The 51,965-nt window shown below is 49.4% G+C and overlaps 3 protein-coding genes across 11 annotated transcripts; 2 read left to right on the forward strand and 1 right to left on the reverse strand.

The window, feature by feature from the left end:
* The first annotated feature begins 1,185 nt into the window (after positions 1-1,185).
* Dhrs13 (dehydrogenase/reductase 13) lies at positions 1,186-6,985 on the forward strand. The gene is made up of 5 exons (XM_036195002.1): positions 1,186-1,412; positions 1,499-1,617; positions 2,888-3,011; positions 3,184-3,495; positions 5,982-6,985. The coding sequence occupies exons 1-5, from the start codon at positions 1,286-1,288 to the stop codon at positions 6,428-6,430; spliced, it is 1,131 nt and encodes a 376-aa protein (XP_036050895.1). The 5' UTR covers positions 1,186-1,285; the 3' UTR covers positions 6,431-6,985.
* On the forward strand, positions 6,926-26,690 carry Flot2 (flotillin 2). 7 transcript variants are annotated; one of them, XM_036194999.1, is made up of 12 exons: positions 7,054-7,235; positions 15,743-15,824; positions 19,835-19,925; positions 21,349-21,439; positions 22,372-22,495; positions 23,390-23,508; positions 23,628-23,741; positions 23,873-23,992; positions 24,078-24,292; positions 24,708-24,891; positions 25,204-25,353; positions 25,455-26,690. In XM_036194999.1, the coding sequence occupies exons 4-12, from the start codon at positions 21,365-21,367 to the stop codon at positions 25,491-25,493; spliced, it is 1,140 nt and encodes a 379-aa protein (XP_036050892.1). In that variant the 5' UTR covers positions 7,054-7,235; positions 15,743-15,824; positions 19,835-19,925; positions 21,349-21,364; the 3' UTR covers positions 25,494-26,690. The 7 variants fall into 7 exon arrangements, with proteins under 7 accessions (XP_036050889.1, XP_036050888.1, XP_036050891.1 ...); XM_036194998.1 differs by lacking the exon at positions 21,349-21,439 and having other exon boundaries at positions 7,039-7,235; XM_036194997.1 differs by lacking the exon at positions 19,835-19,925 and having other exon boundaries at positions 7,039-7,235.
* A 14,511-nt stretch (positions 26,691-41,201) lies between these two features.
* Positions 41,202-48,245, reverse strand: Eral1 (Era like 12S mitochondrial rRNA chaperone 1). 3 transcript variants are annotated; one of them, XM_036196181.1, is made up of 10 exons: positions 47,949-48,245; positions 45,916-46,043; positions 45,468-45,545; positions 43,808-43,854; positions 43,579-43,640; positions 43,310-43,422; positions 42,977-43,225; positions 42,044-42,190; positions 41,848-41,928; positions 41,202-41,740 (listed from the first exon to the last, which is right to left on the reverse strand). In XM_036196181.1, the coding sequence occupies exons 1-10, from the start codon at positions 48,229-48,231 to the stop codon at positions 41,618-41,620; spliced, it is 1,311 nt and encodes a 436-aa protein (XP_036052074.1). In that variant the 5' UTR covers positions 48,232-48,245; the 3' UTR covers positions 41,202-41,617. The 3 variants fall into 3 exon arrangements, with proteins under 3 accessions (XP_036052074.1, XP_036052073.1, XP_036052075.1); XM_036196180.1 differs by having other exon boundaries at positions 42,044-42,193; XM_036196182.1 differs by lacking the exon at positions 45,468-45,545 and having other exon boundaries at positions 42,044-42,193.
* Positions 48,246-51,965: the final 3,720 nt, after the last annotated feature.

Below are 51,965 nucleotides of genomic sequence, written 5' to 3' on the forward strand. Positions count from 1 at the left end.
CTGTGTTCTGACACTGTTGTAAGTGATACCTACTCACGTACTAGTCTATTGCTGGGGTTCAAGGATGAGTTTTTATACCCACAGCATCTACAATTGTGCTCCAAGTACACAGTGCAGTTGAATAGGGAGTTTCTCTGGTCTCAGAAATCTGACCCTGGCTTCAAAATCCTGGTGTAGCTGTTCCCGAGCTATCTACTGCCACTGCAAGAAGGGCTTCTCACACCTAAAGGCCGGAGCTCTGTGTTCTGCTCGGCGTCAACAGGTTGTCCACACTGCTAAGCATGTCACAACTGTCAGACATCAAGCGTTAAGTCACTGTCCTAGGCAAGGTCCTTCCTACCCGGAGGGCCTGCACTCACGCCTCCCTAGCTGTCCCAGCCCATCTTACCCCCAGTCACTTCTCCTGAGTAATGGGGTGCTGCGCACTTCTGCCACCTGTGATAACTTGCATAGACAAATTACCTCCTGACATCGCCTCTTCCTTCTGGAAGGCTGGGGTCAGACGGGGGAGCATCCCTGTAATTCTATTTTGGAGGTTGAGGCAGGAGCATCTCAAGTTTAAGACCAGCCTGGGCTACCTAAAGAAACTACCTCAAAAACCGGGAGAGAAAGGGGGTGAAGTCATGGAGTCAGGAAATCACATAGTTGAATCCGGACAACCCTGTCTGCCATGGTGAGAAGCCTCACTGGCCTGTACCAGGAGAGTCCTGGTAGCTGAAGGCTGGGATAACGAAAGGATGGGAAATTAAAGAATTGGTTCATTGAAGGGAAAGCATCCATGACCGACTCCAAATGCACGGGCCCATTCATGTACATAGGACTCCAGACTGAGCCACTGAGCCACATACTCACACCTAGAGTAAACAGAGATGTTCATTCAATCACAGGCGTTGGTGGAGACTACAGATGCAGGCACAGCCTGGAGGGACTCCCGCCATGGGCACAGACACCTACGCAGTGCTCTCACACCGGCGCGCGCCCAGAAAACCCTGAGCGGTGATCTTAAGGCCACGGGCATGCACACACCCACCAGTCCCTCACGCACATGTTTCCTGTACCTACCTGGCACACGCTCCCGGGAGTTCACGAGCCTAGGGGGCGCTCCCAGGGCCCCAAGATGTTCGCCCAGGCACGCCGCCAGGGCACGCAGACGCACGCCTAGGGGGCGCTCGCACGGCCCACGCGCGCGCGCGCACACCCCTGCTCAACCTCCCGCCTGCCGCCGCCCTCGCGAGGCCGAAGCGGGAGTGGCGAGGCCCGGGCGGGAGTCGGGAGCACGGCGGGCATGGAGACGCTGCTGCTGGGCGCCGGGCTGCTGCTGGGCGCCTACGTGCTTGTCTACTACAACCTGGTGAAGGCCCCACCGTGCGGCGGCATCGGCAGCCTGCGGGGCCGCACGGCCGTGGTCACGGGTGAGTTCGCGCGGGCGGGCGGCGGGGAGGCCGGGCGGGTGGCCGCGGCCCGACCGGCTCAGCTGCCTCCCGCCCGCCGCCCGCAGGCGCTAACAGCGGCATCGGGAAGATGACAGCGCTGGAGCTGGCGCGCCGGGGAGCGCGCGTGGTGCTGGCCTGCCGCAGCCGGGAGCGAGGGGAGGCGGCGGCTTTCGACCTCCGTCAGGTGAGGCCACGGCGGGGACGCGGGGCGCGGTGAGCCTGGGACACGGAGGGCGGAGCCGAGCGACTCAAGATCTGAGAGGAGAGAGCGCACTGTCTCTTAAACACTGAAGAGGATGCAGGGACACACAGGGGAGGACCATCAGAACCCAATCCCGGAGGAGACATACTGAAGGAAGGAGTCGCTAGTCTTGAGATGGTTAAGGATCAGAAAAAGAGTTCATGAAGCCAGGTGTGGTCCCAGCCCAGGCCCAGGAGCTCAAGGCCATCCTGGGCACAGGAAAGACAAGGAAGGAAATGGTTAGGCTAAGGAAGAGCCGCAGAAAGAACAGCAGGTGCAAATGCCCTGAGACAAGAGAGTCCGATTTAGGGAGCAGGGGATGAGGCGGGAATGTCCTAAAAGGGCTCTGAGCCACAGCCAGCTTCTGGAGGCCCTGACAGATCGAGGAGTTTAAGACAGCTGAGCTCCGAGAAGACTCTTCAGTAGGCTCTGGACCATCCCGATGGCTTTTTGGAATGAATTACGTACAGCTAGCTGTGTGGTACCCAGACTGCAGAGTAAGAGGGCCGGTCTCACCACACACCTTTAATCCTAACGCTTGAGAGGCAGAGACAGGTGGATTTCTGTGAGTTCAAGACCAGATAGGACCACATCGTAAGACCCTGTCTCAAAAAAAAAAAAAGTGCTTAAGACCTTAAGAAAACTCGTTACGGCTGGTCATGGTGCACACCTGTAATTCCAGCAGAAGCAGCTGAGGAAGGGTGCTCATGAGTTCCCAGGCAGTCTGGGCTACAACAGGCGGAAGGTTGTATGTAGTAGATTTAAGAGAAATGACAACAGAAAAAGGGGTGATATCTGCACGGTGCTGACTGAATAGTTTACATGTATCAACTCTAGCTCAGGCAGGTCTTGAACTCATGATCATTTTGCCTCAGACTCCTGAGTAACTAGGATAACCAGTGTATGCCACCACACCAGACATAACATGCATTTTATCTGACTTAATCTTCACAACTCTTTTTTTTTTTTTTTTTCTGGTAGAAAGTATTACTATCATCATTTCACAGTGGGAAAACTGAGACCCAAAAAGATTAAGTATCTCATCTGAAGTCTCACTGTAGTTAGAGGCAACGTTGAGATTTGAATCCACACACCCATTACACTCTGATGCACTGGGGCAGGTTTTAGTCATAGTGGGTAGGCTCTCGGATGCCTGGAAGAGGGAGAAGAAGGGAGGTACCTGGTAACAATCCTAGCCCTTGCTGCTCCACAGGAGAGTGGAAACAATGAGATCATCTTCATGGCCTTGGACTTGGCCAGTCTGGCCTCAGTACAGGCCTTTGCCACTGCCTTCCTGAGCTCTGAGCCAAGGCTGGACATCCTTATCCACAATGCAGGTGAGAAGCAGCAGGCCCTTGGGGGAGGGGGGGGAGGGGGTAGTGCCCTGGAGAGGTAGTCTCTCCAGCTTGACCTGACCAGGGGCCAGCAGACACATCTCACAGATGGGGGTTCTGTGAGACCCATGGGGCACCTGGAACAGCAACTCATGCCTAGCTTCTGCCCCCCTAGGGATCAGTTCCTGTGGCCGGATTCGGGAGGCCTTTAACCTGCTGTTGCGAGTGAACCATGTTGGCCCTTTTCTGCTGACACACTTGTTGCTACCCCGCCTGAAGTCATGTGCCCCCAGCCGTGTGGTGGTAGTGTCCTCAGCTGCCCACCGGCGTGGTCGTCTTGACTTCACACGTCTGGATTGCCCAGTGGTGGGCTGGCAGCAGGAACTTCGGGCATATGCTGACAGCAAACTAGCCAATGTGCTGTTTGCCAGGGAGCTTGCCACCCAGCTTGAGGGCACTGGTGTTACCTGCTATGCGGCCCACCCAGGTGAGGCCTGACTGGCTGCTCTTAATTGCCTCTCTATCATCTTTGTACCAAACTGTGCTAATCCCCAGTCTATTGAGTCACAGGATGGAAACATGGTCAGGGAGAAACCTGTTCCTTTCTGATCTTGGAACCAGGCTCTCTCCTCACCTGTTTTCTTCCCTTCCTACCTACAAGCTTGGATGCTGACCAGATGGGGAATAAGAACAAGACCTTGATAGTAATTCTGAGGGCTGGGGCTGCATTTCAGGGGCAGAACACTTGCTTTGGTATAGCTAAGACCCTGAGTTTGTGCTATTTGCTTGCTTGCTTGGGTTTGGGGTATTTGTTGGTTTTGTTTTGTTTTGAGTCAGGGTCTCACTATGTAGCCTTGGCTGTCCTTAAACACTCAATTCACCTGCTTCTGCCTCCAAAGTAATGGGATCAAAGGTGTGGGTCACCATGCCTGGCTTTGGTTGGGGATTTAGCTCAGTGGTAGAGTGCTCACCTACCATGCCTGGCTTTGTTTTGTTTGTTTGTTTTGTTTTTGTTTTTGTTTTTGTTTTTTTCGAGACAGGGTTTCTTTGTGGAGCTTTGGAGCCTGTCCTGGATCTCACTGTGTAGACCAGGCTGGCCTCGACCTCACAGAGATCCACCTGCCTCTGCTTCCCAAGTGCTGGGATTAAAGGTGTGCACCACCACCGCCCAGCAAGTTTTTGTTGTTGTTGTTCGTTTGTTTTTTAATATGTGTATATTAGTGTTTTTCAGGCATGTGTGTGTGTGTGTGGTACCCATATAGGCCAGATCCCCTTAGAACTGGAGTTAAGGATGGCTGTGGGCATCCATGTGGGTGCTGAAATGAACCTGGATCCTCTATAAGAGCAGCCAGTGCTCTTAACCACTGAGCATCCCTTTAGCCCCTGGTTCATTGGTTTTTGTGTTGTTGTTTTTTGTTGTGGTTTTGTTTTGAGACGCTGTTTTACTCTGGAGCCCAGGTTGGCCTGAAGTTCTATGTAGCTCAGTTAAGCTTCAAATTCACCCTATTTGTCTTGCCTCATGCTTAGATTTCAAGTGTACGACACCATGTCAAGCTGAGACCCTGGGTTTGATCACCAACAACACCATCAGAAAAAAAAATTTATGATGGTGATGATGACATATTACCATTTAGACAGGAGCCCTTTCTTTGTGGTAGCCAGTATACAATAGGCATTATGGTGCTGGGACAAAAGCAGTGAGCCAACCTTGGTCTCGGTTCAGTCTCCAGGACCTAAAAATTATGCAAAGGAAAACAAAGATCTGCCAGGTGTGGTGGAATGAACGTTTAGTGGGAACTAAAACCAAAACCAAAGACTTTACCCTCCTACCCAGTGACAGGTGAGAATAAAATGATGAGGAAGGAGGCATAAGAGGTGTGTGTGTGTGTGTGTGTGTGTGTGTGTGTGTGTGTGTGTAGAGTTCTCAGGATGTTTTCTTTTGTCAGTGACAGTCAAGGAAGACCTTTGTAAAGGGAAGAATTGAACACAGATCTGAGTGAGATAAAGGCATCTTTGAAGCTCAGAAAGCCGCTAGCTACCAGACACAAAGGCAGAAGTTCCTGGTGTGCTGTAGGATGGCTGTGAGGAGAACAGAGAGAGTGGGATCCACTTAACTATTTTATTCTGAGTAAAATAATCGGTCTTTAAAAGACAGTGAATCGGGCTGGAGAGAGAGCTCAGAGGTTAAGAGCACTGGCTGTTCTTCCAAAGGTCCTGAGTTCAATTCCCAGCAACCACATGGTGGCTCACAACCACCTGTAATGAGGTCTGGTGCCCTCTTCTGGTGTTCAGGGATCTGTGCAGACAAAACACTGTATACGTAATAAATAAATCTTAAAAAAAAAAAAAAAAACTGAATCATCCTCATCTTTAGACAATAGGTTACAACAGGCGAACAACATCTGTCCTGCCTAGATCTCCAAACTGCACTGAGAAAACCATTGCCCGAGTCTTCTTTGTAATTACAGTGACAATACTACTAGGAACCTTTATTAAGCCCTTATTACAATTACAGATCCCTAGCATTCAAAACAGTGGCTGATATACCCAAGGTGCTTAAAAACTAATGGTTAAAGCCAGGCATGGTGGCGCACGCCTTTAATCCCAGCACTCGGGAACTCGGGAGGCAGAGGCAGGCAGTTCGCTGTGAGTTGGAGAACAGCCAGGGCTACACAGAGAAACCCTCTCTCCAGGGTGTGTGTGTGTGTGTGTGTGTGTGTGTGATGGAGATTGGGCAGCAGAGGACACAGCCTGGGGGATGTGAATGTACTGGCTATTACCATGGTGGAAAGGCTTCTGGTAGGAAATGGGTTGTCACCTTGTGGGGTGCCTGAATACCTGGTAGATACCAGCCTCCTTTCCCTGGAACCAGAGTGTGCCGTCTGCTTCTGCCTGTTTCCCCCTGCCTGTTTCCCCCTGCCTGTTCCTGGGCCACTGTGTTCTTCCACGGCTCTTCTTCCTTCCTGTCCACAGGACCTGTGAACTCGGAGCTCTTCCTGCGTCACCTCCCTGGATGGCTGTGTCCGATTTTGCGCCCACTGGCTTGGCTGGTACTCCGGGCACCTCAAGGAGGTGCCCAGACACCCCTGTACTGTGCTCTGCAGGAGGGCATTGAGCCCCTCAGTGGGAGATATTTTGCCAACTGCCATGTGGAGGAGGTCTCCCCAGCTGCTAGAGATGACCAGGCTGCTCACAGGCTATGGAAAGCTACCAAGAAGCTGGCAGGGCTTGGGCCTGGAGAGGATGATGATAGCCCTGATGAAGAGCCCGGACCTCAGGATCTAGGGACCCCATCTTCTCTGAGTGCTCCCAGCTCTGAGGAAACCACAGTTTCGGGACCTTTTCGTAGCTGTCAGGGCTCACCACAGTTGTCTAAATTGACACAGCGAAGAATTCAGGCGAAGGCTGAGCCTGCACACTAACTTTGCTAACCCGTAGGCTAGAATGCTTCTGTAGTGCGGTAGGACCGACCCCTCAAAAACCTCAGCTGTGTGCCTGGCCACTGAGAGGTCGCCACATTTACCTTGGTGGTTAAGTTTTGGGACCTCTTATGTCCTAAACAGCCCTTTTCCTAGCAAAAGGAAATAAGTAGTACTTCCTAAGACAGACAGTAATCCCAGATCCAGGCATGATGTCAAGACACTGTATTGCTTTGGAATTTGATTTTCGGATCTCTGGGCTCTTCCCTGAATAACGATCCGCCCCAGGGAAGGGCTGTGGACTTTGCTGCTGATGCACTGCTGATGTTGAACATTACTGAACCCAGGAGCCCTTTGCAACTTTCTAGCTAGGTAGTTCATTTACCCCCCCTTTTCCGAGGCGGGACTAGGAAAGGACTCAGGGCAGAGACTGGTATTTGAGCCCCGGGGTCTGCTGTAAGGCAGGTGTGCCCGAGGTGACGCAGCTCAAGGAGTTACTACTGATGAGCCCCAAAGGTGCTAGCGGGGCCAAGCCCCCTGGAATAAAGCGAGTTGACTCCCGACGCCAGGCTCCCGCCTCTCTCCACTCGCCGGCCCCGCCCTCCGCCGCCACACTTCCGGCGGGGCCGCAGCCGCGGAGGGGCGTAGGCAGGCGACGCGGGGGGAGGCGGGATAGGCTGGGCGCGGCCGGCGCTGCGGACCCGCCACAGCCCTCCAGGTCGCTGCAGACCAAGGCCCTGCTTGCCTACCTGCGGCGCCATGGGCAATTGCCACACGGTAGGGCCCAACGAGGCACTGGTGGTCTCAGGTGAGGCGACGGTGAGGGCGGGGGAGGCCGGCCGCCGAGGGTGCGGGACCCCGGGGCCGCCCCGGAGCCAGCCCCCAGAGGGCTATCCCTCCCCACGGCGTGGCCTCGGGCGCTCAGCCCTTCCTCCGCTCGGCCGTGGGTTTGGGGCTCCTAGTGTGTGTGGGTCCCAGGGCACGGTCGCGGAGCTCTGGAAGGCAGGTGCCTCACGGGGAGGGCCTGAGGCACGGGTTCCTCTTTTCCGGGTAAGGCAGACCCGTTAATTCCGAGCAGGCTGGGGCTTGCCAGGACTTACTGGCATCCACCGCCCTGGAAACGCGGGTGCGGCCTCTACAGTTGGGTAACCCGGCTCTGGCCTGTAGAGCTCTATCTAGATTACAAAATGCAGCAAGCTCTAGCATTGGCTGGGTGGGGCTGGGGGACTACCGCATTGGGAGCCTTAAGGCTGATGTTTATTTAGGTGGTGTATTAGGATGTCTGAGGCGGCAGCTAAAGCTACCTGGGGTCCTGTTGCTTGCTAGCTCGCTGTAATCTCTTCCCACCATCAGCACTGATTTTCAGCTTGTGTGCAGAATTACTGAGTCTGGCTGCCAAAAGGGGAGGTAGAAGCCCTGAGCCAGGGCTTAGAGCTGCCATTCTTGGAGAGGTGTAATGAATCCATTGGGCCCTCAAATGGGGATCGCAGAAATCAATCTCTTTACTGAGACATCCTCACAGTCCCCAACCCGGACCCTGCTCCAGTGGGAGAAATACGATACCCCATCTCATTAAAGACTAGAAGTCGGGGTTAGAAGGGAACACACAGAGGCCAACTTTGGCATCCCGAAGCCCAGGCTGCCCCCCACCACCACCACCCATACCTAAAGATGGCTTTTGGAGCCGTATAATAATTTGAGTGGGCTTGGGTTTCCAGATTTGGGGGGTGGGGGGGCTAGTTTGTTGTTTGTTGTTGTTGTTGTTTGGTTGTTTTTTTTTTTTTTAAGATTAATTTTATTATTTTTAAGTGTGTTAGTGTGTCTGTCTGGAGATATGTGTAGGTGAGTGCAGGTGCCTACAGAGGCCCCAGGGAGTGAATTCCCCTGGAGCTGGAGTTAGAGATGATTATGAGCCACCTGACATAAGTACTAGGCATTGAAGTTGGATCCTCTGGACAAGCATTATGTGTGCTCTTAACCTTTGAGCCATATCTCCAGCCTGTGTTTATTTGTTTTGGGAGAAAGACTTTCTTGGTGCCCCTGGCTGGAACTGTGTAAATAAGGTTGACTTGGAGCTTGCAGAGATCTTCCTGCCTCTGACTCCGCACTGATGGGATCACCACCACACCCAGCTTGATTTTGTGTGAGTGTGCTTATGGTGCTGGGAACCAAACCCTGAGAACTCAACTCATGCTGGTCAGTCACTATACCACACTCCTCGGGCCTAGAAGGCTTCAGACACCAGCATCTGGGGCTCAGTAAGTGGTGCAGCAGGTAAAGGAGAAGGAACCAACCTCTGTAAGAGATCTACACACACATGTACATACACACACACAATGTTGAAAATGTTTTCTTTCACTGGGTGTGGTGGCATATATATGCCTTAATACAAGCACTTGGGAGGCAGAGTCAGGCAGATCTCCGAGTTTGAGGGCATAGCCAGGGCTGTGGAATAGAGACCCTATCAAAAAATAAAAATAAAAATTGCTTTCAACGAATAAATCCGAAGAAACCAAAATCTGAGGCTGGAGAAGTGGCCCAGTTAAGAGCACTTGCTGCGGCTGCAGAGGATCAGGGTTCAGTTTTCAGCACACACACACGGCAACTAGCAGCTCTCTAACTCCAAATCGGGGCCAGATGCCTTCTTCTGGCCTCCTTGGGCACTGAACACATGTGGTGCACAGACATACAAGCAGGCAAAAACCTGCACACACAAAATTAAAATAAAATCTCAAAGACAGGTTGTGTGGCGCATGCCTTTAGTCTCAGAACTCGGGAGGCAGAGGCAGGTAGGTGGGTCTTTGTGAGTTTGAGGCCAGCCTAGTCAACAAAGTGAGTTCCAGGACAGACAGGGTTACACAGAGAAACCCTGTATCGAGAGAAAAAGGAAACAAAAACAAAAACAAAAAACTCAAAGACAAACAAAACCAGAGCTGGCACTGCACTTTTTATTGTGATTTTTCAGGAAGTCCAGACTCTGGGCTGAGGAGACCAAAGCTTGGGTTTTGCCCTTTGGAAAGTCTGGCAACCAGAGGTGAGAGGAGGTCCTGAGATGGTTGCCATGTGCCTGTTTTCTGCTTTCTTGGTAGCCTGCTTTCAGGCCAGAGCCAGTGCAGTGCTGGATTGGAAACTGTGCTGGGTGCGGAGAGAGGAAACCATTCTGAGAATCAAGGATGGGCATAGGGTTGGAGGACCAGGAAGGGGTGGCTTAGCATAATAGTACCTTGGGACTAGAGGTGATGGGGGGCGAGCTCAGTGCCCTTTTTTGAACGGATTTCCAGAACAGAGCAGAGTGACTGCCCCCTCTGGTCTGTGTCCCTTGGACTTGTGGCTAAATCCAGAGGCACTTGGCTATGTTTCAGGAGAAGCTGTTAATTCCGGTGGTCTTCTTTTACATTCCTTGTTACTGTCCAGCCTCCCTCCATCATTCCGTAACACAAAACAGTCTTCTTCTAGTTTCAGATTTTATTTATTTTAAGGCTGGAGGTGTAGCTTAATTGTGCACAAGGCCAAAGCATGTCTCTAATCCCAGTACTTGGGGTGGGGGTGGGGAGGCAAGAGAATCAGAAGTTTAATGTTATTTTCATCTGCATATGGAGTTGGAGGATAGCCTGGGAGGCCTTGTCTCAATATATATATATATATATTCCCACCTTAAAAACATTTAAAGGAGAGCTGAAGAGATCACTCAACAGTTAAGAGCACACTAGCTGCTCTTACAGAGAATCCAAGTCCAATTCCCAGCACCCACATGGCAGCTCACACCTGTTTGTAACTTCAGCACCAGGGGATCTGGCACCCTCACATAGACATCCACGCAGGTGAAACACCAATGCACATAAAGCAAAAATGAATCATTTTTTAATTAATAAAAAGACACAAACATCTTTTTAAAAAATTCAGCAGAGGCTGGGGGTGTGACTGGCAGAATACTTGTCTAGCACACATAAGAGTTAAATCTTAGCACCAATAATTACAGCAGTGAACACCCACGCGTAATCTCGGCACATAGGCAACTAAGACTAGAGGAACAGAGGAGAAAAAAGGGAAGTTCTAGGGTTGGTTGGTTTGAGACATGATCACACTATATAGACAGGCTGGCCTCCAACTCACAGAGATCCGCCTGGCTCTGCCTCCCGAGTGCTGGGATTAAAAGTGTGCACCCAGCCAGGCAGTGGTGGCACATGCCTTTAATCCCAGCACTCAGGAGGCAGAGTCAGGCAGATCTCTGTGAGTTTGAGGCCAGCTTGGTCTACAGAGCGAAATCCAGGACAGGCACCAAAACCACACGGAGAAACCCTGTCTTGAAAAGAGGGGAAAGAAGCTATTTTCATATATTGCCTATTTGGTTTTTCTAGCTGTTCATTAGCTTCTATTCTTTTTCTTAGGTATTTGATTTGATGCATGTATAGACATTTTTAGAATGAGTCCTTAGATACAGCTGGATCATTTAAAGGGTTTGGTTACCAGGCATACTGGTTCATACCTATAAATGCCAACACCGAGGAGACAGGAGAACTTGTATCACTGCTGGTTCCAGGCCAGTTGGAACTACATAGTAAACCCTGGTGCAAAACCAAACAACAGGCTGCATAGAAGGCCCAGTGGGAAATGTCTTACCCACCCGCCCCAGAACCCATGTAAAAAACGGTGCTGCAGCCTTGCTTATAACTCTAGGGCTGAGGAGTGGAGACGGGAGGATGTGTAACTCCACGGCCAGCCAATCTAGCTAAAACAGTGAGCTTTGGGTTCAGTGAGGGTGGGTGGGTGGATGGATGGATAGATAGATAGATAAAGATGGTGAAGTGTTTGAGTAAGACACTCCAATGCCAACCTCTGGCCTTCATATGTGCCTGCATGGACAAGTGTACACACACACACACACACACACACACACACACACACACACACACACTGGTGCTTGGGCTAAGAGGCTGCTGGGAGAGGGGCAACTTGCCAGGTCCCAGCTTCCTGTTGCTGCCTCTGGGAACCTGGCATGTTGCCCTTGGCTACAGCCAAGCACCATCTGTGACAGACGCTCCTAAGGCCAACGAGTAAATGAAAGGTAAAGGGTAGGCATCCACTACCCTGTCCCATTTAGTCCCCCACAGCTACTACCTTTCCACAGTGTATTGAGAAGTCTCCTAAAGCTGGTCAAAGGCAGCCATGTCCCAGCCCTGGCCGGGCCAGAAGATGCGCGAGTTGTGATTTCTGACTCGCTTCCAATTTTATTTGATCCCAAGATGGTTCAGGTTTCAGAGTAACTGCCTGTCCTCTGAGGCCTCTCTTACAACACACCCGGAGCAGGGACAGCCCTGTGGACAGGTATTTCCACTCCAGAAAAACAGACTTACCCTGGCCACGAGATCAAGGCCAGACTGAGCTAAAGAGTAAAATCCTGTCTACAAAACAACAACAAAAAGGCAGTAGTAGTTTGAGGGTGATGGAGAGATGATCCAGTGCTTCAGAGAGAACTAGAGTTTAGATCCCAGCACCCACATCAGGCAGCTCACCATTGCCTGCTAATCCAGTTCTAGAGGCTATGACATCCTACTCTAGTCTCTAAGGATGCCTGCCCTCATATGCACAATATAAATAAATAAAAATAAATCTTGGAAGCCAGGCAGTGGTGGTGTATGCCCTTAATCCCAGTACTCAGGAGGCAGATACTGGCAGATCTCTGTAAATTCAAAGCCAGCCTGGTCTACAGAGCAAGTTCCAGGACAGCCAGGGCTACACAGAGAAACCCTGTCTTGAAAAAACAAAAAATAAGTAAGTAGGGGCTGGAGAGATGGCTCAGAGGTTAAGAGCACTGGCTGCTCTTCCAGAGGTCCTGAGTTCAATTCCCAGCACCCACATGGCGGCTCACAACCATCTGTAATGAGATCTGGCGCCCTCTTCTGTATACATAATAAATAAAATCTTTAAATAAATAAATATTTGAAAAAAAAAAAAAAAAGCTAGGTATGTTGGTGCATACCTTTAATCTCAGCGCTCAAGAGGCAGAAGCAGACAGAATTGAGGCCTGCCTAGTAAGAACCCTGCCTAAAACCAAAACAGACAAATCCTGGGGCTGTAGCTCAGAGTGCTTGCCTAGCATGCTTAAAACCTAGGTTTGAACCCCAGCACTGTATAAACTGGGTGAAGTGGTGTACACACAAATAAGCACACCCACATGCACACACAAAAATATGCAAGGTACTAGAGATATAGCTCTTGTACAGGTGGACTTTCCTTTTCCACCCACCAGTTTCCAAATAACTGACACAGAGACTTAGCTTTAATTATAAAAGCTCACCCGATACCTCAGGCTTGTTATTAGCTAACGCTTACATTTAAATTAACCCATATTTCTTATCTACCCTCTGCCGTGTGGCAGTACCTTCTTTCAACGTGGTTCGTTCATGTAGCTTCTCTCTGCGTCCAGCATTCTCTCTGCCCTGAAAACTCTGCTTAGCTATCAACGAATCAGCCTTTTATTAACAATGAGAGCAACACATTTTCACAGTGTAGAGAGGATTATTCCACAGCACTCTTGTGCAAGGCCCTATTCCCCCCATCCCAGCATTGAAAAGAAACAGTAAGATTCATATAAGTCATGTTGAAAGTGTTCAACAACAGCCACACGTGACTAGTTGCTACCGTTTGGTGCACCATAGATATATTTCCACCCATGCAGCAAATTTTCTTAAGTAAGAATGCTCTAGAAACTGGGGCTGTAGTAGAGTGCTTGACTGGCATTCAGAAACTCCATATTCAATCATGGGCAGTCTCCGGGAGTTTCAGACCAGCCTGGTCTGTATAGTGACTTCCAGGCCAGCCTGGCCTACATAATGGGACTCTGTCTTTAAAAACAACAAAAAATCCTACATCAGAAATTACACTTGTATCAGCCATGTTCTTTGCCTGGGTTACTGCAAGAGCTCTCCAGTCTGTTTTCTTAACCTCAGTCTCTTCCTCCTTCAGAAAAGTAGTCTTTGTGTCTGTTTTGTAGTTGCTGCTGCTGCTGCTGCTGCTGCTGCTGCTGCTGCTGGTGGTGGTTATGAGACAGGTCCTCAGAGACAGCAGAACCAATTACAAAAATCTACTAGACCCTTACCCTTGGGATGCAGACATCCTTAAGCTTTCATGAAAACCCAAACCTTTTTTTAAAAAAAAAAAAAAAAAAAACTCCAAAATTCTGTTTCCTTTGATTTGTGTTTCCTGTGTGTCTCTTTGCACAGTACATTAACTCCCCCGTGCAGCTTTTACTAACTGCCTGAATTTGACGAGTAACAGGAGTTCACCATGAGAATTTCAGCAATTGATTTTTTTCATTTCTGAGCAGAGAACATGCTAAGCATGGCCATGGCCAGCTTTCAGGAGCCACTTCCTTCTAAAGTCTTTCCCTTATCTCACTACTATAAGCTGGCCTTAGTGTTGAGGCCTCACTTCCCTGCCTGTGCCCGAAAGGGGAGCAAGGTGATTCTGAGTGCTCTGGGCTTTGGGAGCAGAACACCAGCCCCCTCCCTGAGATACGTCTGTCAAGCACAGCAAGGCTGTTGCCTGGACTCCTAAAACTTCCTCTCCCCCACCCTCACCCCAGAGGGCTGCCCCTCCATCCGGCTCCATCTGGCTCACAATGATGAGTGAGCCTCAGGATATGATCCTCCCAGGATATACTTCTTCCATGCCTTACCTCCTGTGTGGTTTTTTTAATTTGTATTTTATGTGTAAGGATGTTTTGCCAACATGTACACATGTGCACCATGTGTGTGCCTGGTGCCAGAGAGAGCATTGGATCTCCTGGGACTAGAGTTATTGTGAGTCACCATGTGGGTGCTGGGAATCAAATCTGGGTCCTCTGGAAGAGCAGCCCCTGCTCTTAACCACTGAGCCATTTCTCCAGCCTCCTCCTATAAGATTTTAGCCTGGTAGTGGTGGTGCATGCCTTTAATCCAAGCACTTGGGAGGCCAGCCTGGTCTACATAGCAGGTTCCAGGACAGCCAAGACTGCTATATAAAGAAACCTTGTCTTGGAAAACCAAAAAGATTTTATGTTCATCTCTATTTTCCTAGCACGGAAACGGATTCTCTATTTGTTAGCTGAATGAATAAATGAAAAATAGAAGCTTTTCCTGTCCATTCATTTGGTCTGTCCTCTTGAAGCACTTACACTCCAAAATACTCCATTGGTTATCCTTTTTACACAGATTGCCTGTCTTTTCCAGTTTTTATTTATTTAGTGGGTTGGGTTTGTTTTGTTTTGTTTCCCCAGAGACAGGGCTTCTCTATGTGGCCCTGGCTGTCCTGGAACTTTCTCTGTAGACCAGGCTGGCCTGGAACTCGCAGAGATCTGCCTGCCTCTGCCTCCCAATGCTTAAAGTATGCACCACCATCCTGGTTGCAAATTGCCTGTGTTAAAAACTAAGTTCTAGGGGCTAAAAAGGTGGCTCAGTGGTTAAGAGCACTGGCTGCTCCTCCAGAGTACTCAGGTTCAATTCCCAGCACCCACATGGCAGCTCTTAACTGCCTGTAACTCCAGTTTCAGGTGATCAGATACCTTCTCACAGATATACATGCAGGCAAAACATGAGGGCACATGAAACAAAAATAGATAAATTATTTAAAAAAAACAAAAACAAAAACAAAAACAAATAAACCAAGTTCTACCCTGAAGAGGGAGAACTTGTATTGCATTTATGTGTAATCTCAGCACCTGGCCACCAACAGTAGCTGTTGTCAAGTCTCAGAGCAGTTAAAGGCCAGAGTTAAACTGGGTGTAGTGGTATTCACACTCATAATGTCAGTATTGGGAAGGCAGAAGCAGGAGGATTCGGGATAGCCTGGGCTACATAGTAAGCCCCAGTTTCAAAATGAAAAGCAAAGCCAGATTTGGTGGTTCCTATCTGTAACCAGTCCTTGAGGAGGCTAAGGCAAGAGCGTCACTGAAAGTTCAAGGCCAGTTCATAGGAGTTCAGTAGGCCAAGCCTGATGACCTGAGTTCAATCCCCAGAACCCACATGTGGAAGGAGAGAACCAGCTTCTACAAGCTGTCCTCTGACCCTCACACACAGGCTGTGGCACACAGTCATGCACACACACAAATAAATGTCATTTGAAAACAGTATTTACTTCGAGGCCAGCCTGATCTATAGCGTGGAGTTCCAAGACATTCAGGGCTTCACAGAGAAACCCTGTCTCAAAGGGGAAAAATAAAAATAAAAAACAGCCGAACAAAAATAATCAATATGTACAACAGGCCAGAGTCGTGGGGATGGAGGGCAGGTAGACCCAAGAACTGACTGACCAACAGTGGTTTGCTTTGCTCCCCAGGGGGCTGTTGTGGTTCCGACTATAAACAGTATGTGTTTGGCGGCTGGGCCTGGGCCTGGTGGTGTATCTCGGACACTCAGAGGTAAGGGCCTAGGGGCTCTGGAGTCTGTCATCCTGGTGGGCAAGAAAGGGATGTCCAGTGGGCCCACTCCTTCACCACACAGCCAGACAGAGCATCTCCCATCCCACCTTCCATCTTGGGGGAGGAGGCGCCTGTGAGGAGAAACAGAAATGGGCTGCTCAGGGATATAGGAGGCACACACCAGGAAGATCTGTCCCGTGGGCCTGTCTTAGGTTTTTGTTTTTGTTTTTTGTTTTTTAATTGTAATAAAAAACCATGACCAAAAGCCACTTGGGGGAGAGGGAAATGATCTCAGCTTACCACTCTCAGGTCACATTCCATCACTGAGGAAGTCCCAGCAGGAACTCACAGCAGGAACCTGGAGGCAGGAACCTGGAGGCAGGAAGTGATGCAGAGGCCATGGAGGAAGAATGCTTACTGACTTGCTCCCCATGGCTTGCTTAACCATCCTAGACCACCTTCCCAGGGTGGCAACACCCATAATGGGCTGGGCCCTCCCACATCAATTAAAAATCAAGAAAATACCCAACAGACTTGCCTACAGGCTGGTCTACGGAGACATCTTCTGTTAAGGTCTCCTCTTTCCAGGTACGTCTAGGTTTGTGTCAAGTTGACAGTACAGCTCTTCCTCCCCATTTACTGGGTGGTCTTTCCAACTGGAAGTGGTCCTGCTTCTGTCCCAGACTGCAGGTCATACCCAGGCAGAATCTTAGTGTCTGTATGCTAGCTCAGTTACTCAGAAAGGCTTGCCAGGCTCACATCTGCCACCCCAGCCTGCAGGAGGACTGAGGTGAAGGACTGCCGTAAATGTGGCACCAACCTAAGCTACAGAGTTCCAATCCAGGTTGGCGTACACAGAAAGACCCTGTCTCAAAAAGATCTTAATTATGCCTGACATGCTGGCACAGATTTGTAATCCTAAGCACTTGGGAAGTGAAAGCTGGAGAATCAGGAGTTCAAGGCCAGCCTGAGCTACATATGAGTTTGAGACCAACCTGGACTGCTTGAAATCCTGTCTCAAACAAGTTTTAATTATACACTATCTGAAAGGGGTATACAGAGGGAGGAAACATCAGGTAGCACCTACATACGTCCTCTCCTATGCACAGTTCCTGCAAGATTCAGAATGGGTGTACAGTCAGATCTGTAACAGCAGTGGTCTAGGGATATAAGAAATGTCTGCTGGGCTCTGGCAAGACAGTCTGGAATCCTAAGTCAGTATGGAGAATCTCCAGCCTGAAGCATAATAAACATAATAAAGGCAGAGAAGTTTCAGCTCCCGTAGTGTCCACCATCCAGCTCTCCCTGCTGGTGCCTCCAGAGCTCAGCACAGGGCCAGATCCAGCCTCCCCTGCCGCATCGATGCCTACAACGCAGGTATCCCAAGGAGGTAGCAATGGAAATCCCAGCAGAAATCCCCCTCCCCAGCTCCCACCGGTCAGCAGAGCCCCGGGTCTGCGTGGTGTTGCTGGTGCTTGAAGCTCTAGGGTGTCTGCGGCATCCTAAGGCTGAGGGATGGGAAGCATGACTTTCTAACGTCACTGATTCCTAGTAACCCCTCCACTCTCCTGTCTTCCCCTTTACTCTATTTTCCCTACCTAAGGGGATCCTGAGGGACTCCTCTCTCCCAAGACCATCAATGTCATAATCAGTCACAGTTTCCACTTCAGAGAGTCCTAGGCACACCTGGCTGGATCAGCTAGCCTGCCAGAAGACATGGGAACACCCTCCAAAGACACCCACACACCAGGCCCAGACAGCTAGACCTGGCCAGAGACTGGTCCTGTATGGCTAGCTTTTGCTGAGGCAATGGCCGTGCCTTCCTGTTCTCTCTATCTCAGGTCTCCTCCTTACCCCAGGGAGCAGAGCTCCAAGACAGAAAGGCTAAGTTTCCCTGGCAGACAGCAGGTAGGAGGTGAGAGCTGACCTCAGGTTCACCATGCTCCCTGTGGGTGAGCAGGCTTCACCTGCAGCTTCCTCCCTCTTTTCCCCCTTTCTGGAGTTAACCTGTTCTCCAGCCCCTAGCCCACATGTGGGACACCTCCATAGCTGGCTACCTTTATTTCCCTAGCCTGGCAGGAGCCTTCTGGGTCAGAGGATAGGCTTCTAACTAGTGTGGTGGCCAACTCAAGAGGCTAGACCTAAAGTTCAACATAGAATTGGGCTACAAAGAGTTCTTGACTAGCAGGCTAGGCTGCAGACTCTTAAAAAGAAGGGGGCAGGGCTGGAGCGTTGGTTGGGTGGTAAAGAACATAAAACACACGTATTGCTCTTGCAGAGGACCCAGGTTCAATCCTAACCACCCGCATAGCCGCTCACAACTGTCTGTAACTCCAGTCAAAGGGGTCTGACGCCCTCTTCTGACCTCCTTGGGAACCAGGCACACACGTGGTACACAGTCATACATGCAGGCAGACACTTCTACACATAAAAATAAAATGTAAAAGTCTTTAAAAAGAAAGAAGAATCAGGCATCTAACTCAGCCTCCCTTTTGGAGAACCTTGCACAGCTGGAGTCGGTCACCCAGCTGTGATGCTGGCCACCCTTCTTCGAGGCCAGTGAATCCTCTGGCTTTTCTTCACTGCAGCATCCTCTGTATTCCCAAGGCCCTTACCTGAGAGCTCTTTCCCTTACCTGAGGAATTCCTCTACTTCTGGCATCTGAGCTGCAGCCTCCCTCCCTCCCTCCCTTCCTCACCCTCCCTCCTTCCCCTCTTCTTCCTCCCCTCCCTCCTTTCCCAGAAGAAGACTGCTGGGTTCCTGTCTGAGGCAGGTCACAGTGTAGTGAAGCAGCAGTCTAGTATTTGTCCAGCATGTTCTTGGGCCTGGGGGGGCCAGTATGAAGGGATCAAGTGAAGGCGACCTTTTCACATCTGCATGGCCAGAGCTCCCAGAGCTGGGTGGGAGTTCTGTGCTGCCTGGCCCTCCCCAGCCTTCCCACCCTGTCCACCGGCCTCTGCCCCTTTACTCTCAGCCTCTGCTTGCCCTTCCTTGAGTTTAAGGAACCCATTCACACTATCTATAGCCTGCTTCTGCCTGTACCACTGCCCTGCACATGTGCACACAGCTGGAGTGAATTTCCCAGCCTACAGGCACTTTGTTTCCTCTTTTTCTTTTTTCTTTCTTTCTTTTTTGTTTTTGTTTGTTTGTTTGTTTGTTTGGTTGGTTGGTTGGTCGGTTGAGACGGGGTTTTTTTTGTGTACCCCTGGCTGTCCTGGAACTCAGTCTGTAGACCAAGCTGGCCTCCAACCCAGAGATCCCCCTGCTCTGCTTCCAGAGTGCTGGCATTAAAGGTGTGCACCACCACCGCCCGCTTGTTTTCTTTTGCTAGTACTTTTCTTTGCCCATCCCCAACTTTGGGATTCCAAATAATATCATCCCCATCGTCGCTCATCAATCTCTGTGAATATTCTTGCAAAAGTATTCTTTCTTTCACAGCCTTCTTTGATCCCCTTCCCAGTCAGACATTCCAAATTTTCTTTGAGATTTCCTGGATCTAAATTGCCTTTTAGTGATATTAACCCCAACCTTGAGGGTCCATTCCCCAAACAGGATTAAGTATTTGCTGTGGCTTGTTAATTCCCAGAGTGGCCACCTCATCCAGACTTCTGGAAACTGGTTTTCCTCTATTAGCAGGGTGGAGATAAGGCTAAGTTCCCCAGATCACGGCAGGAGTGTCTTGGAAAGTGACATTGTTACAACCTGGGTGCTCTCTGCATAGGCCCCTGGGCTCTGGATACTAGAAGACCTCCTCCCCAGCCCAGCAGCTCTGCCTTGGGGAGGGGGTGGGGACAAGATGAGAGGCTAGAAAGCCTCAGGCCAGCAAGGGGGTTCCTGTGTTCCTTGCAGCCTTAGACTGAGCTGGCGGGGTTGGGCAGACGTATTGAGAACACCACACCATGCCCTGTGTGTCAGGCATGCGTACTGATCTGGTAACCACGATGTGTGTTTACTGTGTCCCTTCCTACCCTTCCTGTCCCCGCCTCGCCCTACCCCCGGCTGCTCCTCAGACTGTCTCTGGAGGTTATGACCATCCTGTGTCGCTGTGAGAATATTGAGACGTCGGAGGGGGTCCCACTGTTCGTAACGGGGGTCGCACAGGTAATAACCCACCTGCTTCCTCCTCTATGCCTAACCTTCTCTTCCTGCCCTGCGGGGCCTGGCCGGCAGAAGCTGGATGGACTCTCCTCCTGAGAGTGTGCCTCCCCCCCCTTGCTGCTCTCGGTGCCAGGGTAGATTCAGGTAGATCCCCAGGTTCCTTGCCTTTGCCCCTTAAGGCTACAAGTAGAGAACACTCGGGATCAGCAAGTTCTGTCGGGTCCCCAGTGGCTGTCATGCAACCATGGCTTGGCTAGACTGCTGAGCAGTCCCAAGAGCACGTGCAGATTCCCGTCTTCCTTGCTTCGTGTGTCAGCTCTGATGTGCGCTGTCTTAGTTTCAGGAACTGGGAATGAGGCAGTGCCCATCAGAAGTCCCGACCAGCTGTTGCCAGGAGCTCCCCAGGCTGGAGAGGTTTAAACAGCACCTTGTCCTTTCCTCAACTGCAGCCTTGTTGGGCAAAAATCCAGCATCCCAACTTTGTTCCTTACCCGTCCCACCAGCTCTTGTGAGGAAGGTCACCCTTGTCCATTAGCCTCTACACCCAACAGAAAGGCAGGCTCCAGTACAGAGGTCTGTACCCCAGTGTGTACAAGTAGTGTCCAGGCTTCCCTCAGCAACCGAAATTCCTTCTATCCCAGCACCCAACTTGAGACCTCTGACAATGCCCAGGGACCTTTTTAGCTTAGGTGAATGAAGACATGAGGAGTCGCATTGTTAGGCACAGCAGCTCTTTCTAAAGGTGATATGCTAGTTAACTCCAGGCGGCGTTTTCCTTGGAACCTGCAGAGGCCCAATACCAAAGGGTGTCCTTCAAGTCATGACCTGTGGCCAGGGAGAAGGGCCAGACAGCTTCCCTGGCAAGGGGCAAGTGTAGGGTTATTTATAGATTGGCCTAGCTGTGGGCATACCCTCAGCATGCCTGCCCAGTAGGCTGAGCTTTCGAGATAGCCTCCTAAGACATACTGAGGTACTGAGTAGACCCAGGGAGTACGTAGGGACCCCTGGGGAACATTCAGGTGACAGCCCCGCACAGCCTTCATGACAGTCTGGAGTCCCAACATCTGCCTTCTGTTCTAGAACACACATACACACATAGACCACTGTAGCCTAGGCTTCCCCTGTGCCCATCAGCCCCAGAGCACCACAGCCTCTTCTTTCTTGCTTGATTTTCTTCACAATTCAAGGCAGGATGATGGACATAACAACATAACACACATATACACATATGTCACCCACTTACCTGCCTCCCCTGGAGCCACCTGCTCCCTCCCCTCCCTCCCCCCACAGCCAGCTACATACCTCTGAAGACTCCTCTTTACCGGGACCTTTGGCCTGTCCCAGCTGGAGCAGTGAGATACTGGACTCTTCATACCCCAAGCCCTGGGCCCCCAGACCCATGTCCCTGTTTTGCATTTCTTGGCAGGATTTCCCTAGAGATTATGACGTTGCAGCCCCGCTGTGAGGACGTAGAGACGGCCGAGGGGGTAGCTTTAACTGTGACTGGTGTCGCCCAGGTATAGTAACTCAGCAGCCCCCCCGCATGTCCATTGAGGCGCCTGGTCCCCATTCTGGGTTTTGGGGGAGGAGGAGAGGACACCAGCCAGGGGATGTCTCTCTCCAGAACTCCTGTCACCTCTCCACCAGGATCATCATCTTTGGAACATGCCCACTTGGCCCGACTGGCCTCCCAGCAAAACTAACAGACTCTCTTTCTCTCCCAGTGGCCCTCTCAAGACAAAACCAGTGTTGAGGACTCCCGTCTCACTAACCCACCCTCGTTTTTACAGGCATAGGACCCAACGGACCCCAGGGTTCAGGCCTCCCTTGTTCCCTGGAGAGCTCAGAGGAAGAGACTCTGTGAGGCTGAGGAGTTCTGGCCTCTGGGCATTCTAGGAGCTGCTTGCTTATCTACCTCGGCTGGGGCCTGGGAGTCTTGTCCCGCCCCAGCCCACCCTCAACTTCACAGGGCAGTGAGGTTCGCTCCCTGTTGTTTTCTGTGATAAGGGAGTTGACAGAACACCTGGAGAGGCAAAGACACTGTCATTACACCCTGAGGAATGGCTCCTGCCCTGTCTAGGGTCTTTCCAACTCCGTTTGTCTGTATGTGTCCTTATTGCTCATTCTCCTTCTCACACTCCTGCCTCTAAGCCTGAGGGTCTTCTGTCTATGGGGAGGTGCAGAGGATGAGCTGGCTGGTGTGAGTACAGTGAGCTGGAGGGGTGGGGAAATGGGTGTGGGAGAGAGGCCCCATCAGGACCTGGGACCACCAGTGAAGACTGAATCTCAGTGTAAGAATTCCTGGGGTCTCAGAAACCCCCTTTGCAGCCCCAGGGCCAAGCAGTCTAACAAAGAGGGATGGAAGCACAGCGGTCAGCCAGCCTCTGCAGCTCAGAGCCTGGACCTCCATCTGCCTTCCAGCTGACTCAGCTGTCTGTGTCCTTGGCAGGTGAAAATCATGACCGAGAAGGAACTCCTGGCCGTGGCCTGTGAACAGTTCCTGGGCAAGCATGTGCAGGACATTAAGAACGTCGTCCTACAGACCCTGGAAGGGCATCTACGCTCCATCCTTGGTGAGGCCCTGCCCAGCCTCTGAGCCAGGGCCAGAACATGTGCATGGCTGGGCCGGGAGCCTGTCCCACTGAGGTTTGAGCTAAAACATTTTCTAAGTTTTTAATTTCCAAACTCAAAATGGACTGAAGGTGTGGTTAGTGATAAAGCTTAGCATGCAAAAGGTCCTGTGTTTGATCCCCAGCACTAGAAGGAAAACAAAAATAGGCTTGGGGAACTAGCTCCATTGGTAAAGTGCTTGTCTACAAGCAAGAGGACCTGAGTTCAATCTTCAGAACCCAAGGTTCTTTAAAAAGCCATCACATGCTGGAGTGGGTGGTGGTGCACGCCTTCAATCCCAGCACTTTAAAGGCAGAGGCAGCTGGATCTCTGTGTGAGGTCAAAGCTGTACATAGTGCAAGGCCAGCCAGGGACTCTGGAGAGAGACTCTGTCTCAAAAAAATTAAAATTAAAATTAAAAAGCCACCATTACCAGGTGGTAGAAGCACACACCTTTAGTTCCATCTCTCAGGAGACAGAGGCAGGCGGATCTCTGAGTTCGAGACCAGCCTGGTCTACTGAGAGAATTCCAGGACAGCCAGCACAGTTAAACAGAGAAACCCTGTCTTGAAACACCAAAAGAAAAAAAAAATTTTTTTTAAATGGGGACTTGAGGAAGGTCGTTGAAGTGGCAGGTGGCAGGTGCTCAGATGTCTGGTACCGCTTGGGACACGTTTGCTCGTTCACCCTGGTCTCTACACAAGGACACCCAGAGTTAAACCCTTGAGAAGGAACTTGAGGAAGATCCAGCTCATACTGCTTGACTCTTGCATGTACCCAGGCTTGCCCTCAGATGCTTCCTCCCTCTCTCAGCTGGCTAGTCCCTGAAGATTGGTTTACGCCCTTCTGTCCCTCAGGGACTCTGACTGTGGAACAGATTTATCAGGACCGAGACCAGTTTGCCAAGCTGGTCCGGGAAGTGGCAGCCCCTGATGTTGGCCGTATGGGCATCGAAATCCTCAGCTTCACCATCAAGGTAAGGTGTAGTAGGAAGGCTGTACCCGTGTCCATCTGGGAGATGGGTGCCAGGTAGGAGGGACACCCTTTGTACTTAGGACTGTTCCCAGGGACAGCTGTGCCTCCTTCCTTCTGTAGGACGTTTATGACAAAGTAGACTATCTGAGCTCCCTGGGCAAAACACAGACTGCAGTGGTGCAGAGAGACGCCGACATCGGTGTGGCAGAGGCAGAACGGGACGCGGGCATCCGGGTATGCAGGCTTTCCCTTCATGCCTCAGGACTGGGAGCTCAGGGTTGATGGTCCTGTGGTTCCTCAGCTAATCTCACCCCCCCCCCCCCCCCCCCCCCCCCCCCCCCCCCCCCCCGCTTTGCTACTCCCAGGAAGCTGAGGGCAAGAAGGAGATGCTAGATGTGAAGTTCATGGCAGACACCAAGATTGCTGACTCCAAGAGAGCCTTCGAGTTGCAAAAGTCAGCCTTCAGCGAAGAGGTCAACATGAAGGTGAGAAGCCCGAGGTCCCCAGGCATAGGGCTCAGGCCCCAGGGTATGCTGTCCACACTCTCATATGCCAATCCTCCTGCTACAGACAGCAGAGGCCCAGCTGGCCTATGAGCTGCAGGGGGCCCGAGAGCAGCAGAAGATCCGGCAGGAAGAGATTGAGATTGAGGTAGTGCAGCGCAAGAAGCAGATCGCTGTGGAGACCCAGGAGATCCTCCGCACCGACAAGGAGCTCATCGCCACCGTGCGCCGCCCTGCAGAGGCAGAGGCCCACCGCATCCAGCAGATTGCTGAGGGCGAAAAGTGAGAGCTTGGGCCCAGCAGGCGGGCTAATCAGGCTGCCCCCGCCATCGATGTTCTCCATACTCCCAGCCACAGCTTGGAAGCTAAGCTACCCCCTTGCCCAAGTCTGTCCCTTTCTGTGAAGCAGATAAGCTCCCAGGCTTGCTGTCTGGAAGACTCAGGAAGTTAAGAGTCCGGGGTGTCTGGGATAGTGCTTAGCACAGAGGGCCTCCTCCTGGGACCCTCCCACTTGCAGCTGGGAACTGGCGGCTTGTGTTCCACAAGAGCTGGCAGGAAAGGGCTTCCTCTTCAAATGTCTCCCGTCCCTAGCAGCCACCAGAGCAGAGAGCTAGAGGGTGTGCTGGGCCCCAGGGAAGGTTCGAGAGAGTCCCAGCGTCTCTCAACTAACTGATGTGTGTGGCCTGGGCTCCCTCAGGGTGAAGCAAGTCCTGTTGGCGCAAGCAGAAGCTGAGAAGATTCGCAAGATCGGAGAGGCAGAGGCGGCGGTCATTGAGGCAATGGGCAAGGCGGAGGCTGAGCGGATGAAGCTCAAGGCCGAGGCCTACCAGAAGTACGGGGATGCAGCCAAGATGGCCTTGGTGCTGGAGGCCCTTCCCCAGGTGAGGTTCCCTCCCACCCAAGCTTGCACTCAAAGTTCCGGGCTCCTTGCTTGACACTTGCTTGGGCAAGTGTCAGGATTTCTCTGGGCCCAGTCCGTAACATCCACACTCCGCTGGAGGGTGTGATGAAAGCCCTCAGCGGGCAGGCAGGAACCCTCCCGCAGGCCCAGACTCTGGCTCATGGACCTCTGAAGCTGTCCCCTGCTGTTGGGTTGCTTTGGGTGTGGGTGACATGGAGAAGAGAGGGAAGTGCTGGATAGGACAGATGAACAGAGTCAGCACTGTCTAAACGCCAAACACCCCACCTCCTAGATTGCTGCCAAAATCTCCGCCCCGCTGACCAAAGTCGATGAGATTGTAGTTCTCAGTGGGGACAACAGCAAGGTGACATCAGAAGTGAACCGGCTGCTAGCAGAACTGCCTGCCTCTGTGCACGCCCTCACCGGTGTGGACCTCTCAAAGGTGTGTGCCTTTCTGTGGTGGGAATGCCTAGACAGCCCACTGGACTGCACAGGCAGATGGTTTCAGGGCAGCAGCCCTCATACCGTCTTTCATCCTTGCAGATACCCCTAATCAAGAATGCCACTGGTGCACAGGTATGAGACTCCCAGCCTTCAGCAGCTGCCTACCTTTCCAGCACCTCTTAACATCACAGGGACAACGAGGACGTTACTACTCTGGTGCCTTATTTTGTAGGGACCAGAAGTGCTGCGTGTTCAGGCCATCTCTGGCTATCCTCCCTTCTCTCCTGTTAGCCTTTTCTTCCTCTCTCTCCCACATCCTCACATCAACTGCCACATCCATCTAGTGTGTTTTCTCTTCTGCCATATGTGCCTCTTCCTCTGGCTATCTGTCTCTCTCCCCCTTTCTTCTCACCTCCACACACATCAGATAGTTTAAGCTGAAGTTGAAGTTGTTTATTATAATCACTGTCTGTCTGTAAGGAGTGGCCCCACTGCTCCTCAGAATCCTGGTGCCTTCAATTCTACATGTATCTGTCTGTCTTCCCTAGCCCTGGCAGAACCCAGCATGGGTACAAGGGTTCTGGGTAGGACACTCACTCTCCTTTCTCCTAGTCTGAACTTCCTAAACTCTGTTACAGGAAGCCCACAACCCACACACTCCTGCCCTGTGAGGCTTGAGTGGCCATGGCCTATTGGGCCTAGCTAGAGTAATGAATGCCCTTCACACACCCCCAGACCCAGGCCTGCTGTTATACCTGCCCCTCTCCCCTGCATCCCAGAGGCACAAAGGCAAGGCCTCCTGTCTATAGCAGCTTCCTCAGTTTACTACTGCCTTAGGAGGCCCTGCTCGTGCTCAGGGACATCCCCATACTGGCTTGTCCTTGATTGGTGGGGTGGGTCTTAGTCTGGTTCTACTAATGTCTAGTTCTGTTGAGGACAAGAAAGTCTATAGATCTTCCTGCTAGTGCTGTGATGTCCTGGGCATGGGGCTCTCCCAGGAGGCAAGGCTGTGCCAACCCTAAGAGAATCAAGTGCTGTAGCCTGGCCAAACCTCACTCTATGCCATTTTCTTCTTGGCCAGAACGATGGGCTTCTAGCCATGGGAAGCAGCTAAATCTTCTGTATCTTTGCACCATTGGTGGCAGAAGAGCCTAATGCCCAAGTATCCTAGTAAGGGTGCAAGGGTGTCCCATGGTCCCAGTCCCCGCTCCTGGCCCTGCCCCAGCCTGTGTAGCTGTTCTGCATGTGAATGCTGCATGTCTGGTCTGGGTTTGGATGTTGCACTGCCCCACTGCCTGTCCCCTCTGGTAAAAATAAAGATCTCTTATGCCCACACCTTTCATTGTGTATTCTATGAGGAGAGAGAGTAGGAACCAAGAACCATCTGGGTCCCCCACAAAACATCAGGATTGCTCTTTCCTACCCTAGCCACTGGGAGGCATCAGTATACTGGCCGTGCCCTCAGTAGAGACTGACCTTGGCACTGAAGCAAGACTGGGAGAGGGTGGGGCAGGTAACAGGCTTGCTGCCAGACCTAGTCCTGCTTAGCAGTGGAGACCAATTCCCAGGCTTAAGAGCATTGTCTCAGTGCTGGAGAGACAGCTCAGAGGGTAAGAGCACTGGCTGCTCTTCCAGAGGTCCTGAGTTCAGTTCCCAGCAACCACATGGTGGCTCACAACCATCTGTAATGAGATCTGGTGCCCTCTTCTGTCATAAAGGTGTACATACAGATAGAGCTTGTATACATTAAATAAATAAATAAATAAATAAACAAAAGGCATACTCTGATAGGGCTGCTTGTATTTTAATTTAAATTTTAATTCTGTTGTTGATAAATAACTTAATCTCAGGCCTCAGTATTCTTTTATTGCTATTTGTGGGTTTTTTTTGCTTGTAGACAGGGTCTCATGTAGCCCAGGCTGGTCCCAAACTTGCTATGTGACCAAGTCTGACCTTGATTGAGCTCAATCCGGTTCCTTCTGCCTTCGCCTCCCAAGTGCTGGGATGACAGGCGTGTGCCACTACATCCAGCAAGATTTCTTAATGTGCCAACAAGAGTCGGGCTGGGGAAATGATTCAGTGGGTAAAGAGCACTTGCTGTGCAAGCATGGGGACCTGAGTTCAGATCCCCAACACCCACATAAAAAACAGTGTACCATATACCCCTGTAACCCCAGTGCTAGAGTGGGACAGAGACAGTCAGCCTACGGAAAAAGGTAAGTTCCGGCCGGGTGGTGGTGGCGCACGCCTTTAATCCCAGCACTCGGGAGGCAGAGGCAGGTGGATCTCTGTGAGTTCGAGGCCAGTCTGCTCTACAGAGTGAGTTGCAGGAAAGGTGCAAAGCTACACAGAGAAACCCTGTCTCGAAAAACCAAAAAAAAAGGTAAGTAGTTCCGGCTTCAATGAGAACTCTCCAAGGAACAAGGCTGCATGCACCTGCAGCACATACACACACCACACACGCACACTCACACCACACACACACACACCACACACATAGCATCCAGACAGATTCACACCACACTCACACTCACACTACACACACACCACACACACAGCATCCAGACACACTCACACCACACACACACACTCACACCACACACACACACAGCACACATGGGGCTGGGGCGATGGTTCACTTGGTAGAAGTGCTTTCATACAAACCTGACTACCAGAGTTCAACTCAGGAACCTGCTTAAAGGTGGAAGGAGAGAACCAACTGCACAAGTTGTCCTCTACTTCTCCACAGATGCTACTACATGCGTGTACCTCCCTACACACACCATGCACACACAATTCTAATGAATACAATTTTTAGGAAATTCTAATCCATGCAAGGTGAGCTGGCACAGCCCTTTAATCCCACCACTCTGGGAGTTCAAAGCTAGCCTGTTCTACATAGCAAATTCAGGCCAGCCACATGATAAGATCCTGCCTAAAAAAATACTAAACTAGGCTTGATGGCAAAGATCTATAATCATATCACTCAAGAGGTAAAGGCAGGAGGATTAGGAGTTCAAGGTCATAACCAGCTACATGGCTAGCCTGGGCTACATGAAATCCAGTCTAAAAAAAAACCAAAAGTTGAGCCAGGCAGTGGTGATGCACATCTTTAATCCCAGCACTCGGGAGGCAGAGGCAGGTGGGTCTCTTGAGTTCTAGACCAACCTGGTCTACTATAGAGTGAGTTCCAGAACAACCAGGGCTACACAGAGAAACCCTGTCTTGAAAAACAAAACAAATAAATAAATAAATAAAAGTTGAGCCTATAATCTCAGCACTCATAAGACACATAAATTCAAAGTCAGACTCAACTACAGAGTTAAACCCTGCCAAAAAAATAAGTAAGAATAAAAATTGACCTATTCATTTGACCATCAAGGTTAACTGCAATCATCAAAAGAAACTTTTTAAAGGGGGCTTGCGGGGTGGTGCTGGAGAGATGCTCAGGTCTAAGAGTACTTTTTGGTTTTCAGTTCCCAACACCACATGGTGGTTCACAACCATGTCTAATTCTAGTACCAGAAAACCAGATGTCCTCTTCTGACCTTCATGGGGTCCAGGTATGCATGTGGTACATAGACATACACACCAGAAAACACTCATACATATTAAAAATAAAAAATTATAAAAATGAGGCAAGTACACCCCAGGTTGTTATCATATCTCTGGCTAGCAAAGCGCCTGCATCCCATCTGCACAATGAAACAAACCTGAAATCACCAGCCTGAGGGGACACAAGCAAGAGGGTCAAGGCAAGTCCAAGGCCAGCCTGGGCTACAGAATGCTGCTTGGTTCAGAAGAAGAGCTGGGGATGTAGCTCAGTGAATAGGGTGTTTGCCTAGCTCACACAGAGCTTGGGCCTGGTCTCAGCACCCTTAAAGCCTTTAGTAATGGTGCAGGCCTGTAATCCCAGCCCCTAGATTTGGAGGCAAGATCAGCGGTTCTGGGTCATTCTCAACTACATAGGCATTCAGGGCCAATCTGGGATCAATGAGACCCTAAATGAAAGGAAGGGAAGAAAGGAATAAAGTTCAGTGACAGTGACTGGCCAGCATGTCAGAGCACTAGATTAAATTCCCAACCATTCTAGCCCAGGGGGAAAAAAAAATGGAGGGCATAAAAATGACCACTTACAAGTCAATGATAACCTAATAGCATGATTCTTTTGGTCTTTTTAAAAAGGGTTTCATGTAACACCTAAAACACAACCCTCCCCGCATCTACAAAGCAGATTATTAATTTTTTTACCAATAAAGAAGGTAAGAGATAACTCAGCAGACAAATCCACACAAATGACAGGCACATTTGGGTAAATGCTTTTTCACTGTTAATAAATATATGCCCTACATACAAAAACAACAACAACAACAAAAGCAAATGATTGGCATGGGCACCCACAGAATGGCCAATTGATAAACGAAAATGTATGTTCCAGATTATACTTTCCAAAGATAGTGGCAAGAATATCCTCCATCCCACATGTTCCTCTTACACTGTGAATTTGACATCCTTCTAACTAAAGATAGAGCCCATGCCTCCTTCCCTTCAGACTGATTGGGTGGGTCTCACTATTTAGGTCACAAGGACCTCTAAGAGATGCTCTGAGACTGTGTCATACAAGATGGCAATGCCAAACAGACATAACTTCTGTCTTATTTACAAGAATATTCTCTTTTCTGTTTGTTTGTATTTTATTTTGTGGAGACAGGGTCTCAAGTAGTCCAGGATGACCTTGAACTCATGTTACAAGACTGGCTTTGAATTACTGATTCTCTTGCCTTTCCCTCCACAGTTCTGGGAACTGCAGCTGTGTGCCACCAAGACCAGCCTGGTGTCTTTAAGCCACATGTGACAGTAGCTCTGTCTTAAGGTCCTTGTTCTATGACAAAGTCTAGTTAAAGAGACCATAAGGGCAGGCTCTGAGCTCCCTGAAGAGAGGGGACCTACCTGGCCAGGCTCTAGCTGCTCTATCTAGATGAAAGACACTCAAACCAGACTGCCCAGCCAAACTCGTAAGATCCAGACCCAGAATCTAAGAGAAATCCTTCAGAGCTGTCCACTGTTTACACTTTTAATTTGAAGGGTTGAAGAGCCAAGAATGTCAAAAAGACTTCAAGTTCAGTTCCTAGCTAGAGAGAAAGAGGAGACCTAGTCAGCCATGCTGGTGTGGGCCAAAATCCCAGCACTTGGGGAGTAAGTAGAGGCAGAAGGATCAGGAGCTCAAGGCCAGCCTCAGCTACATAGAAAGTTCAAGGCCAGCCTAGATTATATGACATCCTATCAGAGAAACAGAAAGAAGGGGTCGGGGCCATAGCTCAGAGGTAGAAGGCTTTGCTTAGTATGCACAGGACTCATATTCACATCCCCATTCCACAGAAAGAAAGAAATGCATAGAGGAACAAACATTCCAAGCACTCTGGAGGTGGGAGCAGGAAAAGCAGGAGTTCAGGCAAGCCTCCAGAGGAGACACTGTCTCAAAGAGACAGAAATGGAGGGGAGAATAGTCACATGATCACTTTACAAATCTACTTGACGGAATCGCCAATATCTACTATAGCTCTGTGTGTGTGTGTGTGTGTGTGTGTGTGTGTGTGTGTGTGTACCCTGTAATCCAACCATTCCACACCTAACAGAAATATGCATATATGTAGGTACAATAATATTCATACCAGTATTGTGAATAAGGATGCCTAAATTCAACCGGGCGGTGATGGTACACACCTTTTATCCCAGCACTTGGGAGGCAGAGGCAGACGGATCTTTGTGAGTTTGAGGCCAGCCTGGTCTACCAGGACAGGCACCAAAACTACACAGAGAAACCCTATCTCGAAAAACAAAACAAAACAAAACAAAACAAAACAAAACAAAACAAAACAAAAACAAAAAAACCCTAAAGACTAATGTTTTGTCTTGTGGGTTTTTTTGTTTGTTTGTTTTTTGTTTTTCAAGACAGGGTTTTTCTGTGTAGCTTTGAGCCTTTCCTGGATCTCGCTTGGTAGACTACTTAGTGCCCTTGCTTAGTAGATAAGGAAACTGAGCCACATGGAAGGGAAGAGACTTGTACAAGGTGATGCAGTATGTGTATGCTCCAGAACCAGGACCTGAACCCAGACTCCTAGACTTGAAGCTCACGTCTTTTAGGCCTGTGTGCCATAACAGTCCAACTGGGCCTAGATTGGCCAATTGGTCTAGATTGGTCAAAAACAATTGCCTAGTCACAGGAAATAACCAAAGTAGTTTAGAAAAGGTGGTGAACAAGGAGACAGAGCCCTGGTGAAGATGATTTGGGGTTGGGGTGGAGACAGCAAGACCAAACCTCCCAGAGTGCATACTCTGAGTATACAGTGGCTTTGTGAAGGACAGGAGAGGGTTCACTACGCAGATAGAACTCCTAGATGGCTCCTAGATGCTGCTGTCCCCACTTCCTGGTGCTCCTGACTCCAGGTCGCATGAAGCAACCATACTTCATACTGTTCCCAGGCCCCAAGCTGAGGCCATGGCACAGAGAGGGTTAAGGGGCCAGGAATCTCTGTGTGTGGGGTGGATGAGAACTGTCATCAGGAGCCTCCTCTGGCCTGATAATCCACCCTGCCTATCTCTTCCAGAGCAGCTGTGAGGCAGGCAAGTTGTCCTAGCAAGAAGGGAGGGAGGTTAAGAGCCTCCTACTGACTGACTGAAGGGTTTGTTTCAAAGACAGGGACTCACCGGCTCTCTGGGACTTTTCTATACTGAGTAACTGTCCGTGGGGGCTGTGACTAATGACTAGAGAGGCGATGGGCTGAGTATAATAGACACCATGGTCCTTACTGATACTGAGAACTTGGAGAGCAGAACAGGCTTGAGGTGGTCAAGGTCCATTCTTTTCACATGTGTCTCAGCAGATGTGCAAGAGGCACACACTCTAATGCACACACCTTTGCAGGTGTGGGAGTGAACACAGGTGTCCACGGCTACAAGCTGCATTGGAGATGAACAGGGAAAGACCATTGCAAAGCCGGAGAGAAGAAGCCTGGTTTGGATGAGCTCCACTGTACACACACCAGGCTGGAGGAGAGAAATGTCCCTCTTTATGATCTCATTGAACCTCACAAGAACATAGAAAAGAAGGCACTTTGACTGAAGTTTTTGATGAAGAAGCCCAAACTACAAGATGATAGATGGGGGCCGGAGCCACTTAGCAGGTATCAGTAAAGCTCAGGCCCTGGCAAATTCAAAGTCATGCTCTTCCCTCTGGCTCTAGGTCCATCCTGGACAGTGGTCTAAAAGCAAGCAAGAGCTCTAAGGCACACTTCCTGTCCACGAATGCTGAAAGGTCTGCTTCAAGTCATGGACAGTCAGTGATGTCAGGGTAGCCAAGTAACATGATGGACGGCTCACAAGCTGAAGAAAATTCAGAGAAAGACAGACAATTGCTGGGTGTGAGCTAGCCACGAGCAGCACTAGAGGAGGCTTACAGGAAGGTCTGGGATTTGAGTATGGTGGCACATACCAGTAAATTGAGAGAAGGAGGCAGGAGGATCAAGGAGTTCAAAGTCATCCTTAGCGATATAACATGTTCAAGGTCAGCCTAGGAGGCTTCATGAGACCATGTCCCAAAGGGGGGCGGGGGAGCCAGGACATGGTGGGAGGACACACTTGTAATCCTGGCATTTGGAAGATGGAGGCAGGAAGATCCCAAATTGAAGATCAACTCAGCCACTTGTACAGCATGAGGCCACTCTGGGCTACTCAAAACAAAAGACACACACACACATACACACACACACACACACACACACACACACACACACACACACACACATTTTTTTTTAAGGGAAGGGAGGGAGGAAGAGAAAGGTCTGGGCTGGGTATGTAGCTCATTTATAGAATGCTTCCCTACTATATGGCAGGGACCTGGTGGGTGGGTGGAGTCTCAGGAAATGGAAGTGGAAGACAGACAGGAACCCAGTGTCCTTCAGGGGCTTTTCCACACATCCTTCCACTGAATCTGCCCAAGGAGAGTGGAGGTGCAATTAACATCATCCTTGTTTTTATAGGCAAGCAGACTGCAGAACAGGGAGATGAATTAAGCAGTCTACACAATCAATCCCATTACTGGTAACTGCTAAACTTAGGTCTGATTCTCTTGCCCATGAAACTTAAATGGCACCACAGAAACACACAAGACCCATCAAATTCTTAGAACGCATGTGTGCAGAGTCTTGGAGAGCAGAGCTGGAGCCCTGCATCTTTAACTGATTTACTGGGGTGCACAGCCACATACTCGTTCCTCAGTTTTCCTATTGTAAAGTTGGCATGCAGTCACCTTTTGAAGACTGATGAACATTGGCAAGACCCCTCTCAAGGAAAGCCATGTCTAAGACTTCATTCTCTGGAAGGGCTCCAGGAGCATCTGTGGACATTGTTCACAATGCACACTTGCTTATGAAGCCAAATGGCAACACAGTGAGGCTGTGAGAAGACTTGGTACACCATCCCAGGGGTGGTATCTGTTCAGTGTAAGGCATTCTCTGAACACTTCCCAGAATATGGCCTGTGAAGGGTCCTAGACCATAGAAGTAAATCCAACACGAACCCATTCCCAGAGTAGTTGTGAATACCCAGGCATCATGTGACTCTGAAACGGGTGTCGAGGATAACAGAAAGGAAAGAAGCAAAGGGGAAGAGTGTCAGAGTTGGAAGCGTCACAGAGCAGTCACGATGGACCTAAGGTGGGACACAGCCAAGCTTCCCTTTGTCGTTTACCAACCACACAGGCAGTTAGGGTTAGGGAAGTTTCTTGCTTTTTTCAAGATTTTTTTGTGTGTAAGAGTGTGTTTGTGTGTGCTACATGTGTGCAGGTGCCCTGCCTGCCTGAGGCCAGAAGAGGGGTCAGATCCCCGGGACTGGAATTATAATGGTTGTGTGCTGTCTGATGTGGGTGCTGGGCCATTTCTCCAGTCCCTGCTCTTTTCCTGTTTTCTTCATTATTTACTTTTCCATGCTGAGGATTGAACTCAGGGCTTCCTGAATACCACACATGTGCTCTGCCACCAGCTAGACCACAGCCCTTCAGTTTTTCTTTTCTTTCTTTCTTTTTTTTTTGTTGTTGTTGTTTTTGGTTTTTCGAGACAAGGTTTCTCTGTAGTTTTGGAGCCTGTCCTGGAACTTGCTTTGTAGACCAGGCTGGCCTTGAACTCACAGAGATCCACCTGCCTCTGCCTCCCGAGTGCTGGGATTACAGGTGTGCACCACCACCGCCGGGCTCTTTTCTTTTTCTTTTTCTGTTTTTTTTTTTTTTTTTTTTTTTTTTAATGTGGAGCTGAGGATCAAACCCAGGGCTTTGTGCTTGCTAGGCAAGCGCTCTACCACTGAGCTAAATCCCCAACCCCCTCTTTTCTTTTTTTAATTAATTTATTTATTATGTATACAGAAGAGGGTGTCAGATCTCATTACAGATGGTTGTGAGCTACCATATGGCTGGGAATTGAACTCAGGACCTCTGGAAGAGCAGTCAGTGCTCTTAACCTCTAAGCCATCTCTCCAGCCCCAGTTTTCTCTTTTCATACTCATTAGCTCTGAGTCATACCGGGCTTACTTTTAATTCCTTATATCTAAAACACAACAGGAAAGCCAGACATGGCAACTTGCACCTGTAATTCCACATACTCAGAGGCTGAGGCTAAAGACGTCACAAGTTTGAGGACAGTCTGGACCACAGGGTGAAATATTGTCTTAACAACAGTAACAATAAAGTAAGATAAAACAATGCCAGGTATAAGTTCATGCCTGTAACCCCAGTACTGGAGGTGTTGAGGTTCAAGATTAGTCATGAGTTTAAGGCCAGCCTGGGCTGCAATGTCTCAAAACACCAAAACCTCACAGACTGCTAGCTTCCTGTAACCTAGGTAATCAAGAGGGAACTAGGAATCATTCTCCCAGCAGTCTGTTTTCTTAGGGGGGGTGGCTGTTGTACCTCTGAGCTGCATCTGCGCATGTGGGCAGTATGCACACGTGTACTTGACTGTTCTACAGGCATGTGTGCTTTCCTAGGCATCTGTGCGTATCTATCCCACCTTCCTGCTCTTTTAGGGCCACAGATTTCTTGACGCTCAGGTGGCAGGAACTCTGAGGCTTCAAATGATTTGCCACCACTCTTCAGGCCTCAGTTTCCCCTCTTTTATAAATGAGGGACTTGAGCTCCATGACTTGCTTTTCAGATTCTGGGCTATGCCTAGGCTGGCTGTGAATTTTAAGCACTCCCAGCCTCCAGGGTGCTGGGATTGCAATAACACCCAGCAAAACCTGCTCCAACTCCATCATTTGAAAGGATTTTTGCAGATTTGATAAGGCTTTTGTTTGCCTGGAGAATTTTTAAATTGTTTTTAATTATGTATATGTGAGCATGTCTAGATATAGTTATGTGCACATGTCGGTACAAGAAGCCAAAGGTACCAGGTTCCCCTGGAGTGACAGGTAGCTATATAAGCCACCTAACATGGGTGCTTGCAACTGAACTGGGGTCCTCTGCAAGAGCAGCTCACGCTCTTTATTTGTTGTTGTTGTTTTGGTTTTTTGAGACAGGGTTTCTCTGTGTAACAGTCCTGGCTCTCCCGGAACTCGCTCTGTAGACCAGGCTGGACTCCAACTCACAGAGATCCTCTTGCCTCTGCCTCCTGAGTGCTAGGATTAAAGGCGTGCACCACCACAGCCCGGCTGTGCAGCTCACATTCTTAACTGCTAAGACTTTCCACCCCAGATTTGACAGTTCTTAATTTCACTCAGTCTATTTATTTTGTTTTTTGGATTTTTGTTGTTTTGTTTTGAGACTGTCTCCTGTAGCCTAGGCTGGCCTGGAATTCCTGCTCCTCCTGCCTCCACCTCACAAGTGCTAGGGTACAGGCATGTTCCACCATGCCTAACTGATTTGTTTATTTTGGGGGCAACAGAAGGCCTTGCACATGCCACTTTTCTCTATCTCATTTGTACCCCAGACCATAATCCAAGGACTGCAGTTATACTGGTTTTTTGGACAGGGTCTTGTTATATAGCCATGGTTGGTCTAGAAATAGCTTATGTATCCCACTCTGTCCTTGAATTTATGGCAATCTACCTGATTCAGCATTTCTAGTGCTGGGAACACAGGCATAGGCTACCAGGCTTAGCTTTGACTTGTTTTTAGCCTACTCTGGTTTCAAACTGGCTATGTAGCCAAGGATAAGCTTGAGCTTCTGATCTTCCTGCCTCCACCTCTCAAGTGCTGGAGAAACAGCCCTGCACCACCATGCCCAGCTTAGTCCAAAGGCTTCTGAACAAATCTAAATAAGAGCGTAGAGTTTAAGGCTGCAGTGGCAGGGGTCAGAGCTAGCTGTCAGGAGAGGCCTGGACTGGCTCACAGCAGCCTCAGGCAGAAGCTCCAGGACATGAAGCAGAAGCTGGCAGAATGAGAACAGGCCTAAGGACTCCCACGGTGTTTCCCTAACCCCATGCTTGCCAGTTATTACATGACTTCCAGAAAGGGAGAGGGATTCCATTCCAGTTCTCTGTGGGGAGCTGGGGAGGCAGAGAAATGGAAGAGCAGGCATCAGGGAAGACAGACTTGGGTGGGGAAGGTGGCCTCGGTTCCCGCTCTGGCCCCTGCAGGCATGATAAGCAGGTGCTAGGCCCCTACTCTGATAGTATGGTCAGCTTATCAAGGGAGCGCAGGCTATCTCACCCAGGCCCAGACTCTCTTCTAGTTCCACACCCTGATCACAGAAGCCCCCACCCATACTTACAGGCCACAGCCACAGAATCTCTGGCTGGCAGAGATATCTCTGTCCTCTACTTCCAGGACCCCTCACTGCTCTCCGATTCACCCTGAGACTGGGTCTCAGCACTGTGGTGGGTAGCATGAAGTTTGGCCCTGATGTAGGAAGCCTCATTCTGTAAAGCTTGGCTGTCTGTGGGTACTGGAGGAGAGCTGGCCTTAGGATGGTTACAAGAGAGGAAAGAGGGTCACGGGGAGGCAGGAACTGACATGGCTAGAGCGTCAGTGGTGACATCTTCTCACCTATGTATTTCTCACTTGATCCTCACCGCGTGATGGAGCATGTAGCAACCCTGATGCTCAGAGAAGAGCAACTGACCAGCAGCCACATAGCTAGTGAGCCAAAGGAGAGGAGGGAAGCAGACCGCAGCATCCAGTGTGCTGGTCCACAGTCACCACAGACGTGGGCATCACGAGCTCCTGTTTTAGATTTGAGGAAATGGAGGCTGAATTTGGTCCTACGTTATGGAGCCCGATGCAAGTGAGCTGTGATGGTCACTGCTAAAGCTGGGCAAGCTCGGTGGTTCCTAAGTGTTTTCAAGATGCATGGGAGCCAGGAATGGAGATGGATGCCTAGCTATAATTCAGCAAGGGAAAGCAGGATCAAGTTACACAGGGAATTCCAGGACAGACTGGACTCACAGAAAGGAAGAGAGAAAATGAAGGAAGGGAGGGGAGGGGAGGAGAAGAGACAGGGAATTTCAGGTTCATCCCTGTGACCTTCTCTGGGGAGGAGCAGAGCAGACTTGGGTGTTAACTTACTTGAGCTCCTGTGGCCAGCATCCGTGCTGTTTTTTTCTTTCTTTTTTTCTGGGGCTGAGGACCGAACCCAGGGCCTTGCGCTTGCTAGGCAAGTGCTCTACCACTGAGCTTAAATCCCCAACCCTGCATCTGTGCTGTTAAAGTACTTTATCAAAGTGAGCCTGAAGCAAAGGCCTATAATTCCAATGACTTGGGAGGCTGAAGCAGGAGGATTGAAAAATGAAGGCCTGCCTAAACTATACAGTGAGCTTAAGTGACAGTCTGGGCAACTTAAGATAGGCAGTAAAAAGAGGGCAGAGGATTGGCCATGTAGTTCAGTTGTTATGGTACTTGCATACATAAGGTTCTGGGCCCATTTCTCGGCACTGAGTAAACCTGGCCTAGTGATGAATGCCTGCAGCCCTTACACTCAGTAATTAGAGACAGGGGGCTCAGAAGTTCAATGTCATCCTCAGTTACAAATGGAATTCAAGGCCACATGAGACTCTATTTCAATAATAATAATAAGAGCAGAGCATGCCTTTAACCCAAACACTCAGGAAGCAAAGCTGGCGGATCTCTGAGTTCCAGGCCAGCGTGGTCTATATAAAGAGTTCCAGACCAGTCCAGGAGACCCTGCCTCAAAAAACAAACAGGAGATGGGTGTAGTAGTGCACACCTTTAATCTCCTTACTCAGGAGGCAGAGGTAGGCAGATCTCTGTGAGTTCAAGGCCAGCCTGGTCTACAGAGTGAGTTCCAGGACAGCCAGGGCTACACAGAGAGACCCTGTCTCAAAAACCAAAACCAAAACCAACAACAACAAAAGACTAGACAGAGAAGGTACCACGTACAGACCTGTGGAGAAAACAGTGCTAACTAGCCGAGGGAAGATCACGCATAGCAGAGGTAGACCACATGCCTGTTCCTTGGCAGGAAACAGAACACCTCTGAAAACCCAAAAGGTTAGGTCTTTCCTCCCACTCCACCCCCACCCCCTCCTGATGCAGTTTGCACCTGCAAAAGAGGAAACAGACCAGACAGTCTAGGATAAGAAAAGGGGGCGGAACATCCCCCCACAATGAGGGTCTACATAGCAGAGGCTCAGCTGTGGTGAGTGGCTCACCAGAAATCTCCCCTTCTCCACAGGAGAGACCCAAATAGTGCTAGGCTCTCATTTTAAGTGTCTTGGGCTCTGAAGAACTGAGCCCCAGGCCCTTTCACTGGCTCTCACAAGAACTGGGACCTCAGGTGCTTGTTCTTCAGTCTCCCAGCACAGTAACCTTCACCCAGGGGACCTTGCCAGAACAGTGGCGAACAAGCTTTGACTCTGGCCATCTAGTTCTAGTTTCTTGGGCTCAGGAAAAAACAAATTCTAGGATGGGAATTTAGGCTGAGAGGTCCACTGAGCTTGCTCCCAGACAGATTCTATATAGATCCAGCTGCCAGGACCCTCCCTGTCCTACACAGACTCAACGAACTTTCCCAACCATCACCCAGAACAAAACAAGGTCTTTCAGCAGGGCTCCAACAAATAACTAAGCCCAGAAGGATGGCTGGGGTGAGGGTTTTTCTACCTCCTAGAAGTGGGTAGGTAATTGGCTTCATGGGGGTGGGAGTGAAAGTCACCCATTTAAAAGAATGGAGGCAGCCAGGCAGTGGTGGCGCACACCTGTAGCCCCAGTATTCAGGAGGCAGAGGCAGGTGGATCCCTATGAGTAGTTCGAGGCCAGCCTGATCTACAGAGTGAGTTCCAAGACAGCCAGAGCTGTTACATAGAGAAACCCTGTCTGGAAAAACAAACAGACAGAAATAAACAGAAGAATGGAGGCAGGATGGAGGTGTGGTTCCAGGGATAGGGTTCTTAGCTAGCATGCATTAGGCCCTAAGTTTCAGCCCCAGCACAAACAATAAACAGATAACAAAGAAACCAACACGGTTAAACAAAAAGGGAAAGGAGCCAGTGACTTGTTTAATGAAGCCAGCAGAGGAAGGGTTAAGAAGTAGGGACTTCTAGAACCCGGGAAAAGTACTCCACCCAGGGGAGGAGCCAGAGGGTTAAAAGCCAAGCCACTTGAGCAAGAAGGAAGAGACAAGGCTCTCCCTGTCCAAAGGCTTCCCCAGACTGAAGCTTCAGCTCCAGGTAAGCACTCTTTGGAATGGCTGCCAATCTGCTCATATCTCTGCCCAGAGGGAACCTTCTGCCTCACTGTTTGTTTCTGGCTCTGCATCCCTGAGAGATCTGAATAGACCTTAGCTTCTTCCTCTAAGCCACCTGGGTTACCCCTGACTACAGAATCAGGAGGCGGTGCTCTGGGAGGGAGTGAAGAGCAAGGCGTGTGTGTCCAGCCTCAACTGATCCTGCCCCAATCCCTGGCTCTCCATTCCACAGCTCTCTCCTCCAGGGCCTTGGCTGGGATATCATCATATACTGTAAGTTTGTGATGAGACACTACAGTATAGATGATGTACTAGTCTGGGTACCACCAGCTCTAGAGCCTGCCTGGGAGGGCAAGAGGATGTATGTTGAAGCCCACGGGGCTCACTGCTCAGCCTATCAAGCCTCCTGACTGCCATGGCACTTGGGGATGGCGAGGAAACCGTTACCATTACTGAGTTTAGTAATGGTAATGGTTCTCTTGCTGCTCCCAGAAACTGTGCCAAGAAGAGCTCATGACCCTGGTGCAGACTCCTGGAACAAAGAGAGACCCCAGGCTGATAAGGGAATGGGTACATTTTCTCTTCCCTATTCCAAAGAAATAAAGATAAGAATAAGAACACTTGTCATTGAACTTTATTAGTATCCACGGTTGGGTAGCAGGATGGAGTGGGAGGGATCAAGAACTTGGGTGAAGCCGGGCAGTGGTGGCGCACACCTCTAATCCCAGCACTCAGGAGGCAGAGCTAGGCAGATCTCTGTGAGTTCAAGGCCAGCCTGGTCTACAGGGCAAGATCCAGGACAGGCACAAAGCTACATGGAGAAACCCTCTCTGGAAAAACAAAAACAAAACAAAACAAAAACAAAAACAAAAACATGGGTGAACAGGTGATCAGCACTATCTCATTTAAGACACACAGGTTGTTGAGCCAGGTGATGATGGTACATGCTTTTAATCCCAGCACTCAGAGGGTAGAGGCAGGTGGACCTCTGTGAGTTCAAAGCTAGCCTAGTCTATGTAGTAACAGCCAGCCAGAGTTGTATGGCGAGAACCTTGTCTCAAAAAAAAAAAAAAAAGAAAGAAAGAAAGAAAGAAAGAAAGAAAGGAAGGAAGGAAGGAAGGAAGGAAGGAAGGAAGGAAGAAAGAAAGAAAGAAAGAAAGAAAGAAAGAAAGAAAGAAAGAAAGAAAGAAAAGAAAAAGAAACAGGTCCATATGTAACTTCAAGGTGAGGAACTTGGGGATGGAGAGAAAACTTTTCTTCCTACCAACAACTGGAAACTCAGGGCATGAGTTTGGGTCCAATGCTAGCAGGGGTGGGATGGCCCTATTCCCACCATGGGGATGGACTTCTAAGACCTACGTAGCTAAGAACTGAGCTTCGGCAGCTCCTTTCCTCCAATGGAAAACATGGTTGGGCAGGCACCGTGCACACACAACAAGGCCAACTGACTGGCAGCCAGCCAGTGTCCACGGCCCTCAGCAGCCCTCAGGCCCCTCTGACAGAGGTGGTTCTACTCAGTCACTCTGCCAGCAGTGAAGGCAGGGATACCCTGGGAGTAGCAGCAGAGGATGGTCATTTGAGCAGTTTCACAGAGAGACGGATGTGAACATCACAGAGGAAGATGTCCATGAGGTCTCGGCCCACCTCCTGTGCAATCTGGGCGATCAAGAGGCCCTTCTGACCAATCAGGATCCGCTGCAGTGGTGAAAAGAGGCACAGGGTTCTGCTCTGGCCTCACAGATGGGAGAAAGAACCCCTAGTTAATACTGCTGCTGCCCCTCTCTGAGCCTGTCCTCACTTACCATGTGTGATTCTTTGGGCACCAGAAGGTTCTGTTGGATCACTAGCTCCCCACTTGGTCCTTCCTCCCATATCACTGTCTTCTGTATAAGGAGACATCATGACCAGTCAGGCAGGCTCATCTCTCTGTCCTGTAGTACCCAACTGATCCAGGTGTGTGCCTGGTACATAGGCCCCGGGTCCTTTGACTGTCCACACCTGCTGCACACTGTAGGGCACCTCCTCAGGCAAGTACTCTAGGAGCTTCTCTCGGATTTTATTGGCACAGATCTCTTCAGGTGTCTGGCTAGTGAGGACTCCACTGTGGAACTCCCAGGGTCCTGGCTTGGTCTGTGCCAGAAGGTACTGCTGTGGGTACAAAGGAAGAGTGGACTCTTAACCCCCATCAGTACTCCCTTATTTATGCATAGTTCTAGGAGAAAACAGGGGTTTTTTGTTTGACAGGGCCTCATGTAGCCCCCGAGCTGACCTTAAAACTGTGATGCAGTAGCAAAGGCTGGTGAACTCCCGATCCTACTTTACCCTGACAAGTCCTGGGACTATACAAGTGAGCTACCACACTGACTTTAATGCCCTTTTTTAGAAGACAGGATCTCATGCAGATCAAGCTGGCCTTGTACACCCTAATTTGTTCAGGTGGGTCTTGAACTTCCCATCTTCCTGTCTCTATTTCCTAAATGCTAGAATTTGAGGTGTGTACCACCATGTCAAGTTTATGTGGTACTAGAGACTGAATCCAGCACCTCTTACACATATGTAGCCTGGCTGGCCTATATAATTCACAATGGAGACCAAGTTGGCCTCAAACTGAATAATCCTTCCGCTTCTGCTTCCTGAGTACTGGGATAACAGGTGTGTGTCACCACAGCTGGCTGGTTTTGGTTTCCTGAGACAGGAACTCATTGGAACTGAAGCTCCTCTTGAATTCACTGGGTAGTTGAAAATGACCTTGATTCCTGATGCGCCTGCCTTGGCCTCCCGAGTGTTGGGATTACAAGTATAAATGACCAGAGCCAGATTTTTGTTCTGTCTTTTAAAAGACAGGATCGTAGTCGATAGTCATCAGCCTGGGCTGGATGAGCCCTATTTTAACATGGCAGAAACGATGGGCTATGGGCAAGGCCAACTGACCTTTAATGTGTTCACATCCTTGTTGTTGAGTGCTGATAACATGAAGATCTCCTGGAAGTAGGGCCAGCCAGTTCTCTGAGAGTTCCTCACTGAGTGTGTATTTGGGTCCTCAGTTGCAGGGCTGGGGCCCAGGGTGCCAAGGCGTGAGTGCAAGGCCTGCTTGATATTGAGTTTCTTGCCATTGACCACACCTTCAGTGAGGGCTGCTGTCAGCTCCAGGAGAACTGACTTCTGCTTCAAGCAATCTACCTGTAGGTGGGGGATGAGCAAAGGACATGGTGGGAGAGATGGGGCCTTGGAGGGAAGACTCTTCCTCAGGTGGGCAGCACTTACCTTGTTTAAGACGAGGATGCTAGGGACCTGGGGGAAGTGGGTCAGACACTGCAGCACCTGGGGGCTTAGCTGGCTCCTGGTCCACTTGTCTGACACGTCCACAAGAACCATAACTAGAAGCAGCAGGACAGACAAAAAGACAGACCATGACCTTCTTCCTGATCCACAACAAGTGCCAGGCTATGGCTTCTGGCCAGACCCCAGCTCCCAAACTCCCAGGAACGAAAGGCTCTGTACATAGGGCTTCAGTTTTTTAGGTTGAGTCTAACCAAGATCAGCAGATTCCATGCTCTTCCATGGGTCTTCCAACAAAGACAGCTCCAGATGGTGTCTGAAGGACGAATGTATTAGTCAGGAAGGGTCATATGACTGGTCAACTCTTAGGAGGAATGGGGTATAATTGGAAAAACCCCAGCTCCTATGAAGGAATGGCCCCTCCTCATTCTTATCACCCCCCCCCCCCCCAAACACACACACATCTGTTCCCACAGCTAATACCTCTTTTGTTTAACAGGACTGATGATGCCAGGTGTGTCGAGCAGAATCTAGAATCAGAAGAGATACCCACAGCCCCCAAAAGGAAAAGATTTTTTAAAGAATTAGTGGGGAGAAAGGCCACACACACACCCCACTTTAGGATCTAGGATTCAACCCAGGGCTTTATACATATTAAGTAAGTATTCTAACATTGAATCTGCAGAGTGACAAGAGGCTTTTTATTTATTTATTTATTTATTTATTTTTATTTTTATTTTGCCAGGGTCTCACTGTGTAGTCCTGGCTGTCCTGGAACTCACTATGTGGAACAGGCAGGCCTTCAACTCATAGAGGGCCACCTGCCTCTGCCTCTTAAGTGCTGGCATTAAAGGTGTGCGCCACTAGAGAAAGGCCATCTTTGATATCAGCATCCTGCCTTTCCTTCATGGGCAAGCTGTTGCTGACTTTAGATTTTTTACTCTTTGGCATTGTCTTAATGTTACATGGGACCCCAAAGAAAGCAGGTGACGATGGATAAATGAAGGATGAATGCTGGAGATGAGGCTCACTGCAGAATGCTTAGGTAGGACCCAGGAAGCCCTGGGTTAGATTTCTAGCACTGCACAAAATAAAAATCAAAACCAGAGTTCAATGTTGAATTATGCTTTATTTAGTCAGATGAGGTGTCATACTCCTATAATCCCAGCACTTAGGAGGCAGAGGCAAGAAGATCATTTCAAATTTAAGAAGATCATTTCAAGTTTAATTGAGTTCAGTGCCAGTTAGGGCTACATGGTAAGAGCTTGTCTCCGAAAGGGAAAAAAAAGATTCAGAGCTGGGCATGGAGCTGGGCATGGAGCTGGGCATGGTGGTATCTCTTGTATCCCAGCACTTAAGAGATGGAGTAGGCAGGAAGATCATAAATTCAAGGTAATCTCTGGCTATACAGAGGAGCAACCTGTGTTACATTGGACTGTCACAAACACAAAGGATGGGATGGTTCAGTGGGTAAAGGCACAGGCTGCCAACCCAATTTTGGTGCCAAAGACTCATAGGATAGAAAAAGAAAAGTGCCTCCTAAAATTTGTCCTCTGACCTCCATACAAGCACCATGACACATGAGCACCCACACACATATAAATAACTTCAGAATAGACGGCAAAGAGGGGAAGGAGCGGGAGAACTATATGGAGCCTTAAGGGAAGTCCCAGGCAGGCAGTGGTGGTGCACGCCTTTAGTCCCAGCAATCGGCAGGCCTATCTCTTATGAGTTCGAGGCTAGTCTGGTCTACAGAGGGAGTTTCAAGACAGCCAGAGCTACACAGAGAAACCTTGTCTTGAAAAGAACAACAACAAAGGGGGGGGGGGTCCCTCTATACATTCTTTTTTTTTTTTTTTTCCCCATTTCTTTAGGTTTTTTGTTGTTTTGTTTTTGTTTTTCAAGACAGGATTACAGGATTTATTTGTGTAGCTCTGGCTATCCTGGATCTCACTCTGTAGACCAGGCTGGACTCGAACTCAGAAATCCACCTGCCTCTGCCTCTGCCTGGGGAGTGCTGGGATTATAGGTGTGTGTCACCACCACCACCGCACCCAGCTGAACCATCCTGTTTTAAAAGGCTAAGGTAAGAGAACGGCTTGGCTTTACTCTACCCTGTCTGCAGAACTTCTGCAGTACCTACCACCTGGGCCTCCTTGTCTGTGATGACGCCTAGAGCTTGGCACCGAGTGGTGTGCACCTTCTTGGAGACAGGAAACACCTTCCAGGAAGAAAGAAGTCCCAGTGAGGTTCCAGATCCCCCCCCAGGCCAGGCAAGAAGTGAATGAAAAAAATGAAACAAAAAGATAAAGAAGGGTGTAGGGAGACTGGAGAGATGGCTCAGTGGTGAACAGAACTGGCTGCTCTTCCAGAGGACCTGGGTTCAATTCTCAGCACCCACATGGCGGCTCACAACTGTTTGTAACTCCAGTTTCAGAGGATCCAACACCCCTCTCTGGCCTCTATGGGCAGAGGCCAGACAAGGAGTTACACAGACATATGTGAAGGCCAAACACCCATACACATAAAACAGTGAAATGTGTAAAAAGGGAGGGAGGCGAAGGAGTTGGCATGATAAAAGTGTGGCATACTTTACGACCCAGCAGCTGATTGGAGAGTGTTGACTTTCCTGCATTTGGGGCCCCCAGGAGGACCACTCGGAGGAACCGTGGATTCTCAGGCATGTCAGGAGTATGGACCAACAGCAGATTCTGCTCATCTGTGTCAGGATGGGAACAGGAATGATATATTGGAATCTAGACTCTATTAGATACTCAGCTCTGATACTCAAGGAGGAAATCAAGATAAAAGATTAGTACACCATGCTGAAGCCAACCATTCCTAACTTTGAAATTAGTTTGGCATTTAATTTTATTTAATTTCTCAGGTTATCTAACCTCTCTAAGGCCCCTGGTTTTCTCATATGTGATGTGGAATCACATTAACATTATCTATGAATAACTTCATTTTTACAATGACAACTGTGTAAAAAAAAAAAAAAAAAATTGTTCAAACCGAGTGGTGGTGGCGCACGCCTGTAATCCCAGCACTCGGGAGGCAGAGGCAGGTGGATCTCTGTGAGTTCAAGGCCAGCCTGGTCTACAAAACGAGTTCCAGGACAGCCTCCAAAGCTACAGAGAAACCCTGTCTCGAAAAAACAAACAAACAAACAAAAATTGTTCAACATAGGTTGGGCATTGTGATACACACACATTTGTAATCACAGCCCTTGAGAGGCTTAAACAAGAGTGGATTACTTTTGAGCCCCAGGCCAGCCTGAGCTATATAACTAGACCCTGTCTCAAAAAGCAAAACAACCTCACTAAATTACAATGGAGAAGCAGCACTTTATAAAATGGATATGGCTGGGCAGTGGTGTGGCACACACTCTTAATCTTAGCACTTGGGAGGTAGATCTCTGTTGAGTGTGAGGTCACTCTGTAAAGAGTAAGTTCCAGGACAACCAGGGCTACACAGAGAAAGCCTGTCTTGACAAACTAAAATAAAACCAAGCAGTGGTAGTGCACACCTGTAATTCCAGCACTTGAGAGTTGATCTCTGTGAGTTCGGGGACAGCCAGAGCTGTTACACAGAGAAACCCTGTCTTTCAAAAAACAAAACAAAACAAGAACCAAAAATAAATAAAATAAAATAGATGTGGTGGCTCACACTTGCAATCCCAGCATGCAGGAGGCTGGGGATAATGAGCTCCAGGTTATCATGGGCTAGAGTGAAATTCTGTCTCAATGTCCCCTTCCAAGAAAAATAGCACTTTATTTCTCAAGTAGCATTGATTGGAGTCTGGTAGGAGACTAGACACACTGTTAAATGCAAGAGGTATCATAAGTAGAGACTGAGAAACTTTGCAGAGCCTCCATAGCAGCACTCATTAGTAGGGTGCCACAGTCAGCTGAAGAAATTTCTGCAACTGGAGATCCTCCTGCCTCTACCTCCCAGTGTGGGGACTACAAGCATGCATCATGACTACACCTGGCTCAGCTCAATTTAGTGTCTTAACAAGTAGATGGGGCTCAACATCCATTTATTGGATCTACACTCTGCTTGCCATGTGGGGACAGAGAGAGAAAACTTGGTCTTTCACTGACTGTGACCAACACAAGTGTCTTCACATCCTTAAACTCTTGTTGTGTTGTGTTGTGTTGTATGTATGTATATGTATGTATGTATGTATGTATGTATGTATGTATGTATGTATTTGTGTTGGCGTGGGCTTATGGAAGTCATAGTACTTTCTAGAGTTGGTTCTCTCCACCATACGGGTCCCAAGGATTGCTCAGCTTGTCAAGCAACAAGAGTCTTTATTTGCTAAGTTATTTCCCTGGCCCTCATTCTCAAACTCTTTAATAGCCGTCGCTCTTTGAACTCAGATTTATTTTCTATTAAATGAGAGAGGCTAAACAGATACCCCCAGAGACAGAGGGATTAAACCAGGCTACACGACTACCACTGCTTAAACCACCAGAGGCTGGTTATGGCTCACACCTGTAACCCCAACACTCTAGCGGCTGGAGCGGGACGATCCGAGTTCCAAGCCAGTTTGGGCTACCCAGGGAGACCTGTCACAAAACAGAACACCCGCAACCACCATAACGGAGCCCTTTACCTCTGTGCACCGACACGGCGGGGACGCTGGGAGCTAAGGAACGGTCAGGTTGAGGGAATCCAAGGATACGGTCCAAGGCGGAGCCCTGACCATAGCGACTAGAGGCCGGGGCCAGGAGGGGACCAGAGAAAGCGGGGCCCACGACACGGGACACGCACCTCGCCTGGTTACCTAGAAGCGAGCCGGGCGGAGCCGCCCACCCCCTCCCAGCGTGCGGGCCCAGCTGCCCGGTCCCCAACAAAGACCGAACCAGGCCAGCGCAGTACCGGCTGGGCGCAGCCATTTTGCCGCAATGCACTCTGGTACGGACCAGAAGTGCACCACGATTGGGCCGTCGGGCTCACAGACCGACGGGAAGAAGAGAACTAGATCCGCCCAAACAGAACTGGGGCGCAGGGGGTATCCAGGCAGGGATAGGTCGAGACTGTCTGCAGAGGCTCAGGAAAAGCCAAGTGTGGTGTGTGTATTGTCTGCGTGAGTGTAACGGTCGTCTTGAACTCTCATGCCATCATCTCTCCTTCTGCCAGAGTTTTGGAAAGGAGCTTTTTAGTCCTGTCTTCGGATTGACTACATTCCTCTGGAAGCCAAGCCGCCGAAACCGTCCTTCTGGCGCCGCAAGAGGAGAAACTCTCCTGATACTAAGAGTGGGCATGGGGAAAGGGCCCTAGGCGGCATTTCACAGAAAATATATATTTTTTAAAGATTTATTTATTTATTATGTATACAGCATGTATGACTGCAGGCCAGAAGAGGGCATAAAATCTCATTACAGATGGTTGTGAGCCACCATGTGGGTGCTGGGAATTGAACTCAGGACCTCTGGAAGAGCAGTCAGTGCTCTTAACCTCTGAGCCATCTCTCCAGCCCCAGAAAATATTTTTTTTAATTTATTTTTATTATTTCATGTGTCTGCATCAGTGTACCATATGTATTTACCTCCTTAAATATCAGCTCCTATGTAGTCTCCGAGGCTAAGTCTTTCTGGAGGAAAATGAACAATAACAGGAACAAAGCAGGTTGCTGGATGTGGTGGAGCATTCCTGTAACCCCAGTATTTGGGAGGTGGAGGCAGGAGGATAGGGATGTTCAAGGCCAGCCTTAGATGGATCTTTGTCTTTAAAAAAGGGGAGGTGGGGGACCTGGCATGTTAGAGTGTTAATCCCAGGATTTAGGAGGCAGAAGCAGGATGATCTGTATGAGTTGGCAGTCAGCTTGGTCTACATATCAAATCCTAGGCAAGCCAGCATTACCTAGTAAGTTGTAGGCCAGCCAGGGTTACATAGTGAGACCCTGTCTCTAAATAAATAAAACAAAGTCAAGGGGGCTGGAGAGATGGTTAAGAGCACTGACTGCTCTTCCAGAGTCCTGAGTTCCATTCCCAGCAACCACATGGTGGCTCACAACCATCTGCAATGAGATCTGGCGCCCTCTTCTGGCCTGCAGACATACAGGCAGGCAGAACACTGTATATACAATCAATCAATCAATAAATCAATAAATAAAAACAAAAAACAAAGTAAAAAAGTAAAATGAAACACATGGCAGGGGAGAGAGCTAGGCTGGTTGGTGCAAATGCTTGCTCTGTAGGCTTGATTTGAATTCCAACCCTAGAACCTGTCAGGGTGAAGAGAACTGGCTCCTGAAAGCTGTCCTCACATTTTATCACACACACACACACACACACACACACACACACACACACACACACACACGTTTTAAAATAGGGATCAGGGATGCAGCCCAGTTGGTAGTCTTTGCCTAGCATGCAGGAGGGCCTGGGAAGGAAGGAGAAAGGAATGGTGCTTAGCCACCTAGGAGCTCCCAGGATGGTCCAGCAGTCAGAGGAACTGAACTTGACCAGCCGTGGATTTTGTGCCCTTGGGCTAGCCTTGTCCTTTCAAGCCTCTTAGTCAGACTTCCCTGCCTCCACCCTTCCCCACCTGTGCTCGTGATCAGTCAGTCAGACTCGTGAAACTGTAAGATACATCTTTCAGGGATCGGAAAGATGAGAATGTATGAAGCATCTGCTACACAGAAGCACTGCAGTGTGCTGGGGATGCGTCAGCTGATGGAATGGACAAAACTCCCACTGTGAGGTTCCCGTGGAGAGAGAGGTCCTGAGCCCTGTCTCTCTCTCTCTCTCTCTCTCTCTCTCTCTCTCTCTCTCTCTCTCTGTGTGTGTGTGTGTGTGTGTGTGTGTGTGTGTGTGTAGTCTGACAGGAAGTTGCAGTACATCAGTGCTGTGCTTTGGTGAAAGCCTGAATGAAATGTATTTAAGAGAAATAAGGGAAATGCAGTTGGAGCTGGAGTGGAGCTAGTGGTGGCTGGCTCACATTTCTAACTCTAGAACTCGGGAATCTAAGACAGGACGATTTCTATGAGTTCAAGGGAATCCTGGACTACACAGTAAGTGGAACCCTATGCAAAAAATGAAGGGAAAAATAGCCCCCTCCCTGAAAACCCATAAACCAACAGCCTGGGAATGTGGCTCAGTTGGTAGAGTATTTGTCCATAAAGCACAAAACCCTTGGTTAGAGTCCAGCACCACATTCCTCTAATCCCAGCGCTCAGGAGATGGAGGCAGGAGAATCAGAATTTCAGCATCATGTTCAGCTACAAAACAAGTTCAAGGCCAGGCAGGGATACTTGAGGTCCTTTCATTTGTTTGTTTATTTATGTTGTCCTTGCTTGTTTTTTTTTCCAAGACAGGGTTTCTCTGTGTAGCTTTGTGCCTTTTCCTGGAACTCACTTGGTAGCCCATGCTGGCCTCGAACTCACAGAGATCTGCCTGCCTCTGCCTCCCGAGTGCTGGGATTAAAGGCATTGGCCACCGCCACCTGGCAGGTTTTTCTGTTTAACAGGCCTGGCTGCCCTAGAACTTGCCCTGTAGACCAGGCTGGCTTCGAACTCATAGATCTGCTTGCCCCTCCTCCCAAGTGCAGGGATTAAGGCCACCACTGCCCAGCAAGACCCTATCTTAAAAAAAAAAAAAAAAAAAAAAAGATGAGCTGGGCAGTTTATATTCGTAATTGCAGTTTCAGTACTCAGGAGGAGGCTGAGACAGGAGGGTCACCATGAGTTTCAGTCCAGCCTAGGCTGCATAGTGAGCTCCAGCCCATCCTGGACTGCCTAATCAGACTGAACAGCCCTCAACACCACACACCATCCAAAAATTTCTATTTGCTGATGGCAATGACTCAGTATACAGAGAACAAAACAGGACAGGATTCTGAAGGTGGAGAGAACCAACTGGTCAGGCTGTTGTTAAAGGAATGGTGTCCCGAGACTCTGACTGATGTAGAATTGACAGAACCAGAAAAGCCAAAGTAACTGGGGGTTTGCAAATGCAACGTCTCCAGCTTTCTCTTCTGTTCATGGAAGACACAGCCTTTTAGGAACATTATATTCTGGGTGCACATGGATGCCCAGAGAACAAGATGCTACTAAATATGGGGGACAACCAGCAGTTAGAAAAACATGAATCGTCTTTGACGGACAGGTAGGCGAAATACTAGCACAGCTGCTATTTGGGGAAAGGGGGGAAGTTCAGGTCAAAAGATAGTAAGTAGCTGGGTGTGGTGGTGTATTCCTGCTATACCAGAAGTCTGGATACTGAGGCAAAGATTTCTGCAAGTTTGAGGCCAGCCAGGGCTACACAGTGAGACTCTGTCTCCACTTCCGAAAGTAGATAAATTACAGAATGCAAAGTCAGCCAAAGAACACATAGTAAGTACTTCTGTGCTAACAGATAATCCTACAGCAGAATCCCAGGATTGACAAATTTTTAAGTTAAATGAGTCAGTGTTTAAGTGATTAGTTATTTTTATATATATATATATATATTATATATATATATATATATATATATATATATTTTTTTTTTTTTTTTTTTTTTTTTTTTCCCAAGACACTTGGTTGTCCTGGAATTAACAGAGATCTGCCTGCCTCTGCCTCCCGAGTGCTAGGGTTGAAGTCATGTGCCACTATGCCCAGCTTGTATTTATTTTAGTTTTAATC

This window comes from Onychomys torridus, chromosome 8 (assembly GCF_903995425.1).
Source record: "Onychomys torridus chromosome 8, mOncTor1.1, whole genome shotgun sequence".
Lineage (NCBI taxonomy): Eukaryota > Metazoa > Chordata > Mammalia > Rodentia > Cricetidae > Onychomys > Onychomys torridus.

Coding starts and splice junctions, on each gene's coding strand:
- Dhrs13 (XM_036195002.1), top strand. CDS start 1,286: ATGGAGACGCTGCTGCTGGGCGCCGGGCTGCTGCTGGGCGCCTACGTG. Junction 1,618..2,887: donor CGGCTTTCGACCTCCGTCAG/GTGAGGCCACGG, acceptor GCTGCTCCACAG/GAGAGTGGAAACAATGAGAT. Junction 3,012..3,183: donor CATCCTTATCCACAATGCAG/GTGAGAAGCAGC, acceptor CTGCCCCCCTAG/GGATCAGTTCCTGTGGCCGG.
- Flot2 (XM_036194996.1), top strand. CDS start 6,931: ATGAGCCCCAAAGGTGCTAGCGGGGCCAAGCCCCCTGGAATAAAGCGA. Junction 22,496..23,389: donor GCATCTACGCTCCATCCTTG/GTGAGGCCCTGC, acceptor TCTGTCCCTCAG/GGACTCTGACTGTGGAACAG. Junction 25,354..25,454: donor CCGGTGTGGACCTCTCAAAG/GTGTGTGCCTTT, acceptor TCATCCTTGCAG/ATACCCCTAATCAAGAATGC.
- Eral1 (XM_036196180.1), bottom strand. CDS start 48,231: ATGGCTGCGCCCAGCCGGTACTGCGCTGGCCTGGTTCGGTCTTTGTTG. Junction 45,546..45,915: donor ATCAGCTGCTGGGTCGTAAA/GTATGCCACACT, acceptor TCTTCCTGGAAG/GTGTTTCCTGTCTCCAAGAA. Junction 42,194..42,976: donor AGGATGTGAACACATTAAAG/GTCAGTTGGCCT, acceptor TTGTACCCACAG/CAGTACCTTCTGGCACAGAC.